This window comes from Molothrus aeneus, chromosome 6 (genome assembly GCF_037042795.1).
Source record: "Molothrus aeneus isolate 106 chromosome 6, BPBGC_Maene_1.0, whole genome shotgun sequence".
NCBI classification, from domain to species: Eukaryota; Metazoa; Chordata; class Aves; order Passeriformes; family Icteridae; genus Molothrus; species Molothrus aeneus.
Genome location: NC_089651.1, coordinates 13,828,551 through 13,899,810, shown reverse-complemented (window position 1 = coordinate 13,899,810; position 71,260 = coordinate 13,828,551). Strand labels below are relative to the sequence as shown.

Here is a 71,260-nt window from a genome sequence, read left to right as displayed (position 1 = left end):
ATAGACATGCCTGAATTTATTCATTGCCTTGGGTGGAAGCTTTGCAGATTTGGCTCTATCAAGTTCCCTAAATGATGAAGATATTTTGCCTTTCATACTTATAACACAAGAAGAATGAGTTATTAATGTTAGATCTTATTAATTCAGGATAACTTTCCAAGTTAAGATTCCAGAAGGGCTGGGATTGACAACCTGAAATGAATGTTAGATATTTAATTTATGTCCTTTGGTTTTATACAGAGGAAGAAAATCAATCACTTACAGCTGCCTGCTGTGAGATTCCCACTACTGTTTTTCACTGAGTTTTATCACAAGTATCAATTTTGTTGTATTAATTCTCTGGTTAAAAACACATGAGCTGTGCCTTTTTCAGGAAACAACTATTGAGGAAAACCCTGTTTTGGAAAGAACAAACCTCCGGAGGACGATGTATTCCCGGGAAGCATTGCTGAAAGATGATGAAGAGGATGAAGGTAAAGGGCACCCTTTGAGCCCACTGCCAGTACATGACTGTTTCACTGTTAAATGATATTAGAATGAATTAACACCATTCAAACTGGCAGGAGATCAAAACATTTTTCATGTGAGTTGTGATTTATAGGAGTGCTTGTTTCCATTGCTTTGTCCTCTGGACCAGAGTGATTGCAAGCATTCACAAGTCATCTCTTCCTCCAGACTTTTGAGGCAAATATGATTTAATAATGAATGGAGAATAATATTAAACAATATGCTGAGTGAACTTCACTTGTCAATAGCTAAACATATTTGCTTAAGGTTTTACAAAGGAAAAAGATTGCAATTGATTTTTATCCAGCCAGTGCTTTCACAATGCAAAAATGTCGTTGAAGAAATTGATCACCAAGCGCTGAGGGTTTTTGCATCTTTCTAGTATGCATTGCTATTTAGTTTAGCAGGTTAATACATGCAGTTCTGAGCAGGTGCTTTGACCTTAAAGCCACCCTTTATCTTGGATGGGAAGACCTGGTTTGTAGCTACCACTTGCCAGTCCCTTGGAGATGTATGTCAGCTTGGCTGTCCTTTTTTCTTGCACCTTGCAGAAGAAGTAACAGAGAGTGATGACGAAGACAACCTGTCTTCAGTGCTGCATCAGAGAGCCAAGATGCCCTGGAGAGCCTGTGGCAAGTACCTGAGTGCAGCAGGGATCCTCCTGCTGCCCCTGCTGCTCCTGTCCCAGCTGCTGAAGCACACGGTCATGGTGGCCATTGATTACTGCCTGGCGCTCTGGACCGAGCATGCCATTTCTATCAAGATAGAGCCCGAGACAAAAAACTGCTCCCAGTGCATGGTAGGCATCGCCTTCTTCACCTTCCTCTTATGATTTTCTCCTGCTGTCAACCTCTGCTCCAAGATCTGTATGCAATGTACTATTTTTCTATAAAAGAACCATTCCAGGGTATTTTGAAGCTCAGTACATTTTTGCACAGACGGTGCAGTAAAATGAAGTTAAGTTTGGTGTGTTCTCCTTTTGCTAGATTTATTGTATATTGATATATAGTGTATTGACATATTGTATTTTTAAAGCTGGGTTTCTAAAGTAATTTTGATATCAGGGTTCTTTTTTGTTTTCCCTGCACTCTTGCATTCTCCCAGCAACCTGGGCTTTTTATGGTGTTCCTTGAATTTAAACTTCTGATTTATCACTTATTTCCATGCAATCATTTCCCTCTCCAAAGGATAATAAATTATGCTTTAAGATGAGTGAAAATCATGGACAGTTTATTTTAGGGAGCAAAAAGGTTATACTCTCACATTTTTTCACTTTTGTGCTTCTGTGTTTACAATAATATTTTAAATGTAATTTAAAGTGAATATTTGTGTTGCTCTTTGTTTCTTAGGAATTTGACCATTCTCAATATTCAAAAGTTTTCAGCATCCTTTGCTGCCTTGGCATCGTATTATGTCTTGTCACATCAATAGCAGTGGAGTGGACTGGCTTGAAAGTCACCAAAAAGCTACACTCTTCTTTACTAAATAAAATTATTTTGGCTCCAATGAGGTATTTCTTTGATTGTAATAGAAGTTTTATTATAGTAATTTTGTCTTCTTTACTTCAAGACAGTCTCCTAAGTGCAATTTTTACTAAGAAATGATTGTCATCGCAATTTTTTTTAGATATCAGTGAAAAATGACCAGGTGTCAAGTTTCTGAGTAGTTTTTGAAAATGGTACCCAGGCTTCTTGAGTTCCTAGACACAAGTCAAATGCCTCTCCTGTCTGACTGTGACTTCAGAGATTTACTTCCTTGCATGTTTAATTTCTCTTGGCAGTTTTTAATTAGGGAGAAAATACAATTATTGATCAATACGTGGTACAGATAATTCATAGTATGCTTCCTCATCTTAATCACTGGAAATATTTACTGTCAGGCAGTGATTGTGCAAGTCTAGGAAAGGTAATGAGCTTAGACAAGTGTCATTAGAGGCATCATTAGAGTATACTGGGATGTACTTTGTTCCAGCAGAAGCCTTAGTTGTCCTGCGTAAGTTTTTTTTCCTGTGCATGAAAGGAAAGATGAAGCTTGATTCAAACCTGCAGCTCTAGGAAAAAAACTTCTTATTTTTAAGCTAACTATATTTGACCCAAAGAACATGGAAAAATCACTTACATGAAAAACCTCAGACTTATTTTTAGATTTTTTTTTCCAGGATAGACTTCAGGTTCCACATGAGTTATGGTACAGCTAATAGTTGCAGAACAATAATATAGTGCATTTTCCATATCCAAATGTCTTTTAATATATTATTCCAACAGTAGTTGTTTTTGTTACAATTTTCTGTTCCCAGAAAGATACAAGGCTTTTCAATTTAACTTCTTTTGAATTTTTCCTGAATTGAAGTGGCTTCAAATTAAAGTCTGAAAGGATTTTTTTCAAGTGTAATCATGTGATGTCCATGGCTTAGGCAGTAGAGGGAGCTGAGGACATGCTTGCAGTCATAGGGTTCCAGGTGGTTGTAGGTTCATGCTTGTGGTTGTAAATTCAAGACATTTCCATTTAATTGGAAAGCCATAGGTTCTGAGCAAAATGAGAAATTTTACTACACCTGTCAATTTATTTGCTTGTTTCTGTGATATAGTTACTAACTTAGATAAGACAAAATAACATTAATCAGTTCTAATATCAGTATTGTAAACTTTGCCATTCCTTGCACCATTTTAGGTTTTTTGAAACAACTCCTCTGGGAAGTATATTGAACAGATTCTCAGCTGATTGCAATACCATTGACCAGGTACTGCTTAAATATTTTCGAGCTCTCAAGTTGAAAAAGTGGGGTTTCATTTTTTACTGACTTATCCAGGTGAAGCTCATGGATGAGCTATAATTTTGACTGTATCAGTTTGCATCATGATTTTCTCAGTTCTGAATGAGTCCCTCATCTTACATGCACATTGAAAAAAGATTTATTTTGCTAAGATGTCCTGTATAGAAAAGGGAAGCAAAATAAGATCAATAGTGATATCCCTAAATTAAAGAGTATCTACTTTTTTTCTAAGTGAGTAAACACATTCATTTGTGGAAATTAAATGAGAAAAAAGCAAATGCTATTGCCCAGAATAGAAATGACTGAAATTCAAATTACTATTACTTACCCCAGACTGCACTGCCAGGATTTATGCAGTTGCTAAAATCATCTACTGCATCCCATCTGTAATCCTCTGACATGAGGATTGTGCTCCACAATGCAGATGTGAAGCAGCCTCACAGAAATCCTTTCAGATACCTCCAAAACCCATTGGTAAATTCAAGAGCAGGCCTGTATGCTTAAAATACACAGGGAACAAAACTTTTGAGGAAGCAAGAGAAAGGAAAAGGAAGTAGTGTTTTAAGCTTGGCATGTTCTGGAATGCTTTTTTCTTCTCTGCACAGCACATCCCAGCTACCCTGGAGTGCTTGAGCCGCTCCACCTTGCTGTGTGTGTCTGCCCTTGCAGTGATCTCCTACGTCACACCCATGTTCCTCATCGCCCTGGTGCCCCTGGCCATCATGTGCTACTTCATCCAGAAGTATTTCCGAGTCGCCTCCCGGTAAGGGCGCCACCCGCTCCATCCTGGCACTGGGGACAGTTCCTGCAGTGCAGGGGAGCTTCACGCTCACATTTGGTCCTGTCAAGGCCGTGGCACTGGCTGCAAGTGGGACAAAGCCAGTGCAATGGCAATGTGTCATCTTACAAGTGCCTTTGTCGGCAGCTCTTCGAGCAGAACTTGTGTGATGAAGCAGACTCTGCATGATCAAAGGTTTTTGGAGTTCACAGGACACAAAAAAACCCCAACTGGATTCTGTCCTCCCCCAAGGGCTAATGTGGACAGGGAAACTGAAATCTGCCTGTGCAGGTGAAAGTGGAGATATGCAGCCTTTCCTTGACTTAACAGAATGCAGCATCACCATGGTGGTACTGCTAGCCATTAAGGATCCAGTGTGCATGAGCCTCCTCTCCTGTTCTGGGTGCCTTCTTGTTTTTAAAAATATGAAAATTTTAATTGTATCTGAGACCTTACTCCTCCTAAGATGATAGTTTCCCTCTTGTGAAATATTTGCAGCAGTGCAAAAATATGCATATCCCCTCATATATGCACAGATTGAGAGGGAGTCTGCAAGCAATTTACTTCCTGCTGGAAGAAACTGAGACTAAACAGATTTCACTTACACGTGCTTTTACTGATATGAGGACTAAATATGACATTGAGAAATGCAACTTAATAATGAGTACAGACTCCCATTTACTGAGTTTATGAGATAGTGTTGGCTCAGTAGTTGTGCTGTTATCTGGGGGTGCACTTTGTCTTCTGCTTAACTTGAGCTCCTATTTGCAGCATTCCATTAAATTGATGTTCAGTACAGAGACAGAATGGTGTTTAAATAAATAAAAAATTTACTACAAGAAAAAGGAATGTAGGAGAAAGGAGGGAAGGCAGTGAAGGGAAAAGACCCATTCAGAACTCCAGCTATTTAAATGTTAAAAGAAAAATCCTGCTGGGGAATTCATTCCCCTCTAGCACTGCTTTGCAATCTGTCTGAACCTTATGTGTGTGACTATTGCAATGCTATTCCTTTTCACTCCCTGGGCCTGAGTCAAGAGAGTAACTGCACAACAGACCTGGTTTTTTACTAAATTATTTTCCTAACCATCTCCAGGGACCTGCAGCAGCTGGATGACAGCACTCAGCTACCATTACTCTCCCATTTTTCAGAGACTGTTGAAGGTCTTACAACCATCCGAGCCTTCAGGTACATTTTTTTTTTTTTTAAGAAAAATAGATATTCAAAAGTGAGGTAATGTTATGTCTTACACTGTTCTGCCTGGAAGATCTAGAGTCCTCACAATATGGGTGGGGAGGATGTCAACCACTGAAGAATTTTAAGCTTTTTTTATGTAGAGGAGTCGGTGTAAAAAGAACAAGCACATGTGGGTCATCTGCCCTGTGGTTGCTGTCCAGACACTTGCATGCAGCTTGAAAAAAAGAACTTGAGGGCAAATGTGATTTAGGAAGCTAAATTAGCCTGCAATTACCACAGCCTGTAGTGTGGCAGATGATGGGCTTGGACAGTTTCCATGGCAGAACTAATGTGCACCAACTTGGTACAGACTTATCTGTGTCCATGTCCTGGGCAGTTGAGCTGTGCATGCTGCTGACTTCAGAGGCTACAGTAGCACCCTGCATTGTTTTTCAGGTTACTAGCTGAAAATGTGGGTGTTAACACTGATTTTGGAAATACACAAGCTGGAGACAAAGTATTTCCTTGCCTGTTTTGGTTTGTTTTTCCATGCACATAAGCTCCCAGGAGGGCAGCCCAGGAATACCTGATAACGTGCCTGGGTTCTGTATGTGTGTTAGAAAACTGGCAGTCATGCTGATACCTCAGAGGTACCAATAAAAAAGCACTGCTGAGCTTACCAGCTGCTTTCCCTGAACTAGGGCTATTCTTGTCTTTTCCCAGTTGACTCAAACAAGGTCAACTTTTCCACTAGATTCTCTTCTAGATGATGTCTACATACTTTGTCAGTTAATTATTACTGCTACCTTTCTATCCTTGAAATAGTAGAGTTTATTTATTCTTCCTAACCTATAATTGTCATTTTGTAATAGAAGTAATGCACAAAGGTAACTTAAACTATTTTCAATAGGTTATAAATAGATCAAAGAAAGAATAACCAATTTAAGAGTTTGTTTCTTTTGGACTGAAGGTAGCTTACCCAAGAATGGTGGAGCAACTTAACGTTTTCCATTAATTACTGTTATTGAATATTTAATTCATCAAGTGCCAGCAATGTTCTATGGTTTGTAGTTATATCCATGTTCAATTTGCAGGAAAATTGAATTTTTCATTTAATGTCTGCTTTTCTCATTCCTATATCCTTTTACTTGATCAAGAGTATCTTGAAGCATTATGGCTGTATATTTTCTGGTGTTGATACAGAAAGCAATATTCAATGCCATCTAGCTAATATTTTCAGTCTGTCAGAGCATTCCCTCTTGATTCTTCTTGTCACTTTGGAATTAATTCCTCTGTCAAAGAATTGTGTTTGGTGCCTCCTTTTTCTTAAATCCTGCAGTAAGTGATGTGTCTCTGACCCAGCCAGCCATGTGTGTTCAGTGAGTTCTGTGTTCCATCTGTCTACCAGCCTCCTGCCTCAGCTGCTAACCCAGTTATTTTTAGGGCTGTGTAGCTTTTCAGCTGCCTAACATATTAGCAGGAGTGGAGTTTAGACTTGCTAGCGTGAGCATCCCTAAAAATAACACTAACTCAGGAATTCATTCTGTTAGGAGGTGCCAGTTGTTCCTGAAGTGTCCTTACCCTTGGTGAGGATTTATTCAGGATGCATATGGAAAGAAGTTTACAAAAAAATCCAGGGGAGTTCAGAAAGACAGCGATTGCTGTGCCTACAAAAACACCTTCAGCAGATGCCCTGGCCTGATTTATAGTTTATTTTGATACTTCAGATAGCATTTGTGTTAAACAATCAACAAAATGTATATGTGAATGATTCTGCAAAGACTTGTCTGTATTCCTAAAACCCTGGTAATCTGGAGGCACTTTCTAAAGAGAAATGCTGATATTTTTGCATCGATCCAGCAACTGTGGTAACTTTGCATCCCTGTTCCACGTGCATGTGCATGACTGACTCATGATGCATACCACACATTCTCTGAGGCTATCTGCCTCACATTCTCTATCTGCCTCACACAATTCCTCATGGTATGAGATAGGGGAGTTAAATGTGGCTGAATTGGTTGCAGCAGCAGCATGGCCATGTCTGTGCAATGAGGGCTGGGGGCAGTGAGCCCTGAGGAGAGGAAGGGCTCCCTAGCCCTGCCATGGTGACACTAATGCCTGATTTAGAAACAGCCATTCTGCTCTGCAAGCACACCAACGTGCTCACAGCCAGCCTGGGTCCTGGGCTGCATCCAGAGCCCCGTGGGCAGCAGGGCAGGGAGGGGATCCTGCCCCTCTGCTCTGCTCAGACCCCACCTGCAGCTGCATCAGCTCTGGGTCCCAGCACAGGAAGGACAGGGACCTGCTGGGGTGAGCCCAGAGGAGGCCACCAAGTTGATTAGAGATGAAGCACCTCTCCTTTGAGCAAAGGCTGAAAGCTGGGTTTGTCCAGCCTGGAAAAGAAAAGCCTTTGGAGTGACCTAATTGTGGCCTTCCAGTACCTGAAGAGAACCTGTGAGAAAGATGAGAGACTATTTACAAGGGCATGTAGTGATAGGACAAGGGGAATGGCTTCAGACTGAAACAGAGTAGATTTAGATTAGATGTTGGGAAAAAATCCTTTGTTGTAAGGATGGCAAGGCAGTGACACAAGTTGCCCAGAGAAGTTGTGGATGCCCCATCCCTGAAAGTGTGCTAGGCCAGGTTGGATGGGGCCCTGAGCAAGCTGGGCTGGTGACAGATGTCCCTGCCCATGGCAGAGGGTTGGAATGAGATGATCTGTAAGGTCCCTTCCAATCCAAGCCATTCCATTATTCCCCACTGCACACAGCAGACATGTATCTTATGTCTTAGCACATGGCTAAGTTGTGGGCAGCTGAATTATTTCTTTTCCTCAAAATCATAAACTTTTTATGTCAAGTCATTCCTGTGCTCAGAAGAAGGATTAAGGTACTCTGCAGTGAATGAGTTTGAAAGCTTCTATAAGCCATGTACTTCATACATAGGCATTCTTCTATATCAGTGTTAGGAGAGCTGAGTTTATAAATAATCAGTGCTTGTCACAGCCATAATAGCTAAAGGATAAGGTAAAGTTTCAGAGGGGGAGATCAAGTGTATTAAACTTTATCATTTAATAAAAGGGGGAAAAAGGCAAGATTTGGGTGCTTAAATTAAATCTTCAGGCCTTTGAGCTTTATATCACTACCCTGGAAAAGACTTTTGTGCCAGGCTTGTGCATTATTAGCTGTAATTGTTGATACACTTGATTATTGGCCTCACTTTAATTTACAGCTATGCAATTAAATATGCCCAGCTAAAAGGGGTGACTGGCTGACTTGAGCACTTGCCAAGAGCCCAGCAGGGAATCACCTCCCATACCTTCTAAATTCATGGCAGATTTCATTGGCACAACTATTCAGATGAGTGGGTGCAAATTCACTATAACAAACTACAAACAGGCTTATTTGTGATTAATAATCCTGTTTTGTGTACTGTGTCCTAATTCCTTGAGGGAAGGGAAACAGCTCTTTCCAAGCTAATACTTTTTGTTGTGCCACGTTCTTGGACTTCCATTTTGACAAGTGCCCCATTTGATTAATGATAAAGACAAATGCATTTGTTTAATATGGGTGCTACTATAATGGGAAGTTCTTTGAGTTTATACTTTTTAAACTGTTACTATTTCTAGGCACTATGGTAATATAAATTTTAAAACTTGAGCTTATATGATTGATAAAAACTGAATTTTGCAGCATTAATGCTTCTTTTCACAAGTACAAGCATGCATTATTTTTCTCATTCATATTTTAAATATTTTAGTTTTAGATTTATCTCTCTCTCTCTCAATTATCATGTCATAAAATACATCTATAAAATGCCCAGTGGGACCTGGAAGTCCTAGAGAATTTCAATACAATAATGCAATCAATGCAATAACAAATTACTTCTCAAGACACTGCACAAATACACTTTGTCTAATACAAAACTACCAATGATGTCACTCTGAGCTATTGATAGGCTGATTAATACCCTGTGCCAAGCTGTCCATAAGCACATACCTCAGAAATTAAATTTTACTTTCTATTTTTCTGATACCCCAAGGACTGACTCCTTTTTTCCTCTCTTCCTCTTGCTTTCCTGCTTTCTTCCCTTTTTTTTTTTTTTTTGTTTCTTTTTTTTAGGTATGAAGCCAAATTCCGACAAAAACTTCTTGAATACACAGATTCCAACAACATTGCCTCCCTTTTCCTCACAGCAGCCAATCGCTGGCTGGAAGTTCGCATGGCAAGTACAACATTATTATTATTATCATTATCATTATTATCATTATTATTATTATTGTTACACAAGGAATTTTGACTTTGTTCCAAGTAATCTGATGAGGCATCCAACATTTTCTATACCTTTGCCCTCTATGTCTCTCTGGCTGTAATGAGCATATGCCCAACCCATCCTGGACACTGAATGGGGTATGAATTTTCCCCATAGCCTGCAGCTGTTTTTCCAAGACTGGAATAGTTTTCAGGGGTCACATTGGCTCCTCTGTGTGTGAAGAGTGATCAGAGCTAGTTGAGCTGTGCCACCAGCCAGCATGTCACTGTCGAGCCGTGTCAGTCAGTGTCAGCAGCCTCTGCCTTGTGGCTTCCTAGGAACATTTCAATATCTTGGAAGCTCTTCTAATGAGCAGAAAGATGTAGATAGGTTTGAGTCTGTTTTGGAGTCATCTGAAGAACACCAAAGATATTCAGTGGCCTTTTTTCTGCTCAGTGAAGTGGCCTGGCATGAGAAATCGTCTATTAAAAATAATTCTCTAAGAAGCAAGTCAAGGAATTTTATGTTGTGGAAGATTATATCACAATTTTAAATGCACGTCAGGTGTACTAATGCTGTTCTGGTAACATGGGCTTCTTTTAGATGTGCTAAATGTATTTTAATTCACTTTTCATGTCACACTCTATGGCTTCATTTCAGACTCCTCCTTAACCTTTTGCTAATTTAGTTCAGGTATTGGGTATGACTTGAATACAATATTATTACCTTATTATATATTCAGGGCTAGACCAGCTAATTCCCTAATTCTGATCAATGCCTATATCACTAAACAATTCTAACCAGTCCCTAATTCTGATCAATGCCTATATCACTAAACAATTCAAACACAGACAAATGATAGTTATCCTCCCACAGAGTTTGTTTTCTAGTCTGCTACACAATTTTACTCAAAGAATTGTCTGTGGGAAGTCAAATCACCAATGGTTTAAATTAAAGCAGAAAAAGGCCCTTAAGGTAATAGGTGTGTGCTGTGCAAGAGAGGCTTGTTTGAACAGTTATGGATGGTAGGAACTCAGCAGCAACAGCAGAGCCTCCCAGCAGTTCATCATCAGCCACAGAGATGGGATGCATGAACCTCCTATCCCAGGTAACTTCAGCTGCATGATTTCAGCCACCTCCATTACATGCTTAAAGCATCTGTGTTGACTTCCCCAGCACAGCCCTGCTGATTGCAGTAACAATGGGTTCCTGGTAGAGTCTGGATGGAGTTCCATGGGGTTTTCTGCCTGTGTTTGGAAACTGTGCAATGGCTTTGTTATTTGTGTGCAAAGTTTTGAGAACGTTTTAATCCTTTGTAGACTTATAATGATGGAGCTTATTCATATTCCTTCAGGAGTACATTGGAGCATGTGTGGTGCTCATAGCAGCTGTCACTTCTATTACCAGTTGCCTGTATAATAAAATCACTTCAGGACTTGTAGGCTTGGGACTAACCTATGCTCTTATGGTAAGAATCTCAGGATCCTTTCTGTCTCTCCCAAACATTTTTTTGTAATTCCTCAGGGCACAAAGATGAACAGGAAGATTGAAGGTGTCTGTACATCTATAGTGGGTACTGTAACATCATGGAAACCATGTGTTTACTTCAGTTCACATGTGATGGTTGACATATTTGAGTGTATGCTTTCTTCAGCTTTGAGATCAAATCTCATCAAGGTGTTAGTTCAAATATGTCAATGAAACATAGACAAGTTGCATCATAATTTTTTATATCGTCTTGCATTATGAAGAATACATTTTCAGTGCATCAGTTGTAATTATGCCCTGATATGTCATTCTAGATTGTCCAAACTTGAGTTACCAAAATTATGTCTTTTCACCTGTCTTTATTGTTCTCCCACCCTCTTTTCTGTTGGTGGTGTAGATCAGACCTCCACAGTACCAAAGTATCTGTGCACTGCAGTTAGGAAATGTAACCTTTAGTCATTGTTGCCTCCCTGTTGGTGTTGTACCATCCAGTGCATTCACAACTTCCACTTACTGAGGCATTCTTGTGTAGGAATATAAACTGCATGCTGGTCAAATGGTGCAAACTACTAAAAATCTGGGATTCAGTTGTGTATTTGCTTTACATCAGGTGTCAAACTATCTGAATTGGATGGTTCGTAACCTGGCTGACATGGAGATCCAGCTGGGGGCAGTGAAAAGGATCAATGGCCTTCTCAAAACAGAAGCTGAAAATTACGAAGGGCTCCTTTGTAAGTGCAGCTTTGTGCAGCATGCAGAAAGAGCTTGCTGAAATTTTAATGACTTTGCAGTGTATCGCCATGAAAAATGTGGTAAATTACCTAATGAACCAAGTAATTTATTATAAGAGGGTTGATGTTGGGTTTTTCCCTGCTCGGTGCCTGTGGTACAGCTTCATCACAGATTCCCCAGAACTGGCCAGACAGAGGGGAGATCCAGATCCAGAACCTCAGTGTCAGATATGACAGCAACCTGAAGCCAGTGCTGAAACATGTCAATGCCCACATCTCACCAGGACAAAAGGTAAAGAGCTGCAGTGGTTCTCAGAAACTCTTTAGACTATCACATCACACAAATCAGAGTTAAAACATACCACAGAATGTTTTGGTGACCGAATTACAGATGATTTTTTTCTCTCAAAGAATGTAGTGCATTGTTACGGAGTCTGGGGGATTCTTAGCTTGGTGTATTGAGGCAAACACCCTCCCTCTCAGTATCCCAGTGCCCTCCTGTCGGCACACAGTGCCAAATGAAGTGACAGTGAGCCCTTACAGTGCTAGACCTACTTTTTTCATCCTTCTCACATGACTCTCTTGTCTTTATTACCATCATTGCCATTCTCCTATTGTACCTGTTATAGGACTGGCCTTGATTTATCCTTAAATGCTCAGACCCCTAAAAGACAAAAAGTGAATACAGCAATTCTGTAATAGCTGGTTGTTTGACTGATCTGTCAGGAGGAGAAGAGGATCATGTGAACAGCTCCTCCACCCTCTCATCTGCAGTGTCAAGTACAGATGTTATCCATTTCCTGTACTTTCATTGCCTGATGTTCATCTGCTTTCTGTGTCACAGATTGGGATCTGCGGCCGAACAGGCAGTGGAAAATCCTCCTTCTCTCTTGCATTTTTCAGAATGGTTGACACCTTTGAGGGTAAGATAACACTTTTGTGTGTCACTCAAGCTTAGCACCTGAAGGTTCTTTGGTAGTCTTTTCCTTAACAGCAGCAAGTCTGAAGTGTGATTTTCAAATCTGCAGGACACACTCTTTGGCCCTATTTAAAGCTGATCTCATCTGTCACCTAACAGCTGTGCCATTTGTAAGCCAGATCAATAAAAATTCTGCTTGATAGAAGCAAAAGTCCAAGAGTGACAGATGACAGCCTTTTGTGCAGTTAAATCACAACAGTAGGAGCAAAGCATAAAAGGGCAAGGTGTTCAAGTGTAATCTGTACTCAAGGCACAGATGGGATCCACTAGGCCCAAAAAACTCTGCACTTGGGGGTTTCAGCTTGGCCTGCTTCCCTGGAATTTCCTGCCATATTTCCTGCTCTGTGTGCCTCACAGAGTACATCTCAAAAAGATGTCAGCCTGTTTCCCAGCCACATCACCCACAGACCCCCTATGCAAATACAGACAGTTGTACTCAGAGATAAGATTTCATAGTGCTCAACAGTAATTTGGCTTTCTGAAAGGCTTGTTGCCCCTGGTAATTAATCCCTGATTGAAGTAATGTCTGACCCTGTTGTTTGATAGCTGTATACTGATCAAGCAGTTAAGCAGTGTATCTAATTATTCAGAAGGTACTTCAGGTCCCCTCTGTGTGCTTTCCAGCTGAGCTTATTCTCAAGAAAGCTGTGCTGCTCTTTTAGTCAAAGCATATTTCTTTGGTGAAGAAGGGGCTATGTGATACAAGGCCTGTTCCTGCTGTACTGCCTTTCAGCCTGGAAGTGAGCCATGTCTTTGCCAGCAGCTGTGTGGCACAATAAACACACTGTCTCCCCTTTCTTTTGAATAGGGAGGATTATCATTGATGGTATAGATATTGCCAAGCTGCCCTTACAGACACTGAGATCCAGGCTGTCAATCATCCTCCAAGATCCTATTTTATTCAGTGGAACAATCCGGTGAGTACCAGCAATAAATAAAAAACATGTAATTGCTCCTGTGTCATACAATATGAATTATATGTTATAATTGTACTATATATAATGACTTTTATACCAAGCTGCTCAATTCCAGGCTCCTCAGCTGGAATAGGGAGGATCACTGCTTTCTGTCTGTGCTTTTAATTCACCCCTGCCAGACTAACCTCTCCTCATGCCTGAGCCTGGACAGGACACTGTTGGCAGAAGACATCCCATGCCTGGGAAGCAGGGAAAGCCAATATTTATTCCTCCAGGATCCAGTAATCTGTTTAGCTCACTGATCAAATGCCCATAACCACCCAGCATTTCTTGAAACCTTCTTTCTCCTACATCTGTTTTCATCTGTCTGCCTTAAAATATGAGATGTAAAAAATGCAGACTAAAAAATTGCTGTAGACAGAGAGAAAGCAAAAGAAGAACATGAGAATTACTGGGAGCCTGGCCTGGTTTATCCTGGAGATTTTTAATTTTTTTTTTCATTCTCCTCCTACTTCTCGAAGATGATGTAGTAGAAACAATGGCCAAAAGTTGCAGTTTCCAACAAATGCCCTTCCCTGTGTCTGTGCCATTTACCTTAGGAAGAAACAGTACAATCCTCAGTGCACTGTTAGATCCCCTGCACTTTTAGTTTCTACATAAGTGATTGGAGTTCACTAAAAAGGATACAGGGTTCAGGACATGCCTGAATAGACCATGATTCATTCACATCAGAAGATGATGTGATTGTATTCCTTTGTTTTATTATTAAAAAATGTATTTAGGCCACCATCGATCCTTCACAACTCATACAGCAGGAGTAAAATGTAAAAATAGTGTCATGCACCATTGAATCTTTTATTGTCATTCTCCATGCTAATGTAATGTGATGTGAGATTCACATTTGTTGCTGTCACTTCTGGGCCACAGCAAGCTAAAATAATGTTCATCTGTTCATAAATCCAAGATTTTTTGAATTGCAGTGAAGACTTCAATCTCATAATGCAGTATGAAGCTTGATTATTCTGTTAACATTTCTACAGCAGTGAAGAACAAAGAGACATTGTATTTAAAAGGAGGGAGGGTAAAATCTTGGCCTTTGTTAAAATTAAATGTTAATTTAGACTGAGTATAGTCACAGTTTTTCTAGTAAAACATGTTTTATTTCATTTATACAGAACAAAATAAATTCCAAAACCATAAAGATAGCCACATAATAGCAAACTTTTCCCTTTCTGCTTAACTGACAGTCAAATTTTCACCTTAATCACATTGGTATAAACATTGATTAAGTCTGGGAAATTCGGTGGATTTATACCAGTGATAGATCAAAATCAGGCCCAGACCTTCAGTGCATGATTCTAATTATCTGCATTTTTGTTCCTAAGCACAGTAAAAGAAGAAATCCATTGCAGCAGTTTCTGTTGACTGATAATCTTGAGTTGCCCCTGCTGCAGGTTTAACTTGGACCCTGAGAAGAAGTGCACTGACAGCATGCTCTGGGAAGCACTGGAAATAGCACAGCTCAAGCATGTGGTGAAGGCACTCCCTGGGGGCCTAGGTAATGAGACTTCTGTTTGAGAATATTGTTTCCAGCATCCACAATGTTCCTGTTTCACACTTCTTTACTTATTTAGAAGGGCAGGTGATGAAGAAAGAGCTTTTAAAGTTTGTGGAAAGTGACAAAAAGTGCCTGCAGGCACTTTTCCTATATCTGTATAATTCCTTTACCAACTGTACCTGGGGGGCAGAATCCTCTTTTTTTCAAATGAATGGTTAAATTATTTTATATCAGTATGTCTTTGTTTTGAAGCACTGAGGTTTATGGGTCTTATGAATTCAAATAAGCTGTCAACAAGCCAGGTGTAACTTAGAATATTTTGTATTTTCCAATAGTCACGTCCAAGGATGAAGATTCCTAAAGCTTCAAGGTGTGAATCATTTGGCCATGCAGAAAAAAAAACACATCAAAAAACCCCCACCAAACACCTAACAAAAAACCAAAAAATAACCGATAAACTCCCTTAAAATGGGAAGTTATACAGCCCTAGGGTAAAGAAATTAGGGATGCTGGTTTGACTGGGGGTGCAGTGTCCTAGACTGTACATGTTTCAGAGAAACTTGCTCTTGAGCATCCTCAGCTGCTTTGATGATTAACAGATACAGAGAATACAGGGAGACAAAAGTACTGGTTGTGTTGAACACTGGGAATAAGCAGGCAAAAATGTGTCACCAGCAGCTGTAAGCCTAGGAAATATTGCTTTACACTGAAAGTGAGACTCTGTTTTCCAAGCATATGCTCTATTCTCATCTTACCTTAGTGATATTCTGTATCACTTCCAGATGCAATAGTCACAGAAGGGGGTGAAAACTTCAGCCAGGGCCAAAGGCAGCTCTTCTGCCTGGCAAGGGCTTTTGTGAGGAAGACAAGCATCTTTATCATGGATGAAGCCACAGCATCTATTGACATGGCAACAGTGAGTTTGAAGTGCTTCTGATTTCTTTTACTTGATATGTGAAGTAAAAGGTGGAAAGCAATTCTGTCAATTCTGTAATATGCTTACACCATATTTAGTTGCAGACATATTTACAAGCCCAGGTAGTTGTGAGTTACTGCTAACAAATCTAAAGAGCTTTCAAACCATTTTACTAGGGATTGAATAGTTATGCCAGGACTGATTGGATTAGGAAAATGAAGCATGTTATTTTAATTGGCAGTGGGGTTTCTGAAGTAAACAAAGCTAGGGAAGGTCAGCTGGGATGGTCAGTGAAGGGTGAATTGGCAAGTGAAAAGTTTTCCCAGCATGGTTGGCAGGAAGTTAGAAGGTTTGAAAGTAGAGGCAAGGAAATAAACACAGACACAGAAAAGACATAGTGGATTATTGCATTAATTGCCTGGAACTTCTAGGCAGATGCTTAAGCACTCAGTAATAGTGCAGTGACTGGGTTTCAGCCAAATAGAATAGTACATTTTTTCATCAGTTATGTTGTTATAGGAAATATTTCAATTTTCTTTCCGCTGTAAGTAAAGAACATAATTGGAGAGGTTTGTACAATTTTTAGTTCAGTAAAATGTTAGTGTTTGAGCTTCAGCAAGGGAACCATAGTGCAGTTAAAACACATTTTGAATTTTGATGCATTGAGCATAGAGTTCCTCCTTTGCAATACCTCTCTGAAGAGCAGCTAATAACAAATGGAGGTATCTGTGCTCGTGACTCTTCCAGGCAGTTTGGAATGCAACAACAGTCTCCTAAATAGCAAAGGATGAGTACTTGTTGAGTGAGAGCTATGTATGTTAAGGCCATCTTAAATATCATCTCCACTGTTAAATATGCCAGGTACAGCACAATCCCTTGCCTGTCCCTGCCACCCCTTGGTGTTAGATGTCCCCATTGTGCTGGGACATTCCTGGGCTTGCACTGGGGTGAAGGACATGCCACAGAGGCGCCAGCATGGGCAGCCTGGCAGCGCCCAAAATTCACCTTGGATCCTCCTGAGTGTCACACTGAGGCCAGGACAGCAGGAGTTTGGGGCCAGGGCACAGCTCTGGTGTCTGCTGAACCCCAGAGGCAATGGCAGGAGAGACCAGGCTCTGGCTTAGTTTGGACACGTAGCTCATTTTTCACTTCTGCAATGGATGATAAATAACAGCATGGAATAGTCAGTGGTTACTTACTGGAGCCTTCTTATTCTTCATCTTCTCTGTGTCTGTCATGCAACTTCTGTTGTTTGAAAAGCACCAAATGTTCTTCCTTCCCTAGGAGAACATTCTCCAGAAGGTGGTCATGACTGCGTTTGCTGACCGCACTGTGGTTACAATAGCAGTAAGTACAGTCCCTGCTGCCATCCTAATGCTAACAAGGATCTGAAATGCCCCATTAGTCACTTCTTGTCAGTGTTAATAAATATGGTAATTAAGCCAGTCATCTTTTTCTTTTTTTAAGTGGTGTTTAAATGTAAGCTTTCTTTTCATTTTTTAAAATTTCTTACTTAAATTTATAAGAGTGGCTTCTTAAGTGTCTTGCATGATGCCAAGTCAAATCACCTGTAAAGGTACATAATCTAAATATGCTCTCTATCTTCTGTTTCCCATTTTAAGCTAAATTAAAATGCCATATACTTTGCTGCAAAATATGAATTTCACCAAGCTAAAATAATCATTTAACTAAGGACAAGTAAATACACATTTCAGGGAGGTGAAATGAAGTCAGTATGCTTCTTAACATTTAAAAATTCAACATAAGAAATCTGTGCTCAGGAATCTCTGAGCATCATTTATTTTTACCTAGGAAATGAGTAATAGAAGACCTGATTTATCTTATGGTATCCGTCCAGTGTGTCATTATAAAAAAGTAAAGGAATCATAACCATGACATTTCCTGATTTCTCTGCATGAAAATTCAGATTTGCACTGCATTCTGCATTTATGTATCTTTTTCAGTTTGTTTGGGGACAGGCTGAAAAAGCTTTATTATTCTTTGGCACTCTTAGTGAGTTTTAAACTGCACAGTTCAAACAACATCTTGGAATAAACTTACTTTGAATATTTTTGCTTACTTCCAATTGTAAATGAGGTTTACAGCAGGTGGGTTTGTATTCAAAACATTCTATAGTAGAAACACAACACAGGGGGTTTGTGGCATGGGTAGTGGTTATGGGGGTGTGGGGTTTTTTTGGTTTGGTTTTTTGTTTGTTCGGTTGTGTTGTTGATTTTCAGGTGTGGCTTTGTTTTGTCTTGGTTTTGGTGGGGTTTTTTTTCCCCAGAAAAAGCCATATATTCCTAATTTCTGTTTGGGAAGAATAGGAATAGCAAGAGTTATAGTACTGGCTCTCTGTTATCTTCTATGTTACTCACAATTGCCAGGGTGGCAGCACTGATTGTGTTACACTGAAAGAGATCAGACAAGGGCAGCAAATTCAACTGGAATGTGATATTTCAGTCCCCTGCCCCTGCCTGTAGAGTGGAGAAATGTCATAGAAACTGAGGAAGATATGAGATTTGTAGATGCCATCAGTGATTATTGTATGGAAAATCTGGTTAGGAAAGCCAGAGAAGGAAATACAAGAGTTGTTTTGATACTGAGGATGCTCCAGACTTGATTAGGAACCTTATGGGTGAAGAGCAGCTGTGTAACAGCAACCATAATATTCTGAGACTAAATATCCCTGAGGGAGTGATGCAGATCCAAAAAAATCCCATGCAGTTACAGTTAACATGAAAAAGTGGAATTCTGTCAATATGAAGAGGCTTGCAAAAAACCAAACCCAAAAATAAGTGGTAGGGGAAAAAAAAAGCTAAAAGAAGCAGCAAAGGAGATTGAATCTGACAGGGATTATGGAAATTACCAAAGCATTTTATTTAAAAAGATGGAAACAATGCATGCTATTTATTTAGGTAATGCTTGAGTTAGGATAGAAAAATGTGGTATGGGTAAAGAAATAAAAAAAATATTAGAAACAAGAAGACTGAACTCAAAGTCCATAGTTCCCACATACCTTGAATATTGTGTGTAGTTCCAGTCTCCTTATGCCCAGAATAACACATTACAAGTGAAAAATGCTGAGAAGCAGAGGATGATTTTGGAGGTGTTGGATTTGCTCCTGGAAGGGAGCAGCTGAGCAGGATGGGGCCCTTCTGTGTGGAAGAAGGACAATGTCAGGACATGTGAGAGAGGTCTGCAAAGTCACAGGCAAGGGGTGTCAGGTGAAACTCTGAGCAACACAGCCCAGAGCACACAGAAGAGGGAGTACTTGTTCATACAGTGGGGAGGAAGTATGAAAAAGCCTTTTCCAAAGGATATGGGTGCAAAATGATTGTGAAAGCTCAGGAGAAGATGTGGCCCAAGTCTTCTAAAACTGGATCAGCTTTCTAAATAGATAAACCACACTAAACTCAGGAACCACCCCAGACCCAGATACAATCCAGGAGTCGGAGAATTCCCAACTTCACACAGGCACTTCCACACTCAGTTGCCCAGTTCCTACTCTGCCTGGCTGCCTTCTTTTGGCTGCACTTGGGAGCAGGAAAGCCAGAGAAGGAAATATAAGAGTTGTCTTGTGTTTCCTCTGGGTTGGGGACATTCTAAAGGGAACTCATAGGACTCCTCATACTCAAGTACCTGGGTAGTTTTTAGGTACTTGAGTAGGTACTTGAGTATCCACCTGGCTCTTGGTCTATATATTCATCTGCAGTATTTGCACAGAAATTAGGATGAAAAGTAGGCTAAGTAGCCTTAATCAAACTTGAACTTGATAGGAAAATGAATTTGTGGAAGTCTGTCTTATCCTGGAATATATTGAATAGAGAGATACACTGACCTGGCATTTTGTTTATTTGTTTTCCAGCACCGTGTGCACACAATCCTCAATTCAGATTTGGTTATTGTAATGAAGAGAGGGGTTATTTTGGAATATGACAAGCCTGAGGTTCTGCTAGAACAAGAAGATAGTGTCTTTGCTTCTTTTGTACAAGCAGATAAGTAATAAAAATAAATAAAGCATTTTAGAATACAATTTTATTATTTTCTAAAAAAATGTAATATACCTGTAAATAAATATTATTTCATAATAAATTGAGCTATTCCTTTTTTAATAAAATGAGCCATTTTTGCCATCCAAAGCATTAATGAATTATCTGTGTACTTTAACTTTTGGTATACTACTACTTTTCTTTTTATTTGCTGCCAAAGAATCATGAAACATAGTTAAAAAAAACTACATGGGTGACTACAACAGGATCCACATCAAACAAACATAACCAGCATGGAGTTTTTATGTAACTCTCAACCCCCCCATGATTTATTAACATGTTATTTTTTATGTGTCATAGCCTTACTGTAGATAATGTTCATGACTGACTAAATGCAGAAGGAAAAATGCTATACCAAAGGTATCTCTCAAAAGCTTGTATCTCTTTCAATGAAATGACTCTGTAAAGCTTTAATATCTAAATACAAAATCTATAAAACAGTTTTTATATTGTGGTTTATTGATAGTGCCTGAGTTGTGCCTTAGACTCTCCTTTAATACTGTCTAGAAATGAATCACAATCTGATTCCATCTTTCTGCCCACTGAATACTATTACAGATTCCAAAGCAGGATGGAGGCAGACTCCCTCCCAAACTGTGAAGAAGCTGAGGGGAGGCAGGCTGTGATAAAGTATCAGTGCTTAATGTACACTGTTTCCAGACCAGTGCAGATGTACCAATTCATCTGGAAATTATCCCTCCAAGTCTGGTAAATAAACAGCATTAAACCTTTCAGTGCAGCTCAGGGCCATGAGAGCTTGACTCATCATCTCCTAGTTTCACATATTTCACCCACTGTCATGCTGTCTCTAGATTTACTGTGACCCTTACCAATAAATTCTGTACACTCAAAAGAACTTTTAGCCACTAAAATTCTCCTAATTCAGCTAGACAGCTACTTATCCCTGTCCTGTGACAGTCATTCCAGGACTTTTTCATTAATGGAGGGTTAGAATGTCAATAATGGAAGGCTACAATGAGTTTTGCACTGGATTTTTTTTACAGCAAGTTTATCTACATCCATTTTTTTGTTTTGTTACTTCCCCTATTTGAAGGACTTCTAATGCTTAAAAGAGCTCTTTATCTTTTAGGGGTTTTGGGTTTTTTTCACTCTTTAGCCTGCTCAATTAGTTTGGAACCTCTTTTTAAAAGTTTTCTTTTCTAGAAAAAGACACCTCAGTGTTCTCATGGGCTATGTGATATTTTTAAGGCATTACTTCTAGCACTGCAGCAGAGAGCCAGGGAAAATGAAGAACTGTTGTTGCTGTTTGTGTTACCAGTTCCAGAGCAGAGGATTTGCAGCACATCCCTGCTGTTACTTGGGCAATCATGAAGGGCAGGTAAGTGGCACCAGAGGAGAGTGCAGAATGAACCGTGGTAAATGAACAGGATATGGCTATGCAGATGACAGGCATCAGCTCTGTCATTGCCCACTACTCTTCAAGAGAGGCAAAAAGGCCAGTTGGGAGCTTTCTCCTCCTCCAGGGAATTGTTTGCTGGGCACTGTCCAGGAAAGAATGGCTGCAGAACTGTTGCAGGGTGTGTTTTCACCCTGGAATGCCAGGCTTCCATAAGGGCTGAGAGAGGAGTAGTGGGAGCAGAAGGGCACAGAGCAGGTTTCTGCCACAGCTCCTGGGCATGCTGGCTCCTGGCTTCCCATTACTGCTCTAAGGCAGGATCTCATCCTGTAAAGGCCTAGGAAAGCACCACTCTGCAGGACTCCTCCAACTCACACTGCAGGGGCTCTGCAGCCCTCTGTGGAAGCTCTTAGAGATTCTAATGGCAAGGGGAGAGATGCAGAGAAGTGAGGTTTTGTGGGCTTTTAATGAAGTGTCTGGGATTTGACACTGCAATTTGGGCTTGCTCCTATTCCACAAGCTTCTCCCAGCCTAACCCAGAAGGGAGTGCAGGGAGGAAAGGACAGGAGGCTGGACTTTATCCTGCAGCATTGAGAAATTAAAACTCAAAAGTGTGAGTGTCACATTTCCATTTTAAATGGGGCTCATAATTCCCAAAGTAGCATTGCAGGAGAGTAGGGTGAGTTCATTTATATCCAACAATTAGCAATTTTTAATGGTACCTCACTTCTGAATCAATATCTGTGACCAGGGAGGCTCTTGGCTGCCACTGGGACAGGGCATTTCCTCAGCACATTTCAGCTGGTCTTGTTTATGTGGGGCCAGGGAGTTCCTACCCCTAACTCCAAAGGATTAAGGGTCTCACCAGTGACCAGGAGCAGTTCCCAAGAACATTTTTCTGTGGTGTGAGGCTCACTAACATTACCCAAGTCAGCAGACCTCGTTGCCATGAGATGGACAGCCCAGGAGTCTCTGTAACCAGGCTCACAAATGTGTTTGTATGGCAGTGAGGCATCACTAAGCAAAGGGCTGTACTGCAGTGGCTGCCAGACAGTGCAAGCCAAGCCAGGCTTTCAGTTTTCCTGAGGGCTAGGACTTGTCCCAGTCCCAAAGGTGTTAGGGGATAGGCTGTCCATGGAGCTGCAATCAGAGGTTCTCTTGTTGCTTTGTACAAATGCTTCCACCATACAGAAAACTTATAGGGTTTATTCCCTTGTTTTAGTGTGGCCAGGAAACACAGCATGGCTGCTTCATCAGTCCTCTTCCCAGCTCTGCTCCTGCTTCCCCTTGCGGCTTTGCAGAACCAACTCTGATCTCTTTTCTTCTGCCTACCTACTCATACTGCAAGGTGATTCATGAGGCTTAATTTCAGACTAACAGTCTGTAGCCTCTGAAGCTTTACTCAGGTTCTAAAGGCAGAGTAAAAACATGGCAACAACTAAACTTTAATTTGACAGTTATCATAAGATCTTGTTTGATAGCCATTAAAATTAGAATAAATGGAGGGGGGGAGTTTTGAAGTGTAAAACCTATTTTGTGGGTGGAAGAACTTACCCCTCATGATTCAATACTACAGAGTGGGATTGTTCATTCCTGTGAGCCCAATTGTTTTCAGCAGCTCTTAACACAAATATGTTGGCTCACTCAGAAGATCTGTCACTTGATCCATAAAGATAGCTCTAGAAATTCTTCAGCAGAAGCCACTGGCTTTGCTATCCCATCTCAGCCCCTAAGTGCTCAGAGATGAAGAAGTGGTAAATGACAGTCCCATTGCAGAAGTGGAAGCAATGAAGCACTGCTCTAGAGAGTTCAGGATTCCTGAAAGCAGCGTGGTGAGTGTGCTCATAAATCACCCCTCCCTGGGTCCTTCCTAGCACCAGGCCATGCAGCAATTCACTCTTCCTCCAAAACCCTCTCCCCCGACACAGGTTTTTATCCATCCCACGTTTATGGAGGTACCGCCCTCTGGAGGAAAAGGCACAGAATAAAGACTACGCTTAGAAAAGAGTCAGGAAAAACGGCACAAAATTCAGGACTGCCTCTGGAATCCCTATGTCCGTGTCTGCAAGGGTGTAAAACGCTGCCCATGAGTTGCCTGGTGTTCTACAGCCTGTTTATGCCCACTGCAAAATTCTGGAAGTAGGACCTGCTGCCATCAGCTGCAGAACTACATATCTGACAAGTAAAACTCCAACTTACTTCATCCTTTTGGGTGATGAGTTTTCTTTTCTTTCTCATATTGAGGGAAAAAAAAAGGTTAAAAAAAACCCAGGCTTTTTTAGAAATTACATTGTCATATAAATCATGTAGTTAACAAACTATAAGTGTAGGTGCAGGTGACATGCACACCAAGGACACAAAAAGAGTCCAGGAGATGACTAGATGAAGGGATGTAAAAGAGAAAGGGCTAGAGAAAAGGCTTAGCCACCTTTGGCTAACTTAGTGGCCTGGCAGGGCTCGTTGTTGCTATTCTAGATTTATTTATCAAAGCAGCAAGAAAGATGAACCAGATTGGGAAACTGACCCCTCCAAAAGGAATCAATGTGTGCAAGGACGTGCCACCATTCCTACACAGAAAGTACAAATGGTCCAAAGTAATAGTAAACAATTAATTACAAGACCTATAACTGCTCAGAGAGCTCAGGGTGATTACTTCAAACTTCTATTCCAAAATCCCTAGGTGGGCTGCTTTAAGCAGCTGTAGGTGGTGGAAGTTACTTTCAACCCCAACTGGCTGATTCCCAGACATCAAGTGGACAATTGCCTTGCCCAGGGAATCAGTGCCAAGAGCTGTTTACAGTGTGCACCAAAGCACTCAGAGCCAAAACTAAAGGGAAAGTCCATGGACACATGTCGTGCAACTAGAAAATAAATAATCACAAATCCATTGGTACTAAAGAAATAACTGTTATCCAGAATGTGCTGGGATGCTGTAAAAACTCCACAATGTTGATGTCTAAACTGAAATAGAAACAAAATATTGAAACCAGAGGAAATAAACACATCAATGAGAATATTGCTGTTTATACAGCAGCAAAGCCACATCAGAATGTTTTTACATAATGCATCTTGTCAGGAGGACACATCCTCATAGGCATGCCCATGTATGTATTTATACCCACAGAGACATCCCAGTGTCCCAAACAGGTTCTAGCTTCCTGCCTCCCTTTGTTGCCTCTTCCAAGGATTTTGGTGCCTGTCTGGAAGTTCATGTCACTGGGGGTTAACCCTTTCCAGCCAGACTTTTTTTTTTTTTTGCAACTATTGCTGCTGTTCGGACTGTGGACATTTTCCTGAGAAGCCATAGCTCACACCATTTCACTGTCTCCTCGCTGCATTAAAAAAAAAAAAAATCCTTGGTTATTCTAAATAACTCTGGCAAAATTTTAAGTGGGATTGAGCCCCTTTAGTTTCAGGTCTCTTTTTAGCCATTGCCTCCTTGGATTCAGCTCATTCAAGCAAATCTCCTATCACTGCCTTCGATTTATCAGATGAATGCTTTCCTCCTACATACCAAAAGACATGCAGGTGAATTTCAGTATATAATAATAATAATAATAATAATAATAATAATAATAATAATAATAATAATAATAATAATAATAATAATAATGTTGCAATGCAATGACAGTAGTTTATAATAATAATATATTATATAAATAATAATAATAATGTTGCAATACAATGACAGTAGTTTATTATCATTATATATTATATATTATATATTATATATTATATATTATATATTATAATAATAATGTTGCAGTACAATGATATTTTTTTTTTTTTTTTTTTTTTTTTTTTTTTTTTTTTTTTTTTACAAATTCCGTCTGTAAAATTGGCCCGTACCTTGTTTTCCCCCCGCCCCCATCTCACGGAATAATCACCCGACATGAAGCCACGGCATCCGACAGAGGAGCCCCTGCTAATGGAAGGCAGCAAACCCGTCCTGTATCAAATGTTTACATACAAACCGCGGCCCGAAACCCTTCCCCCGGAGGGAAATTAAAAAAAAAAAAAAGGAAAAAAAGGAAAGGAGGGTGAAAAGGTAAAGAAACGCCCCCAGCTCCGGCGGGGAGCGCTCCCGGGCCGGCTGCGGCGGCGGGGGCTGCGGTGGCGGCGGCGCTCCCCGCTCGGCGCCGGGCGCGGCCGCGCCCCCGAGCCCGCGGCGCTCCCTCGGCCGCGGGCGCGCAGAGCCGGCGGCAGCGCGCAGGGGCGCGCAGAGCGCGCAGGGGCGCGCAGAGCCCGCACGGCCCCTCCGCCCCCCGGCTGGCGGGGCGGTGCGCGGCGGCGGCGGCGGAGCCATGCTCTCGAGGAAGGGGATCATCCCCGAGGAGTACGTGCTGACCCGGCTGGCCGAGGATGTGCCCGATCACGCTCGGTACCGCGCTCGGGAGAGGCGGGCGCGCTTCGTGGGCAAGAACGGCGCCTGCAATGTGGCCCACAAGAACATCCGCGAGCAGGGGCGCTTCCTGCAGGACGTCTTCACCACCCTGGTGGACCTCAAGTGGCCGCACACGCTGCTCATCTTCACCATGTCCTTCCTGTGCAGCTGGCTGCTCTTCGGCATGGTCTGGTGGCTCATCGCCTTCGCGCACGGGGACCTGGACCACAGCACCCGGCTGCAGCGGGACCCCGCCGAGGGGACGGCCGGGCCCGCGGCCGCCTTCGTGCCCTGCGTGACCAGCATCCACTCCTTCACCTCCGCCTTCCTCTTCTCCATCGAGGTGCAGGTGACCATCGGCTTCGGGGGGCGCATGGTGACGGAGGAGTGCCCGGCCGCCATCCTGGTGCTGATCGTGCAGAACATCGTGGGGCTGGTGATCAACGCCATCATGCTGGGCTGCATCTTCATGAAGACGTCGCAGGCCCACCGGCGGGCCGAGACCCTCATCTTCAGCAAGCACGCGGTGATCGCCCTGCGGGAGGGCCGGCTCTGCTTCATGCTGCGGGTGGGCGACCTCCGCAAGAGCATGATCATCAGTGCCACCATCCGCATGCAGGTGGTGAAGAAGACGGCCAGCCTGGAGGGCGAGGTGGTGCCCCTCAACCAGATCGACATCCAGATGGAGAACCCCGTGGGGGGCAACAGCATCTTCCTGGTCTCCCCGCTCATCATCTACCACGTGATAGACAAGAACAGCCCCCTCTACGACATCTCCCCCATGAACCTGCACCACCACGAGGACCTGGAGATCATCGTCATCTTGGAAGGGGTGGTGGAGACCACCGGCATCACCACCCAGGCCAGAACCTCCTACCTGGCGGACGAAATCCTCTGGGGCCAAAGGTTTGTGCCCATCGTGGCAGAGGAAGACGGGCGATACTCGGTGGACTACTCTAAATTCGGCAACACGGTGAAAGTGCCCACGCCCTCGTGCACTGCCCGGCAGCTGGAGGAGGACAAGAGCATCATGGACACCATGCCACTGTCCCCGAAAGGCACAATTAGGAAAAGGTCTGTCAAGCTAAAGCCCAAGTTTACCATAAGCGAAGAGCCTTCCTGATGCCTTCTGACTGGGAAACTCTGTTAGGGCTTTGTGTCTGAAAGATCTCATGAACTCAAAACACTGAGGTGGCCTCTTACTTTTTTTTAAAATTCAGGTTGGTAGCACAAGGTATGTTCTGGTGTTATTTATTGTGGGGAAATCTAAAGCTAATTATATTTTTTTAAAGGTGTGAGAGATTTTAAGCAGAACTGGGAGTAGGGAAAATCATGGTCTGCAGCTTTAAATTTCAATTCAGACTATTTAATCACACGATCATTCTGCCTTGATTCAACTGCAGGTAATGACGCATTTTCTCAAAAAATAAATGTATATTTATCCTCAGAGATTGCAGGGTTTTTAGGGTCTTGCAGTGTTTGCAAGTCAGTAGTTTTTAACTGGTGTTTTTTTTCCTAACTTGAACAATCGATATAGCAAAATAAAATATTAATAATTAATAAAGTAGGCTGGATTTAAATGATAAAAAAAGGGTCAGGCAATGACACAAGACCAGATCTGGAAGTGTCTCTATATTATACTGTATGTCTCAAAGAAATTAACTGCTGGATTTGCATCATCCATATTGTGTTGTATGGAGCCACTCCTACCACATGCAGTATGAAATGTATTTGAATATTTACTTTTGTTTATTTTAAAAGCCTTTACACTTCCAAAATAAAACATTCAGGAATACCTTTTTGTACTGTACATTTCTGAGAGTAAGCAATACTTTGCCTTTAAAAGGAATAGCAGATAATATACAGTTGAAATCAATTATAAATAGGAGAATTCTGAATTTTAATTTCAAAACGAAGAGAAGCAACATTCCCTCTCTCCAAGCCACATGGCAATAGGATATTCAGTACAAGAATTAACCTCTCCCTTGGGTCACGGTAAATTCTGCTAGATAATCAGGGAATAAAAATAGAATTACATATTTTGAATGAAAGGACAGTGCTGAATGCTGAAAATATATCTGCATGCAGTAGGGAAAACCTTTTACTCCTTTCCCTCTAGTAAAAGAAACAAAGGCTTTTTTGTGCTTAGGGGAAGGAAGGGTGCATAAGACAGCATGTTCACTTCTGGGATGCTGTGTCAAAAACATTGCTGCTGCTGAGGAAGCAATTCCCGTTCCAGTCTCATCCTGAGCTCCCTGTGCAGCTGGTGCCTGCCTTGGTTTTTAGCTGGCTCCAAGATCTGTCATTTGCCAGCAAACATGAAGGAGCCATGTTCACTCTCTCTGTCCCACAGTGACAACAGGAGCAATTCCCCTTCACCCACTCCTGCAAATCCACTCTGGAGCTCCTGGTAACAGCAGCAAGTTTATTTCTACACAGGGTTATTGGGACATGGCACCAGCATTAGCTACAGGGCAAACTGCCACCCAGGTAAAAAAACATACAATGTCCAAATAAAACCTATAGAAGCATCACAGAACTGTTCCCACACCTGGTTTTACAGGCTGTGCAGAGAGAACCAAGTTACTTTAAACATCATTATTCAAGGAGGATCTAGTATTAAGACTTGTGTGTTCTGTAGTTCACAACAGACCCCAAAATCGTTTGTGTTGGCAATAATATGGCAAATTTCTGATGGCTTGGCAGTGTAACTGTATGACAAACTCATTCAAAAGGGTAAGAAAACATCTACAGTGATTATGGAATATTTTCAGGCATCTATAATAGAGCAATCATCGTTTGGGTGAAATCAAGTATTGGGTTAAAATGAAAAAACATTTGTTATGTTTTTGGTGTTTATGTATTTTGGCTTTAGGAAGCATTACCACACTGCCAGTTACAGGAATAAATGCCTGCTCAGTTTCCAAATCCCCAATACACCTATATTATTCTGTGAACAGCTGCAAAAATGTGAAATGAATTTCACAACAAAATGACAGTAAAATTAGCATTAGCAAGTAGTCAGCAAAGAGAATTTGGAAGGGCACATTTTATATTATAATCATACCCCTCCCCCCGTTTTTTTTAAAATAGGGCATGATTAAATGCCTTACATGATTAAATTTCTTCTCTAAGCCTGAGTTGATTTGTCACGTTATTTTCTGGCTTTCCCTTTTTTACTGCCCCTGTCTCCCAATGCCTTTCAGAGGGCACTTACAGTAGAGCTCCCTGCATTTCCCAGGCACCTTTGTTCCTTTGAAAGTTCACTGTTCTTTATCACTTGCCACAAAATCACTGCTCTGCTCTCACAAGAGAGCATACACAAAATATTAGTTGGCTTTCCAGTGACTTGAAGTCCTTGGCCTGTCCCTAAGTCTCCTTAGTGCCTTATTTCACTGTGTAAGATGCACCTCAAGGTTCTCTCCTAAAACCACTTCAGCTCTGGCTGCAGATCTTCTCAAGATTTGACCTAAATGTGAAGCAGTTTCAGCAGCAATACCATGCAACTATTTCAGGAACTGATGCAAGCTTCTTTTTGCCCTGGGGAAGTCTGTGAAGCTGAGAGGTGGAAAATTCTCTTTGTTCCCTGTGAGATGGGAGGGGAAGGATGGGAAGAAACAGCTTCTGTTCACTGGGCTGCTGTCAGGAGCATCTTTTATGTCATTTCTTTTTCAAAAATCTGCCTAATTTTTCTGAAGTCTTGCAAACCAAAAAGGATCATAATATTATGAGGAAGGGAGGATTTGTGCTGTTAAAATCACCATAGTGAATTATTTGAATCAAAGAGCTGGTGATTTTGAATCTCAGGATTGTTGTGATATAAAATCCTTCTGTTCTTTCACCATTTCAAATATTCAGAAGCATTTTGGGGGCAGAGCAAGGAAGGACGAGCGTATTTATTTTGCACTAAGGATATTACTTCTTTTTGGGGATCCTTTCAATTTGTCCTTCATGAGGTATTTGGGAGCACAGGTATCTGAAATTGTGCTTAGAGTTCTCCTTCTGCTGCCCACCCCCATTCTCCGTGGGAAGGCTCTGAAGAAGGCAGCAGTGCCATCATTTCTGCACAGCAAAGTCCTCGTTCCCAGCAGTGAGCAAGCACTGTGTTTCCCATGGTTCAACTCAGAAGTGAGTGGGCTTCTGAACTTTCTTTCCCAGCCCACGTCTCTTTTGGGAGGTGGTGTCACAGTTTGGATCCCGCAGAGCAGCCAGGAGAGCTGTGGCCCCCACGTGTGCTGGGCACAGAGGGGGCTGTGGGGGCAGCTGGAGGCTGCATCCCCTGCTCAGGGCTTGCCCTGGCTGAGCTGTGCACATGGATACAGGCAGGAAGCCCAGGGATGGGGTTTGGCTGTGGCAGAACCATGGAGCTGCCTGTTGTGTGCTTCAGGAGACCATTGTCAGTTTGTGCTCACAGGGTCACGCTGTTCATTCGCTGCTTTTGAATTTGTGGGGCTGCTTGGATGGGGAGAAGGATCACAGAGCTGCCTAATCAGAAAGGGAGACTGCAGAACACTTGGGTGTCACAGCTTTAAAATACTTGTAGTGACTGCTGGTGAGCCACTGGGCATCTCAGTTCATGTTGCATTTCCCAATGAAATCCAAACATATGTAAACAAAATTAGGTTATAACAGGGTCAGAATTTCTCTCTTTGTCCCTCAAGGCACGTGGTAAGTGCAGTGTTACAGCAGTGTACTTTGGTGGGACATGGCCCTGTGAAATAGATACAAGCCAGAAGTGAACTGAAGAGATGGCATTATAAGGGAAAAGAGAGTCAGGGATAGAAAATAAATACATTTAAAATCCAGAAGTTACACAGTGTGGAGACAATGGCAAGCAGTAATAAACAATTTTGTTTTGAAGCACCAGCAAAGGTGTGACGATGCTGGGATGAGAGATCAAAGCCCTAAAAAGCAGATGTGGGAGGCTGGAATGAGAGTCTTTAACAAGGCCAAGGTCTGCATGCTAGCACAGATTAGCAACAGGGTCAGTGTCAAAATTCAGGCTGCCCTGAAAAGTGAGACTGGGCTGGGCATGGCCAGCATTGCTCAACCCAGTGGGTAAATATTGCTGCTTGTTGAGCAAGGCAGGAGCCACAGCAGAGCCCTGCTGGAGCAGTGCTAGGAGCACTTGTGGGGGTCTGACCCTTGTGGTCAGTTATGTGTTAATAGTAAATATCAAACTAATGAGTAATTAACAGCTCTTAAAAGAACTGAATTTGTTTTCCTTCCTTTTCCACTCTTTGTACCTCAGTCACCCCTGAAGGTGGTACAATTGTTTGCTAGCACAGATTGTTTTGATTTGGGACAAAGCACAAGGATCTTTTGGGGAGTAAAATACAAACTTAAAATAGACAGTAAAAAACCAAAAACTTCAGTGAAACTGCCCAGCTTGCAACTTTCACAGTGATTACTTGTACAAAGCATGGAAATATCTATTCTTAGGATATTGATGAACCACCATGGGTTTATGCTCCCTGTTGTTCATTTTGCAGGTGTGAGTGGAAGTGTTTTGGCTCTTCAGAATAGGGTTAAGGAGAAGAGATTTAAGGTTCAAAATCACTGCATTTAAGGCTCCCTGGCTACACCTTTTCCCTCTCCTTGTGCTCAATGTCATCCTGGCATTCCCACTAAAAATTGGCAGGCTAAGTGCTCTTTGCAGGGCATGTTCCATGTGGAACTCCATCCATCCAGGGCCAGCTGCCCCATCCCAAGGTGGACATCTCCAACCCAACAGCCCTGATCCAAGCATCCTGGAAGGCAGCAGAAAACTTCCCACCCATTTCAGTGTATTTTTGGATCCACACACATCATCTGCCAAGCTGCTGGGAGCACGTGCTGAGGCAGAGAGAGGATTTTCTCCTCCCTGCAGCCCTCCCTGGAGCAGGAGTGCTGCTGGAGGTGAGGAGGAGGCCTGGGGGAGCTGGGGACACGTGCTCAGCGTGGCCAGCACTGCCTGTAACCAGTGACTCAGGGCACTATTTTTGATTCAGCAAGGGGAGAAAGATACGTGATCCAAACCTCCCCACCCCACTAAGGAGAACTATTAAAAGAGCAGAAGACATTCCTGAGAGGCTGCAGATGCTGCTCTGTCCTGCTCTGAGCACTGCAAGGTGCCTGCAGAACATGCTGCATGTTCTTCTGGCTTGTGCTCCTGTTTTAATTCATAGTGTGACTTTAATGAGTTATCACAGGGCAATGGCTCTGTGAAACTCTGTTCTGTTTGAACAGAATTTTCAAAAATCAGAGCCTGCAGCCCCTCTCTGCCACTCGCCCCTGCTGACATTTGTGCCTGCCTTACTCAGGAGTTGAAAGGCAGATGACACCACCCCATGAGGTTTCCTAACCAGCCCCCTCCCTGCAGGGCTGAGCAGCATTAAATGGCAATCCCATCACAGCTGGGGGGGGCTAGGGGCACCTTGTGGCAGTGGCCCCACACAGAACCTTGTCCCCTCTTCCCTCCCCTCACTGGGAGTGGGGCTGCCACCCTTTTCCTACTCTAGCTGTTCTTTCAGGTGGCCAATACTTGCTTAGGAGTTTTGCCTTTGCTCTCTGCCCAAGAGAGGGGAGGCACAGGATGTAAACACCATTATTGCTGTTGTTATATTCACCATAATGTTATTCCTGAGTGGAGTTGAAGCACTGAAAGTGACAGCATCAGTGCCAGGAACAGGAACCCTTAACTTCAATGAACTTCAGCTTCCATTTTAAAGCCTGGGCCTTCAAATCCAAGAAGGATTGCCAGGGAGTTCATTAGCACCAGGATTTCCCTCTTAGGGCTGGGCACTATTAGGTTAATTGGGTGGGCAGCTGACTCAAATAGCCTCTGATGGGGCCTTTGCTGTAGCAGTGATGTTTCTCAGCTTCAGCAGCTCCTGGGAACTTGTTCTTCTGCCTTGTGAGTAAAAATCTTGCTTTATTTCCTTTTCTCAAGCTTGACAGAATATGGCCCTTGTGCATATTTCATAACCTTTTTGCTAAGGCATTTGACTTTGTTGGATGTTTATGTCATGGTCTTGCCATGTGCATGCAATGTTGTTGTAGTGAGGTGAGTGTTGGTCTTTTCCCAAGTGGTAAGGGACAGGACAAGAGCAAATGGGCTCTTGTGGGTGGTTTAGGTTGGATATTAGGGAGAGTTTCTTCCCTGGAAGGGCTCTCAGGTATTTGACCAGGCTGCCCAGGGCAGTGTTTAAGAGCTCTGTGGATGTGTTGCTGACTGACCTGGTTTAGTGTTGGACTTGCCAGTGCTGGGCTAACAGCTGGACTTGCTGATCCTGAGGGTCTTTTCCAATCTAAACTCTGCTTTGATCATAAGTTCTCACTGTCTCTTGGGGAGTGTGTGCTTATAGTAATGGCTCAATAAAGTTGTTAGTTCCAATTTGGCTTTATAACCTGAGGAATAAAAATTAGCAAGGTGATGTTTCTTTCCTGGGATAGGTGGAGAAATGAAACAGTGAGATGAGCAGGAAGATCAGAGTGATGCTCTTACAAGGTGTATGGATTTTGGTGGGGCAGAGTGCACAGAGAGCAGCTTCTTTGTGGAAAATGATGGCAAATTCCTCTCTAAATAATAAGCAGTAAACAAATATTTTTCCCAAGTCAGCATCTGTCTTTAGAAGTGAATTTGTAGGAAGTAGCTGTTACTTTCTCACAGATTTTTTTCTATCAAGTGTTGCCTGGATATTCTACATTTAGAAGCCACCTGCTTTACTAAATGTATGCTTTTGACAGTGATATTTGATTATTTGGTTTGAAAGGTTGTTCTTTCATGTTTCCTTTTTTTAAATTACACTGAAGTTGTTATTAATTTGACTCTTTTTCCTGCTTCCTTTGCTCGTTATTGTATGTGGCCTGAAAAGCATGTCACTTCTGTTGTGCTCTTGTTTAAGGAGAAAAAGAGAATTAAAAGTTCCCCAGCATGCCATAGCCCTGTGACACATGGTCAGAACTCTCGAATTACAATACTACCACTCAAGGTATTTCAATGGTATCACAAGTGTTTCTCCTCTGTGGAGCTCTGTGTTTGCTGAAGCATCTGTTTTCTCTTCTAAGTGGAGCTAAGTTCAATTCTAAAATTTGTATTTCCTCAAAAGTCTCATCTTCAGTAGAAACTCACATCTGAACCTACATTCTTCACTTGATTTTCTTTTTGCAAGTTATGGAGGAGATTAAACCAGACCTATCCCTATCCAGTCCTTGTTTTCTACCTTTGTTCTCATATGGGAACAGTCCCTTAAACCAGATATTTAAACTCACCCATTTTCTCTTCCTTCCACACACCAGAAGTGAAGTGTTTGTCACAGTAGCCTTTGGATTTGCAGCAGAGCCCTTTTATCTCCAAAGTGGGAATGCTTCTTGGCTGGATGGACCAGGACTGTTTATTTTCTTTTTTCAGAGGGAAGTGAATAAATGTTTTGGCAGCAAAGCCACCCCATAAATGTGTCACATTATGGCTGAGTGGTTTGTGTTTTACTATTAAAACTGTAATTTCTACATTTCACTGGTGTGCTGTAATGTTAAATAGTTACTTGAAGAGACAAATCTAAATATAAGACTGTCAGCTACCTTGTTCCCATTGTTTGGACTTGGCCTTGAGCTGGCCAGGTGTGAAACTTTTGTGCTCAAACCCCTTCTCTTTATCTCTGCACCTCTCTGGACTGCCAGAGATCCCTTACCTTCAGCTGACTTTCATCTGGAAAAAAACCCAGCTTGGTTTAAAAACTATTAATATTAACCTGGAGACAGCTTGTGGTGGTGATGGATAATACAGATTCTGCCTCTTTCTTCCCATTCCACATGCATGCTGCTGGCCCCAAACCTGGAGCTCTGTAGCTAATAGAGGGCCAAGCAGCTGCTGACTCCTCTCACTTACCAGATGTTCCAGATGTTTGCCTGCTGAGGTGAGGATCGTGTTCAGGGTGATAGTATCAGAATGGCCTTTGCAGTTTTGTTCTGTTCTAAAACTATAAAGACTTTGTGTTTATAAAATTTGCTGTTCAGTAGGTGCAGTTCATTAGCAGCCCTGTTGGCTTCTTCTACAAAGCAGGCAGGAATTAAGTTTATTGCAACAGCAATGTTCTTGTACTGACCTGTTGTAAAGGGAGTGAGTATATCCACAGAGAAATCCACAATCTCTCATTTTAAAGTAATTCCCAATTTACACCAGTCCACAAACGTTTTTAGTAATTTTGCTCTCATTACTCAGTATCCAGTGCTCACTGCTTTTCACAGGGAAGCTGCTCCCAAGTGTGCTAAATTCAACAGATGTCATCTCACTGGCTCAAAACAGTCTGGGTGTGGGTCAGAGAGTGCCTGGCTAAAATGGTGTGCTGGTGCTCACATTTCCTTCATTTTCCTGAAACACTTTAAATAAATGAAAAAATACCGAGCAGCAGTTGTTGGGAGGTTTCTCTGGATCCTTAGTGGGTTAGAGGTGCCAAGTTTTGTTAGTTTGTTTTTGGAATTTACTTTGTAGCTACAGCTCATTTGTTGCTGCAGGGGGGTGGAATATTTCGAAAATTTCCACAATTTTCTGGCATACAGAAATATTTTTTTAAAGACATGATGTCCTTTAGGTAACACTCCAATACCTTTAATAACTTTGTGGGGTCTCTTGTTCCTTTATCCAGCCACAGTAAAAGAAGCTTGAGCGTTTGCAAGACTAGTACCCAAATTTAAACTAACATCTAAGAAGTAACAAATAATTATAAAATAATACAGTTTGCCTGCAAGAGTGAGTTGATAGGCTTGTCCTTGTCTTAAGAGGGTGTTTGTCAAGTTTTTTTCCTGCAGGAGTAAGACCCAAGTATGACTCCTATCAGCATAATAACAATTAAGCACCAGACTCAAGCAGGCTGTTTTCAGCCCAATCACCATCATCCACCAATGAGAACTTTCTGTTACTTTCCTCCTTTAAGTCAAAAAGGACAAGAGTTATACTTTGAGGACCAACTAGTTAAGAAGTGAAGTTTGTTTTTTGGTTAAAAAACCCAAGCAAAGGTTTGATGCTAACGGTGCTCAAATGTGAAATGCAAAAGCTATACTGCTTTTTAGCCTCTAGGATTTTGCAGCAGGGTAAATATGAATTTATGTCTTGTGGTTGAGAGGGGAGAAGGGAAGAGAAATTGTTCCTGTCAGATGTGATCTCATGGAAAGCAAATTGGTGGTGGAATGGCTGGATTAAAGATAACAGAACCTCAGTTTGTGGCTTTTATTCCCCAACCACTTTCAGCATTTCATAGTGGGGAATACACCATTCTTCAGCCACTTGAAATGAAGCAATTCAAGCAAAGCAAAAACCCAAGGAAAATTCAGCCTTTGTTTATAGCAGTTTGTTGGAGATTTTGTTGAGACTCTCAATAGCAAAAATAGCATGCCAAGTGAGCACATCTTGTGGAGCACTGCATGGAATAATTTGATATAGAGCTGCAGCCAGGGTGGGCTGAACTGTGCTTGCAGTGACTCTGAGTTACCTTTCTGGTCCAAATGACTCTGTACAACGGAAACAAAATTACTGTCCCTTACAAATTGCATCAAGCAGTGCTCTGTGCTGCCCTTCCAGTGAGAGAACAACACTGATTTATTTTATGTGCCTGACAACCTTAGAAATGTCTTTTCTTTTTGCTTTTTAATAGGTTTCTCCAGACTTTGTATATTACTTTGAAAATAACTTTTATTTTTTGACAAATATGAAAACTGTAGTGTCATCTGAAGCACAGGATAAAGGTAGAAGCAGTTGCCTGAGTGGCCCAGCAGCTGTTGTCTGGCATTGATTGTATCCTCCTCCAATAACCACTGAATTTTAATCTCTTTAGGTCAGAAACCACTTATTCTCTGCCCACAGAGAGATTATAGAGTATTTCCTACTAGATAAGCAAATAAAGATGTGAAAAGGAGATCAAAGAAACTTGATTATTTATCTCTTGGTATTTGTATATTTGGTTATTTATAAGGGAAGCAAGAGGAATTCCATTTCAGGTAGAAATATGAAAAATAATAGGTATTAGACAACCTATTAAAGTATAAATAAACACAACCTATTAAAGTATAAATAAATACAACTGGACTTCAGTCATCTGGCTATGAAAATAATTTATTTATATTAATTTAGTACTCATCCAGCTACAAGGCTTCTATAACAAATGTACCACATAATTACCTATTTTATTTTCCCCAGCTTATGAAGTTCCCAGCTTCTCCTTGCCAGTCCTTCTCCTGTCCCTGAAACAGCTTTGCCAGCACCATTTAAAAACTTAGGAATTACAAAGTACAAGTGGCTTCCCTGCTGCAGGAGGAATAATTTATTTTCTCTAAGAGAAAATAAAGGGTCAGTGTCATCCTATTAAAATATGCTTCCTCAGGAAAACCCCAAACTCCAAGAGATATTTCTTGAAACCTTCCAAGATAGGTAGACCATTGCTCAGTGGATGAAGCTCTCTGATTTTCAGTAGGGTAGACAGGAATGCAGATGCCATGGACACTTTGAAATTCTCAGGCTAGCTCTGTTTTTTAAGCTTAATCTAATCTTCAGGTTAAATTTAGATCTATATCTACATTTTTCTTCTCTTTTTTATGCACTGGTTTGCAAGTGCAGTGCTCTGTAGGGTGTCTCACAGTGGGACAATCAGGTGTGTGTGGGATTCTATTTGGTTTTTTCCTAAATACTTTATGAAGATAGTTTGTGACAAATCCCATCCTGTGAGGAGCAGCATCTTATGAGGAGCAGCACTCATGTTGCTCCTTAGGTGCAGCCCTGTCCAAACTCTCTATTTCTGGTGTGTCAGTGCCTGTGAAGGTGCCATGCAGGGCACAGCTGCACTGAGCTCCCCCAGGGCAGTGTTTGACTCATGGCACAGCCAGCACAGCTTCAAAGGCACTCTGTCCTCCCCAGGTGTTTTCAAAGAGAAAAGCACAAACACCCTGCCCAAAGGACACAGGATAAGAGAATCACCTTGCAAACTGAGAGGATTTCCTTGCAGTACCCTTTGAGTGTGCAGCATCAGCAATGAGCTGTCTGTGGGGCTGTGAAAATGGAATTTGGTTGTCTTTGCAATGCAGTTTTGTCCCCAGCAGCAAGTAAAAGATCTTTGTCTTCAGGATCTTCAGAGGATCCTTCTGAGAGCTACTCAAAAAAGATGAACTCTTTAGGCAAAAAGATGATTTTTGCCTCAAGAGTTGAATTCTTTCAGGAAAGGAGGGATGGGCTGTGCAAGTGGAGGAGCCTTCACAGCAGCTGGCCTGTCCACTGAGCATTGCATTGCATCCAGCTCTGGTGCGGCTAAAAAATCCAATCACCAGATTTATAGGAAGTTTTATCAAGAGAAGAGAGCACAGCAAGGTGCTGATTGAGGGTGTCCTGCACTCCCAGCCACTGAGCACACAGCCTGCAGAGGAGCCCATGCTGGAAGCCCAGAGCACAGGCAGAAAGAAGAGGGCTGGGGAAGGATGGGCTTCATGACTGCACCCAGTGCAGATGTTCAATTCCTCTGGAGAAATACCCAAGATGTGTTTGCTTTTTCTGGTTTGGCTGTGACCAGCAGTGCACAAAAGTGTCATTGTCCTCTATGTGTGCCTGAAACTGAAAAAGCTTTCAGGTCTCCCTGGTTCTTTAGCAGAATTGCTTTGTCTTCTCCCACAGCACTGCTTTGCATGTCAGAGGAAAATGTGTACCTGCCTTTTTTGTGGGTACTTCAGATAGAAAGTTGTAGCAGTAATGGTTTGGGATTAAAGCCCACAAGCTCCTGATTCAGAGCAGCTCCTTCCAAATGCTTCTTTTCTGTGCTTCCTTTGAACAATGCTACTTTTTGAGGAGCTGTAAGGAAAAAAGGGGAAAACCCTTGTTTGTGGATGCACACTGATCCCAAGAGTGGGACAGCCTGCTCTGCTTCTGGGAGCCTTGGGGAGCCATGTGGGAAGGGAGCTGCATTTACACAGTGCAAGTGCCTGCCTGAAATAAGCTGGAGTTTGCTTTTTTTCCCCCCCCCCAGCTCATAAATGTGAGTGGGTTCTTCACCTTACAAAGGTTTAGATACTGGACTGTGATGGTGCATTAAGGTATTTTATTGCCTTATTGCTTTAAAACATGCAGTTACAATCTCTTCGTTGAAAAGCTGCAATTATTTAAATAGCCTTTAGTCCACCACGGTTGTGAGATATGTGACTGAGAGTCAGCTACAGGCAGGCAGCCTCCAAAGTTTGTTCTCTGGGAATTTGTTTGGGAAAGGGTTGTTTAGATGCATAAATTTGTCACAGTTTAATAATAAAGAAACCATCTCATCAAGGAGTTGGGAGTTATCACTTTGAAGTTTTGCTGATGACTCCTGTGCATCAGGCATGAGCAGGAGGATGTGCATGTGCTGTTTTTGGGTCAAACTGCATCTATTCAGCCACTCAGTTATGGCAGGGTGTGAATGAACTGCCTCTAGTCCCAGCACAGTTTTTTTCCATGTTTCATAACTGCTATGTTGCAATATGTTTTTTGAGGGGCTTTGTTTTGTTTTTAAATTTTAAAAAACGCTCTGTGCACACTTGGTGCCACCCTGGCTTTGTCCTGAGGTTCTGAAACATTGAGGAGCTGTCTAGACTGAAAGCTGAGCCGTGATGAAACATGCAGGAGCTGCCAGGGCCAGGTCTGCAGTGCCACGTCAGGCACAGATGGTTTAGCAATCTCCAGCCCAACTGCAGCTGCCAGGGGACCAAAGGAAAACTTTCTGCTTTTAAGCAAAAGGGAGCAAAGGCGTGTGAGTGTTGCTTTTGGGAGCTGGGGTGAAATCCCAGTAATGCTAAGGAGCATTCCAGTGCTGGCTGCAGTTGTTCATCCTTCCCATTAGCCTCAGATAAAATCATCTGCAGGAGCAGTTTTCAGTGTAGAAATTGCAATACAGTCAGAATTGAAATTGAGACTCTGGCAGCCTCTGATGTGGTTGGTAGTGCTTGGTGTACAGGAGAGCTCAGCCCAAGGGGAAGACAAGCAGCTGTTAATCCAAACACTGAGCCAAATGAGGTGCAGCTTGGGACCTGTAAATAATTAATAGGTAAATTAATAAAGACTGTTATGGTGATACTGTCATTACCTGTGGATTGAACTAAATAGTCATCAGGATGGATAACTGGCTGGTTATTTCTCTCATCTGAAAACAAAGTACAAAGTTAAAATACAGATAGTTAGACTAAGAAATCGCATCTGCTATTCATAAGTTCCTTCATATTTTATAATGCTCAGTGTTAAAAATTGCCAATCACTTGTTTTTAAAAATTTTTAAAAGTTTAAAAGTAATAAAATGGTTATAAAAATAGTAATACAATTAGAGTAATAATAATTTGGACAATTTGAATTATGACAATATGAGACAATAGAGACAAAGAGTTACGGACCTCCGGGTACCTTTTTCTGGGCAGCACCAGCCCTACGAAAAAGGACCCCCGTTAACAGAGGATTAACCCTTAAAAACAACAGCCTGTTGCATATTCATACACTTCATACATGATGCATAAATTCCATTCAAATACAGGATTCTGTCTGGTCATCATCAACTTCTTCCTCCAAATCCTAACAGCACCTTCGAGGTGGGAAGAAGTTTGTTTCTTCTGATAAGAGGGCAATAAATTCTTCTTCTCTGAAAGATTTAGGTGCCCTGTGGCTGCTACCTCGCTGCGAGTCCTTTCTTTAAAAAAGTATCCTATGTAGCAGAGTTTCTATTTTAACAATTTTTATAACCTAAAACTATATTTAACACAGTACTTAAGAAAATTAATACATCATTACTTTCTAACACAACACATATAATATTCATTTTAATATTTGCAAAAAGCCAATCATAAAATACATGCATTTTTCACACTCAGTGAACACAAATAAATTAATTTCTACAGCACTTAACTTTCCTCTTGTTAGAAAGAAAAATGCATAGAAAGAGGATTTTTAGGCTAAGAATTATAAAGCTATAGTTGAAATTGAGTTGTGGCTTTATATGCAGTGAGCAACATGACACTGAGTATGGAAATTAAACTAGGGGTAAAGGGAAACTGCTCATAAATTTAAGGTGTGCCTGGATGGCAACTCCTTATTCTTTGATCTGAGTTCTCATATTTAACAGGATGATTTTTATGAGTTTTCTTGGCTGTTCATTGGTGATCACACTTCCCTGGGAGCTTCAGAGACCAAGTGAAGCAGCATCCCCAAACTGGCTTCAATATATGCAAACTTCACCTTTAGAACTCCTGAGGGGAAAAATAGCAACTTGCATCTGCCTCCAAAGCAGCTGTTTCTTGAGCAGCCTCTGGAGTGACCATGGTGCCTGTATAATCTTGTTTCCTCCAGAAAAAGTAGAGGTATTGCCTTTTTTGTTTCGCTAACATGTAGGAGCCTTCTCTAGGACTGTTTTCAAGGTGTAAATGTAAACAGTAGCTTTTCATGGTCAGTATCTTGGGGCTCTGAATACCAAGTAATCCTCATGTTGCTCCCCAGCTGTGGCGTATTGCAGTGGGAGATGAAGTGCAGAGGTGTCTATTCAGGAGGAACATCATTAATTAGCTCCGTGCTCATTTGCACTTTCAGGGTCTCTTTCAGAAGGAAACAGCATAATGCAAGAAATGCCTTCCGTCGAAGGAAAAAACAAAAGCCCTTTTGAAGCGTGGCAGCTGCTGCTGTTTGGCTTTTGAGGGATCATTCCCTTCCCAACATCGTGTCTATTTTACTGTGCCACCACTCTGCTCCTTGATCAGCCGCGGAGAGGGCCCAGCAATGCTTGTCTTGAGACTCCCTCTAGTGAGGGAATGGCGTGCGGATTGCTCTGGGAGCTGAGACCTCCTGCAGGGCTTTGTGGCAGATGTTGGGGAACTCAGTTCTGTGCGCTGCTGGCAGCCCTGGCAGGCTCTGCACAGCCTCAGGGCCTGGCCTGGGCTCCGGGGCTCCGCCTTGCTGGGAATGGCAATTCCGTGTGCTGAGGGCCCCGTGGCTGAGCAGCTCATCCTCTCCTCCTCGGTGGGACCTGCATTTGTGGATTGGGACAGCCTGGAATGGACACAGAGGAGCTGGAGGGCTGTGCCTCCATCCCCTCTTCTGCCATGTCCCTGGTGACAGCGGGCACAGGAATGGAATCCTTCGTCTCGGTGCATTATTAACAGCAATGAGATATGGCTTGACACAACTGAGAGAGGGTGTGAAGTGAGATATTGGAGGGGAAGCTGCGCATTGCATGCCCTGGCACCTTCTTCAGCACAGAAATGGCTCTGTGAGCAGTTTCCTAGGAGAGACCAGCTGTGAGCTGCTATGTGTTTAAGGAAATACACGTTTGAGTAAACAGAAATTGTTTGCACGGGGACTGCTGGGCAGTCACTCAGACGAGCAGCTGCTTGAATTGATGGAAAAGGAGCAAAGAATGGAAAGGTCAGTTCTGCTGTGCTGCTCTATCCCTGCCTTTGTCACTGAAAAGTACACCAGGTTTAGAAGCTAAATTATCACTGAAAAATTATTCTCCCTCGCTGATATTGTACCTTACCACACAAGCAAGTAGGTAGGGTGTTATTTAGCAGGTTTTTTTTCATAGTATAATTATAAAAACTGTTATTGCTGAATATAACCTGATTCTGGCAAGTGTAGCTTTTAAGGCATTAGGTAACATTTAAGGCATTAGGTAACTGTAGATGGTTTTGATATTTGCTGTTTGTGGATGCATAAATAATAGGACTCAAACTCACTCCCTCCTTTCTCATTATCTAAAAATAATTCGTTTTTAGAAATGTAACTAAACTACAGTCAGTGTTGCTGTTTTCAGATGGAACTCTCATTTCACAGCCTTGGTACAACTGGGACCAACCTTAGGGACAGCTCTTGGCATCTGCTGTCTACTTTTGCATAAATCACCAAAGGACAAGCCCTAGTTCAAAGCTTCATTTCTTTACAAAACCCTGCTATGCATCATATTTTCCCTAGGCCAGATAAATTCACAAAATGGAAAATTCTACTGTGGCTGGATATGGCACCACATCCTGTGGATGTAAGAGACACCTTGTCCCAGCCATTCTCACATCCTGAAGTGGCCACCACCTGAGTATGAATGCAAAAATCTAGGTGCAGAATGCAACCTATAGAAGAATGTGTTACTAAGCCCATGGGTGCTTCACCTTCTCTGGAATTTCTGTTTGGCATGTGAACAAGTCAGGGAACTGTGGGCTGGTGTTAGGAGTTTGTAATGCTGTGGCACAGTAGGATTTTAATTAGTTTGGTTTGTGTTTTTATGAATACAGAAAATTGAGCATTCAAGTACCTAATTAGTGAATAGCTCCTGCAGTGAGGCAGCTGGTGCCAGGGAAGAACACAACATCTCTTACATCATATTTTAAATTCACATCATTCTAGAAGCGCAGGGCAAACAGGAAGGACTCCTAAGGAGGCCTAAGGGTGACCCAATTGTGGCCTTTCACTGCCTGAAGGGAGCCTGTGGGAAAGATGGAGAGAGACTTTTACAAGGATGTGTAGTGACAGGAAAAGGGAGAAATGGCTTCAAACTAAAGAGGGCAGGATTAGATCAGATATTAGGTTAGGTATTAGGAAGAAGTTATTTACTGTGAGGGTGCTGAGGCACTGGCACAGGTTGCCCAGAGAAGCTGTGGATGCCCCATCCCTGGCAGTGTCCAAGACCAGGCTGGGTGGGCTCTGAGCAACCTGGGATCATGAGAGGAGTCCCTGCCCATGGCAGGGGCTTGGAATGAGATGATCTTTGAGGTCCCTTCCAACCCAGGCCACTCTGATTCTATGAATACAAACCCAGGTCTTGCCCACCCACTAAAAATAAAACACTAAATCTCTGTCACTGTGCTGAGTTTCAGTTTAATCCAGTTAAAAACTAATCTATACAAAGTACAGAGTGGGGCTTTTTTTTTTTTTTTACATATATTGCACCAGAGATATGAATTCGTACAACATTAACCAAATTTTACCCCTTCATCCTCCTACCAAAACCCCAGCCAAGTACAAAACTGAATCTCTGCATCTTTGTGGTGGAACTGGTGTCTGTATAAAGTTAGATACAGTTTTGTTGTAATCACCTCCTAAATGAAAAGTAGAATACAGGCATAGGCACTTGTGCCCATGATATTCCAGTCCCTTATTTCTCTGTGGTTATAACTATCCACTTCCCAAGTTACAACAATTCTTTACAAAGCTCTGGATGTTTCCAAGTAAATGGGATAAGGGGGACAATTGCCAACAGCAGAGTCAGGACCTTACAATCAAATGTAAGAGGCTGCACTGAAACTGAAGCTTGAGCATTACATTACAAAGCTTTGTGACATTTAATGGCATCTTAGGAGGCAGAAGTAGCCTGAAGGAATGATTTGTATGGTAGAAATGCTTTCACACCAAAGGTTTCAGTCCTAAATCTCTACAAACATCTGTGGCTGTATCACTTGTCCTCTGTAAACTCTCATGTGAGATGGGGAAAACGCAGTAAGATTTCCCCTTGCCTTCACCATGACATCTGAATAATTCCCTTTGTTTCCCTCCTCACCCTGTTACCCATGATCAGGCTGCAACCCCAAAGCCAGGCCTGTGCCCAGAGCAAAGTTCATGGAGCTCTAACTATGCTCTCTGCAGACAGATGAGGCTGTTGAAAGATATTTCAGTCTCCAGACAAAGACAAAATCAAACTGTTTTAGAATTGCATGGAAATGACAAACAGTGGAGATACCAGTTTTGCAAACTAAAAATGTCATCTACTTGCATAAGGAACAAAAAGAAAAGGTGAAATAAGTCAAATTGGGTGGTATAAATGAAGGAAATGCAACATGACAACAGGATAAAATAGCTAAGGAAACCTAATCTGTTCTGGCACTGAGTTCTGCTGCATTGTGTGAAGAACATGGATATGCCCAGGTCTGATGAAAGAAGCCTTGAGCATGGAAGGAATATGCCTGGCTTCCATCAACCAAAGTTCTTCAGAGAGAAATTTCCCAAATGTCAATACAAAATGTTAGCAATTGCCCTCTGGTTTTTTGAGTTTGCCTAAAATATTCAAGTCTTATTCTGAAAGGAACATCTTTCTCCAACAGAGATGTGCTTCTGTTTCTTTGCTCAAGCCCCAAAATATCTCTTTTAATGCCATTGTCAGCAGTTAGCCACAGAACAGGAAGGAAATGTAAAGGATGCAGGCAGAGGGGTGTGTGTATCTGCTCAAAGCCAGCATCATACAATCAGAACAATCTGTGTTTAAAAAACAAAACAAACAAAAAAACAACCACAAAAAGCCAAGCAAACAAGGAAATCCACACAGGGTTTACACTATAGGATAGTTTCGTTTGAAATGAATGAGAAGCAGGGACACTGGCACCACTTTTCAGCATTATAATAAAACTGACATGAAAATCAACTTACTCTTGTAAAAATCTTGGCTTGCAATACTAGGGACCTATCCTGGCTCAATACCAAAATAATGCAATCAAGCAGCACCCCTGGCTTAGGACACTTCTTAACCTTAGACCAACTGTTGAAAGACTCATAAGAGTCACCAGTGATACCCTTAACAAATCCCAGATTCATGTCTGGGAAGAGCTCTCTGAAGGACATGGGTACACTTTGAAAAATCTGGTTTTATTGTAGGAGGTAGGACAATTGCACAGAAAAAGACAGTGAGTCTTGTTCTGTTTTGCACAATATTTCCATCAACATAAAAAGCTTACTTAATAACATGCAAAATTTTGAGATCAGCTGGCATCTGATGAAAAAAATGGGGACAAAAGTGCTGTCCCAAGGGCCAGTTGAGCTTTCAACTGCACAGAATTCATCTCAACAAGGAGGACGGTTCAGATCAGTACACAAGCACAGTATTCCTTTTGAAGGCTTTCAGTGAAATTCTTAGGTTTCTGTAAACATGAAAAATATTCACTGTTCCACATAATTCTTTGCTGTGTTTAAATTTTACAAAGTGCAAGTTTTCTGTGATTAAGAAATTTCATTTTTATTTGGTCTCAAAGAAGAAAGAGTTTGGTAGTGCTGGAAATAGGCCTTTATCTATGGTCTTTGTTTCCCCATCTTTTGCTTTTCAGCATTTCTGGAAAGAGTTTCTACATCAAACTAGACCTAACTTAGCATCCAGGCCTGTTCCCTGTTTCCTCTCTGAGAAGATCCTGATTCATGCCTCAACACAGAATGGCAGACATCTCCCCCTTCTTTGTGAGAGGAGAGTTCAACAGCTCAGTCCCCTGGCCATAAAAACCTTTAGTATTAATGGTTTCATTATTTTCCTTCTCTGTTATAGCCTCTACGTGATCCCCTTGTGTTTCTTACCAATGCATTTGAGAGAAAATTAATTTAACTTAAAAATCAAATCTGACTGATACTTCATCTCTAACATTCCAGATGATTTTACAGTCTGAGGGAGAAAGTTCATGTTTCACTCTGATTTCCTGTCCCCCCCCGCCCCACCCCTCCCTCCCCAAATAATAAAGATGCTATAAAGTTGAGGCACAAGTGGTTAAGGGTGAACTGGATCAGTTCTGACAGCTGGTTCTGGGACGTGTCCTGGTGGTAAAGGCTGATCTCCTCCTGCTGGGTGCTGTGCTGCATCTCCAGCTTTGTGTTCAGCAGCTGCAAAACAAGAAGAGAACCCTCTGTAACATCTCAGTAAACTGGCCCCAAATGTGAAAATTCTCTAAATGGAAGTTTCTAGCATAGGGACACTCAAACAAAACCTTCTATTTTCTGGTTGATAAGTGGAATCAAGAGTTTTTGGGATTGAGACCCAACAGACTGCACTATTAGTCAGTGTTACCTCTTAGATTACAAATTGTTTCTGCTTTCTGTGAAATATTCTCACATAACACATTGTTCTTTCAGAAATAAATCATGTTTTTATGAGACCTTCAATTCCAATATGGGAAGCTTGAAAAAGAAATAATTAACAACTTGCTCCTGTATGTTACTCCTCACTGCATCAGTACTTACAATGTTCTCTCTTTGCCTACATTTGAGTAATACTAATTTTCATCATTTGATGAAGATTTCAGAACATGCAGCTTTATTTCTGGATTTTTTTTTCCCTAAAACTACTCTTAGTAGCTCCAGTGGCCTGGAGATTTAAAGTAGTGTCTACTTGGACATTCTTGATTCAGTGAGTGAATGAGTAGTGACCAGTTCTGGCTAATATAATGAATTCTCATGACACCTAATTAAATGCCTTTACAGAATGATTTTACATAAAAGAATACATGTGTTAAGAACAGTATTGAAAGATGTATCATCTGCAATTACACAATGGTTTTACTGAAGGTGAGGGGAACTGAGGCTCTTGGAATGAAGGATCATAAAATGAAGTTACCTCTAGGCAGTTTCAAAGCAAATAAAAGGCAGAATTAAATAGGTTCTGAAATCTCATCACTTTCCTTCACAGAACTGAGTGGGCAGAATTTCAGGGTGGCCAACAAGGTAAGCTGTAATCACTGAACACAGCTCCTGAGGTTTGAAATCCCACTGCTGGCCCTGCAGGAGCAGTTAAGAGCTCCCAGTACTCAACAGGCTGCCTAGATAGACCTGAAGTTTATATTTGAGATCAATGTCACAAGTTTTTGAGCTTCACTGATCATGTCAGCACATGAACATGGAAGCCAATAAAGGCAGCATAGTTTCAGCCTTTCTAGAGACAAGAAAAGGCAAATTTAGGATGCATGGGGCAGCAGAGCCCAAAGGAAAAAAAAAGCACAAAGGAAACCTGGGCAGTGTACTATGGATAAGAATTGCTAATATATACCTGACTTTTGCTGCCACCAGTGATGAAATGCAGTGATTTTTTTATGCCACTGCCTTCTCCTGAGGATTTTGAAGCAATTGGTCATTCACACTGCCCAAGGCTAACTTCTTGTGTCATGCCATATCCAGCTGCTGCCAAATTGGCCACTGAGGATTTTAAATGCTTTGATTTGTTCTGCAGCCTCAGACTGCAATGCAGTCATAGATAATGGGACCTTGTCTTTTGTATGTCCCTGTTCTTCCCTGGATGCTCTAATCTCAGTATTTCAGACTAATACAACACAATCCTCCTTCTCTGCCCATTGGATGCCTTGTGCTAGGACTCTGGTTTCTTACCATGGACTTAAAAGGAGTGAGATTTCAGGAGTACTTAGTACTTACTCCCCTCTGAAAAACAGGTTAGTGAACCTCTCTCCAGAGGTCATTAAAGCTGCATTAAGTTAATAATTTTCACAGAAAATATGAAGGTAATGACTTTTACATTGTAAATCTCATTTTCAAGTTTGTGGATCTACACAGAAAGTGACATACGGGGTTGGATTTTCAGTTCTCCACCTGGTCCTGCAGGAGGACTTCCTTGCTGTAGTTTCTTTTGTTCCATCTGTTTTACAACCTGGTAAAAAAGAAAATACAGCAGTTGAAAAATTTGAATTTGCCAGCTTTCTCTGATGTGACATAAATGAACACACCTAAACCAAATGTTGCAGTTATGTAAGGTCCTTCTTAGTGGGTGCAGTGCTGAGTTGCTTTAATTTGGAACACCAGGCTGTGTTTTGCTGTGGTATCATTGGTTTAGAATTCAGCTGGGACTCAGATGAGAAAGCAAGGTAAATTTCCAGAGCTGGGAATTGTGGAGAGCCATTACACACACAAGGACAGAGAAAAGAGGAAAACAGATATATGCTGTCCTCACACATGTACCTGCTGAAGCTCTTGTTTCTGAGCCTGAAGCTGATCGTGCTGTCTCTGTAGCTCTTCTTTCTGTTTCTGAAGTTCTTCTGCCTTCTTTCTGAGTTCATCTTCCTGCTGGGAAATGTGATTTTCGAATTCCTTCAGCTCGTCCTCGGTGAAGAGCTGCTGTTGATCTAGTGTCTGCAAGAGAATACATACAAGCATGAATACTTAGCCAGGAAAGCATGGGGCTATTTTTTATTATTTTCTTACTGAAATTCTTGCACTGCTCACTAAAAAACCCTCAGAACAAAATAGTGAGCCGTGACACTGTGTACACTCAATGAAAACAGCAAAACAGCCATTTCTCAGCTATTTTCTCAACAAAGCTCTACTAGGGATTTAGATGTAGGAGAAAAATATCCTCTTTCTTCCAGCCGAGCTCTAATCTTCCCTTTGAAGTGATTCATAAACAAAATGTGCATTTCCATTTGAAAAGCACGTGTGAAAAGCTCTTCCCGAATCCCCGGGGTGGCGCCAGACCTTTTCCTTTGGTGGAATTCACATCTGCATTACATTTGGGCAGCTGAATGCTACCTTCAGCTGAGGGGCTTAACGACACACATACCAGAGCAGAGCTGCAAAAACCAAAGGTCACAGACATGCCGCTTGCTTTCCTGCTCCAAGTGCTGGTAATGGTGCTGCATGTTGTACTTGGAACACATTTTCATTACCTCCCAGCTATCTGGCTCCAGAAATTCCTTTTTCTCTGTAGCTCGCAGGAACTCTTCCAAAGTCACTAGCCGGTCCTTGTTGATGTCAACCTATTCGAAGCAAAAAATTAAGCTCAAGCTAAAGGAAAGGTTTTGGAGAAGCTAATGTTTATATTTCATCAATCAAATATAACCATTTTTAATTTTTTATATGTCCCATTTTCGAGGGAGTGCCCATAACATTTTCTGAAAACTCCTCCCACAAGCTCATGTATCTTAACAAAAATAGAACTACAAAGTAAATCCTGACATTTTACTTCAAAATTCACTGGCTTTATTGGAAACACTTGTGCTCACAGTCCAAACACTAATAGTGGAATGCATTATTTTTTTTTGAGAAAGATGTTTTGTAGCTTTCTGGTAACTACTCTGACTCACAGTTACAAAATTATCTGCACCGTTGGAGTGGGAGGTTTTGAAAAACAAAAATCCCACCCATCTGAATTGTGCTGGAATCCTTTAAGGGGAAGGGAGGAAATGCTTCCCTTTATGACTAATAGATGACCAGGCTTGCTCTGTTCCTCAAGTTTAAGGAATACAGTTGAATACAGAAATATTATGGGTGGAAAACACAGTGGTTCAAAACACCCCCTTTCCATTCCTGTGTCTCCTGAGCTGAAAACCCACCAGACCCAGTGAAGGTTTTCTCTGTCACAGGTGATGGCTTGAGCTCTGTGCCCCCTTTTAAAGGGACAAAGCTGAGCTGTATGAAAGAAGATAATGCTCTACTCTCTCTTCTCTCACCTCAGTCTGACCCATCTGCCAAGTGCCAAAGCACACTTAGAGTCTTCCTTGTTTGACACACAACTCACAAGGAATTTCTGTTGAATCTCAGTATCTGCAAACGGCCAAGGCTATAGAACAATTCCTTCTCTGGAACTCCTTAAATAAAAACTAGCCAGCAGGCATTACATCAGAGCACAGGGACAGGGTTTGAGAACTGTAACTTGGCATAATCCCAGCACAAGCAGCTCTCAGTGTGACAGGCCATCCCTTTCTGCTGCACTTGGACAACACTTCATGTCAGGAGAACTGTGTTTTTTGAGCACAGAAGGGAATCAGCCCCCACCTCATTCATTACATGTTCTCTCATTCTCAGCCTTTCTTCTTCCATTTCAACCATGTCATCCTCTTCATTCTTGGGATCATAAACTTTTTCTAACTGAAATTTAAAATTAGTACATGTTAGTTTGAAGAAAAGGCTGCTCATTCAAATGGCAGAGCATATCTGGAAAAGTGGTGTGAGATATTCTCTGTGTGTGCAGTTTTCCTCTTTCAGCACAGTATTTAAGCAACAAGTGAGCCTTTCTTTCCTAAGAATGAAGTTTTCAGTTAATTCATGTGGTCTGTTACAATTCAGTGCTGTGGATGTCACAGTCAAGTTGACCTCAGTGTGCAAAGTCTGATCCTACATTTGATTCAAAGCAGGCAGAGGTTCCATGTGGTTTCTGGAATGGGAGAGAGTGGCTTTTTCACCAGGCCATGCAGCTGACCCCATAAGCATTCAGAGTATCACAAGACAAATTCAGTGCCAAATTTAATGGTTCACTTCTCTTCTTGCACAATGTCTTTCTGGAGAGTTCATGCTTATGTGGTTGTACTTGGCTTTCTCAGGCACTGAGCTTCACTTGCCCAGCCACAGGTAATTTCAAGGCCCCAGACTTAGATTTTGCACTACCAAACTATAAAACAGTGAGACACCTGTCAAAAAGGACTGCACTGTATCTTCATTGTACTGAAGGGGATTATGGCAAATTATTGTACCTGAGTTAAATGTTCAGACAACAAACCAAGGCTTAAAGAAACTAAGAGCCTGTCTACTTTATCAGATGTACATGTGCTTCAAACTAGCTAGACATAAAATATATTAAATTTCTGTAGCCATTTCTACAGTGCTGTCCCTGAGCCAAGGCACACAAGTGTGACCCTTTTTCTCATCAGACTTGTTGATGAACACTGATTGAGCACAGGTGCCCAGCTTCAGAACTTTTATCAGGTGCATCTAGGGAGAGCAGCCTTCTACATTGCAATTTACACAGGTAATACCCATCCTGCAGATTAGTTACAGAATCTCCAACAAGCCTGATGCAGAAAAATACATGTGCACTAGATTTCTGACCTCTGACTCCTATTCTTCAACTACTTTATTTTGCCTGCTTTTTACACTTTTGTAGAAATATTAAGGATGTATGAAACTTGGTATGAATACTCTATTTTGTAGTCCAAAGCCCCCAAATATACTTGGGAAAACCAGACATCCCTGTAACCCTTTACTGATAGAAGATAATTTTTTTACCTCTTTAGTAAATAGGGCTTCTAATTCCTGCTCATCCAGGAAACCATCATTATTGACATCTACAAAAAGAAGTTTTAAAAATACAAGTCAAGTACATATAGAAAGTCATACACGTAATAGATGTCCAAGAGTTAAGTAAGGATCAGTGTGCACACTTAACAAGAAGCTGGTGACAGAGGTTGTTTCTAATGTTGAGGTTTTTAGCAGGCATTGGGCTGGAGTGTCAGTTTTGGTTGGTTGGACAAGTCTGCAGCAATCTCTCCACTTCTTAGATTAGCAAACTGAAATAGGTCACCACAGGATTGCGCAGACTGCAACTGCCAAAAAATATTGCTGAGAACAAGTTGTCCCCATTTAACCACTAAGTTTGTAATTAGACTCAGGAGCAAGCAACAAGATTCTGCAGAAAAACTTTAACTGACAATATGACTCCTTAAAAACTTAAAGAATTACATCAAAATCTATATAAACATGCAGCACTTGAGATATGTGTAAGATGAATTTTCATGACAAATGCAGAGAGGAGAATACTTGATAATTAATGATCCATCTTTTAGCCTACATTGTGCTCTGGATACTGTTACACTACCTCTGAAACTGAAAGAAAATATCCACTTCAAATTATTACCCAGTATTTTTGTGCAATTGCTTCAAAGTTTTCTATATACTAAGCTCTAAGGCAACAGGTGATTTCTGCTACTTCTATTTTGGTAGGTTTTGCACAAACAAGCTACCAAAAAATTTCAGAAAGCTATCTTTCAAAATCTCTTTTTAGAAAGATGAGATAATATTTAATAACTATAGCTAGATGATCATTAAGGACCCAAACCATTCTATGATTCTGTAATAGTACATGCTTATTATAAGTTATAAACTGAGATAAAAGTTTAGGCTCAAACTAGAACACTTTTCTTTATCTGAATCATCATCTTTGAGATTAGTCAGATTCTGTGTATTGTTAAACCCTTTGCAGCCTAGTGCCAGGCAGGATCTACATAGGGGCACTTTATGATGAAGCATTTAACAATATCAGAACAAAGTTGTAAAGTAAGGTGTTCATTGAGATGCATCCTTCTCTCTGCTACTGCTTGTTGTTTCTAGCTGTCCATTCCTCAGAAATCTAGGGGCAGGATTAGAGGGTTTTTGTTTTATCAAGGGAATATTGCAATTTCTGAAGAGCCTTGGCCCTTCTATGACCACTCCAAAGATTAGGTGCATCTGGTACTTATGTGCAGAGATGATGAGAAAGCAGGTTTTGCCCCTACACAAATCTCTGAGGATTTATTCCCAGTACCTACTGTGCAAGCAAAGTTATAGATATGGACAGCCCTCTAAGTATCCATACTTCCCTAAGGAATTCCTACTGGGTTTTGCATGTATGATTTTAGGAGCAGTTCAACAAAACTCTGAATGTTTTTAAAATTTAAACTGCATTTAAAACATTGCATGAAATTTACAAACAGTAACAAATATTTTCTCCTCTGTACTATTCAGATTCACCCAAGTTGCTTGAGGTGTAAGACTTCATCCTAACATATGGCAAACTTGTCCTCAGCAGAATGTAACAAAGTCACTTCACTTGTTCAGGAAATTAAAACTAAACCTCTTACCGTGCAATTTGAAAAATGTTTTGGGGTCAAATTCATTAGGATCTAGTCCATCTGCTTCTTCCCACACCTCTTTCAGTTGATCTTTGCTTCCCTATAGATTGGTTACAAAGAAAAACTATTCAAAAGACAATTTAGTGTAATTTCCCTGCATTACATTATGGTTTCTCTGAAAGGCTTGCTTTATTTGCTGATTAGTCATGTGGCAAATGGAATCAGTGGCATTTTCTTTCCTTCCCTTTTGGTCAAGTTTAATACTTCCATTAGACAGAAAGGCCCAGGGAAAGAGGGAGTGTAAAGGAAATGCATATTTTGTGGAAAGGAGCACCTGTAATAATCAGTCATGGCCACACAGCCTCATCCAGAAACAACAGCTGGAGGGAGCTGAATTATTTTGCCTTTCCTAGAGCAAATGGTACTGTGATGCAGTTTCTTGCAGGCCAGGCATACCATGCAGGCATCCCCACAGTTTTGAATATTGCTCTGGCTTCTTCCTTATGAATTTCAATGTCTTTGTAAGAATTCTGGCAGCAAATCACACATCTGTACAGAAAGAATGGGGGTTTATACAGTGGGGTTTGTCATGCTCTCAGCAGTGTGTCCATGTCAGTAAGAGGAGGCAAATGATGAGAACAAACAAACTACACCCCTCTGTGTATTAGCTTTTGCTCTCTGGAAAGGAAAGCTCACACTCAGTCAAGTAAGAACAGGCCTTACAGGATGGTGAACTTTAGGGTGATCTCCATGTTTTTTCTTCATCTCCTCAAATTTGGATTCTTCTTTCTTCCTCTTTTCTTCGTCCAGAGTTTTTAAATACTCTCTCCTCTCGTGTTCTTTCATCATCTCGTATTTCTTAAACTCCTCATGGCGAGTCTTATCATAGTTTTCCAGGTCACTTGTAGCCTAAAAATAGGGATATATGCAGACAGATGATTATGTAACATAATCTGACATTAAAACCACTGTATTGTTCAGATCTGTGGGCAAGGCTGGCCATGCTGCCATTCAGGGCAGTCTGGCTGAGGCTTCCTTCACATGACAGTGATGCAGAAACATCACTCCTCCCTTGGTCATTTTCACAGAAGTTAATTTCTAAGGGTTCATCTGTTGGACAGTTTTTGCAATTACATGGTGCTGTAAGAAGGCTTCAAGGTGTCCTTTCTCATCAGTGAGTAATAAATGAACTCAAGTTAATCAAGTCCTACACTAACAGTACCATTAACTCCTTGATCATTTCAGAATAATAACATTTGTAGCTTATCCTTCAGTTTAATGACAAATTGGACTTAGTTTGCAGCAGCTTAATACAGACTAAATTAAAGAGCCCCAAACAATTAAATGGAGAAAAGGGGTATGAGAGGAGAATTTCTGACAAGTTCTTGTACAGAGTTTAAAGTTGTGTCATTTTCATACAGGCCAAAGTATTAAAGGATGTTTTGGTTGTGCTTTTCCAAGTAACATGTTTACACCTGATATTGTCTCTCCATTATTTACATTTTTATTTCAGATTCACTGTATGTTTTAAAAAACAATTCCAAAGTTAAGATCCCCTTAAGTACCCATTACACCCTGTCAGTATCTTGGTTGGGAAATGAGAAGACAAAACAATAAAATATGTCATAAAAAATAACTGTCCTGTTAAGGATATGCTTCTCCAAGCCAACCAGAATTTTCCCAGAAGCGATGTTCAGAAATGTTTAGAAAAATTATAATATCTCTATAAAAATAATTCTACAAAAAATTGAAATAATTTCTGTGTAATTTTTTTACCCTTGGAAGATTTATCTTTCAATTTGTTTTGAAAGTATAAAAAACTATTCCAATTCTCATGTCAGACATGCAGTGCTCTCTAAAGTATATCTGAGACATTTTTCCCCCTGGGAAGTCTATTTTTCTCTAGCAGTTGAAAAAAGCCATGTCCTGCTTAGCTTAATTGCATCCCCTGAATAAGCCCCACACATCCATGTCTGATAACTGAATCTGCTGAACAGACACTGAATGCCATGCCCAGTATAAGCAACTTCTGATATTGCTCTCTCAAATACTCTCAATTCTACTCTGCTGTGGTTTTGCAGCTTGATGTATATACAGGAGATCCCAAAATTCATATGGCTGGACTAGGGATGATTATTTTAGATCATTCTGTGAGAGTCCTATATCATTTAGAAATAGAAATCAGAAAAACAACATTTGGGGAAAATGCACCCCTATCTCACCTGTATTTAATTTAAAGGTTCTCAGAAAGGTGTGTTTTATTCCCAAAGTTGCTTGTACTGGCATATGAATGTTAAGTCCTGTTAAGGTGACATCCCAAAATTTATGGATTTTTTTGCATCATGCACACTGGCACCAGTTTTCAAGTGTGCATGGAGCCAAGTGACTTTTCTCTGAAAATGAAAACTGCATGTCATTTATAAAGTGTGGTGTATAGGAAAGGACTTCCCTTCACCAGAGGTAAAAAGCATAATAATTAAACCCCCAACCCCCACAGCAGTTCATATCTGGCACTCACTGCTTTGATCAGCATATCCAAGTCTTTAGGTTCAAAGGTGTCAGGATTCTGATGGTTCAGGTGCTCAAACTGCTTAAGGAGAGCCTGATGGTCTATACCAGTGTCTGGAAGAACAAGGTATACATGTAAAACATTAAAATAAATTTGAAATCCAGAAAAATCAAGAAGTCTTTCATATGGGAGCTTATGCCTTGTAATACCTGAGGTTCCCTGAGGACTGAATAATTTTTTCATTGTTGGAGGAAACTACAGTAATATTTTTAAAGTTGCTTTTCCTGGAGCAGGTTGATCAACTTTATGGCAATTTGCACTACATTCCTTCTGCTGGATCAGTGCTGCATTGCACCCAATCATTTTACATGCACAAATTACAGCTTCTGCTTCAGCAAGAGAAAGTATGATCAATTTGAGCTTTACAAACTAAAAAAAAAAAATTTATTTTCTTTTATATAAATGAGATAGTTCACATAGTGCTCTACCTAAGCTAACAACCTGCATATTTTTCCTGCATGGGGAATGCCCTGGACATTTTGCAAATGACACATTTATGTACAATATGGTGTAAAGTTTTATCAAATCAAATAAGCAGTTAGTTAAACTTCATTTGTAGAAAAAAGAGAAGTGCAAGACAGTGGAGAGTCAGGTCTTGTGTCTAAAAGGTGGAAACAACTTCTCTTCCTTGTGACAGGAGTGATACCCACCAATATCAACACACAATGCACTACACACATTTCTACCACAGCTTCTCTGTTACCATGGTCTCTGAACACTAAAGCTACTCTCTTATGCTCTCATATGTTAAGTACAACAGTTGTGACAAGCTGTTACTAGATGGCTCAGCAAAGAATATTTTGTTTAAAAACAAATTGGAAAACACATTTTTGAATATAGTGTTTTTTCACAAACTATCTGCTTTACAATCGATGCTGTGTTTGTATTAACACAAAACAGCAAACACTGGCCAGGGCAGATTTCAGCCATCATTCCTCCCTGGTGAGATCATAATTTCTGTTTAAATATATGTGCATTTGTCTGTGTTTGAAACATTTTCAGAAGTGTAGTAATAGACTCAAAAAAACCCAACAAACGCTAAAAAACACCAGCCCCCAAACCCATTTTTCTCCATTTTTTACATTTAGGGGAGAAGATTAATTCTATTTGACACTATTTACTTGCCACATTACTGTATGATCTGAGACTCAACTCCTAACACTCTTCTGGCCTGTACTGATCAGTCAAGGACCTTGGTGAAAATGTTTAAAAGCACATCTGGATGAGGACTGAATTTATGCTGAATATAATCAGATCTAGTTGTCTGGAGGTTTTTAAACCTGATCTAGCTGAGAGGAAAGAAAAGATGAGGGGTTTGTGTGCCTTTTTTTTTTTAATTTTTTTTAGATCAGACAGAAGACTAAGATACTAAATGGTGTTATAGGGAAAAGATTACAAGAGCAAATAAAAGGAAATCAAAGCACTCTGCCTGTTGCTATTTAATGCTCTTTTAATGCCTATTCCAAGATGTTGTCTAGCTGTGCAGATGCAGCTGTATTTTATAGTTAATCTGGCCATACTTGTGTATGATGTGAAGCACTCATGGGCAAAGCTGACTATAGACTTTGCAAAGTGTTTTTACATCTTAGTACTCATCTGAATATTCTGAACTGCAATAATCTGGTCCCAAATGTAAGATCTCACATTTACATGGTAAGGTTTGAGGTGCTGGGGGCAATTCTTTTTCTAAAGTACACTCTGTTAGTTACTATTGATTTATGAAGGCAGAGGGGGTAGAAGTAATCAGTCCATTAAACTTGACAATACCTAAAACAACTATGTACACACCCAGGTATCATTAGCTGCTGTCACCTAGCTGTGAATGTCACCATGATGTCACTGGACTGCCTGTCTGCAATAGGAACAACATCCCCAGAAACATTTTTTGCCACATCTAAATTAGCTTAACTTGCAAGACATCCTAATTCTAGGAGTATTTTATTTGATGCATTATGTATTCAATTCCTTGGGGTTCCCCTTGAAAACTTGCAAACATCTTTACAACAATAAAATACTGACCAAAAAATTCATTTTCTACCCCCTAAGGATATGAAATACTGTGTCATGGCTTTTCTCTTAAACACAGTCCTGCTATGTTACTGGTTCTCTGTGAGTAATCTATGGACTGATGCATTACAAAAATAAGAGGTTAAAAACAAGAGGTAGAAGTATTTGAAAAGTCCACTGACAAACAAGTTCAGTTATTTATAAAACAGAGATGGTTTTCTCTTCTCCCCAATTTCCTATGAAGACAGGTCTGTAATGGCTCCAGGCCTGCTCAGAAAGGACACTCACTCCCAGTTTAGTCATTACTGGTGACAACAAACAATGCACAACTGCTGGACTTTGACATTTCTCTAACACAATTCCATCTGTTAACTCACCTAAATAAATTCTGTACTCTTACCTTGAACAGAATCCATTTTAGCTTTAATTAACATTCTTAATCTTGCTACCTCTTGTCTCTTGAGTTCATCCAGCCGTGTTCTCACGTGGTGGCTGACTAAATCAAGCTCTCTGCTTAGCTTTCCACTCTGTCAAAAACCAAAAGAAGTTATGCATAAACACTGGAAGAAAGAAGCCTTTAGGATTCCCATTAGACATGAACTGCAAGCCAGCAGACTAATGGCAGTCTCTGGCAATACTGTAGCCCACACTTTAAGAATCTCAACATTTTTCAAAGAGCAGATTGAAAATTTTTATGCCTATGGTTATGGAAACAGAGAGGAATCCTTAAAAGCTTTCAGAAAAGAGAATTTCTAAGTATCTTGCTCCTCCAAAGAGCCAGACCATAACCTTAAGGGAGCAATGCCTAAGAACATCTGTGGCAAATTTCTTGATCAAATATTCTCAAATGAGCTCAAAAGAACTGTGAGAAGCCCACAGAGTGCCTCATCCTCTCAAGGAGGGCTGTTAGGCTTGAGAGAAGGTACAAGGCAGCAGCAGCCACTGATATGTATTGCAAGAACCTGGAAATGGAGAGGAATCTCCAAGGCTGACCCTAGATACAGCACAGAAGGAAAAGCTCCCACAAGCTGCCAATAGCAATAAGAGGGATTAAAGGAAACACAAAAGGCAGGATCTCCTCCTTGAGTCTGTCACTTTAGACTGTTTCCTACTTGTCCCTTCCTGAATTTCCAGCTCCTGAAGGGGCAATGCACAACAGCCACAGGAAGAAAGAATACAACATACATGATTATGGATTTAATTAACCTCAATTTAACTCTCTTTTTTCGAACCTACCTTTATTTCTTCTATGTCAGCAGTCTGGAGTTTCTCCCTGAAATGCTTATCAGTTTCCAAGACATCTATTACTTGCCTGAGATATTCATCATAATAAAGTCCTGTATCCTTCAAAAGAAAAAAAAATGGGAATTCAGGAAAGACCATACTGACAAACAATTAGTTAATTAATTTTGTTTAAATACAGTTAATAAACTGACACTCCAATCTTAGCAACACAGACACCATGCTGTCTTACATATCTTTGTATTTTCAGATATGCATCATTGCCCTATAGCAATTTATGATCAATTTGTTTCAGCAAATGACAAGGAAGAGGAGAAAAGTGATTAGGAATCCTTGTAATACAGAAGCATCTGTCATGTTAATGTAGTGTGTAGCTTTTTTTAAAACAGTGGAATTAATTTGTTACTTTTCTATTTGAAACACTGAGCTGGGATCAGTGAGTGGAATTTCCTAAGGCACCCAATCCCTTGAAGTAAGTCTCTGTGGAACAGTTATGTGCTTCCTGTTGTAAGCTGGGAATTCCTTCCGTGTGCCAGCTCACCTTTAGCAGATCATTGAAAAAAAATAAAGAGCAAATTTAAACAGAACATCCCCATAGTAGATGGCACACACACTGACAATACTATTGGGGAATATTAGTTTCCTTCTAAAGGAGTTGGCTATAACAATTAGGATAAACACTTAATGTCAGATCAGTTTCTTTATACTTACTGGATTTTCTACCTTCTCTCCTTCTACATGGCCTTCTGCTTTGACTTTTGTCTTATCTATGTCTATAGGTACAGCTTCCAAGGCCATTAGGAGACATGTCAGCAGCAGCAGACACTGCTGGGGCAGGGCAGATAATCTCTTCATCTGAAATGAGACCAGGTCACAAAAATTAACATACATCATGTTAACCTGCTGTACTGAGGAAAATGTTTTTACATTCCCACAGATACCTGTAATAACCCACTTCTTTCACAATGTCCTGCTCTCAAGGAACACAAAAACTTAAAGAAGTAATACAGCCTTAATTTCTGAAGGCCATTCTTAGGCAGACAGATTTCCTGAGATTGGCTTCCACTTGTGTGCAAACCTAAGCTGTAAATGGTGAGGGGTTTGTAACCTGCTGAGGTATTATCAATAACAGATGGCAACACCTATTTAGGATGTTCAAGTCCCACATAACTAATACTGACATTCCTACTTGGACCATGCATTTGTTGAATTTATTGGCAAACTCCTAAAGATCATTTAGGGACATTGAATCAGATCTTAGTGTAGTAATGCCAGTGGATCTTATGTTTCAACACTGCAATACTTTGCCTAATTTGGAGTCAAGATCCCTTCCAAAATTTATTTGCAGGAAGAATATTTTACAATACATGTTATATCCATATTTCAGGTGGGTAGAGATTCCTGAAAAGTGGTATTCACAAGACCTGAAATTGTTGCTGAGGCCAGAGCTTTATTAAGATGGTTTTCCCCACCCCTTCTTTAGTGTCTTAGGTGGAGCTAACTCACACATTATTTGATGAGCATTGAGCATTTTGAGTTCTTGACCTTTGTCTTCTTCCCCTCTAGCAAACCTGGTTGAAAATAATTCATTCAGAAGCTGGTAAGATGGAATAATTAGATAGTGAGTGCAGGGAATCCAGCTAAAAAAAGTAAGGATGGTAATCCAGCATCTGACAGCAAAGTCAGGCTCTTGAGACAATCTGGCCAGTTCAGACTGTGACACTCCACTATCTATGGATATTCTATTGGAAGTTTGAGCAAACTCCAGTGTTACATTGGTAATATAAATCACCTCCTAGGAGGTGAAAGTTGCCAGTCAAAGTCTGTCTAAAATTAGCTTAGATATGCCAAAGAAAAAGACATAATATTGAAGAAACATGCAGTCAAATAAATCAAAAGTACACCTGCTACAAGAGGAATTTCTGTACAAGTGCTTTAGCAAGTCATGCAAGGAATTCTGTCAGAAGTATTTATGTCCACCACCACCAAATCTCTTTTTATGGGGAGGGGAGAGAGGGACAAACTAATTATGGTGTCAGTGCCAGTTTTCCTGGCTGCATGATCTGGCACTTGACAGAGATGCATTGCTTTTGCTTGGGTTAAGCTGCCCTTTACTATGGCAAGAAATGTAGATAGTGGTACACACTTAATATTAAGCATTGTTGACACTCTTTATTCCCCCTTATTCAACTGCTAGGAAAATAAAAGCACTCATATAGGAAAAAAAAAGCATTCAAGATGTGTAGAGATATTATTTCTTTTGTTGGGGATGAGGAAGTAGCTGGAGATAAGAGTATATCCACCTATCCATCTATTGTTTTATATGTCAAAGGCTCAAGAATTACAAAAAAATCTGTACATTCTTTAAAACTGTTTTTTCTTAATCACATCTTCAGCAAAAGGAGCCTAAATGGATTATGCTCTGCAAATACCTGTTACTTGCATTTTAAAAAATAAGTAATATCTGATCCTTAGCAGATGGGATAGCAGGAGCTATTTTTGCTGCCACATTGAGCATTTGAAATTGGATGTCAGCATTACTGTCAGATTCACAAATCTGACTAGCCTTGCCTAGGTTATAGCCTTAAAACAAGCAAACAAACACACAAAGAAACCAGACCCAGAGTGATTGGCTGGAACTGGTAAGTTAATTTCTATACCTCTGCACAAACTGTTGTCTTGCAGGGACTTACAAAGCTGATAAGTGAATGGGTTGGTTATTCACCACTGCTTTTAAAAATGCCAAAGTTCCAGTATGTTGGGTGTTTTTAATTACAGAATACTATTGTATAAATGCTGTGCCTACCTTTGTAATTTCAACAGGATTTAATCACAGGAGATGATGATAATAACTAACAAATACTAGGTCTTCAAGTCTCCTAATCTTGATGTAGATGTCAAGACTGAGAGTAGCTCTTGGTACTACAGGTAAAACAAAAACCCACCTTGTTGAAGTTCTTGCAGAGTATGAATGGGGCTGTCTAGTAATTTCTAAGTGAAAGGATGTAAGCATACTTCAAGTCTAGGAAATGCATGTGAAACAAAACTAATAAACCCCAAAATACTTATCAAGTATATAATAATTATATATTTATATATATATATTTATATATATATATACACACACACTCCCAGCATTTTGCAAAACATCTTTTGCAAGGTTATGGATGTTGAAGTATTCACTTTAAAAGTGTAGCCTTCTGATAATACTAAAAATCTGGACCCTGATAGATGGGTATTTTTCCCAAACAAAATATTTTCATATATACAAGATCATAGTAATAAAAATAATTTAGTATTATTATACACTGCTCTAGTTATGTGTGTAAACAGTGTTTTAGAAAATCATTAAGAGGCTAGGAAATGAGCATGCTGAAGCCCATCAGGTGATGGCAGGGAAGCAGAGAAAGCCAGAAGCTCAGGTGCTTCCCACAGGTCTGGCATCGACTCCTTCTTTGCCTATGGCAAGTGCTAAAGCCAACACTTTCAACAATGACACCTGGTCTTTGATCCTTTTTAAAGACATCTCTTAAAGCTCCTGACCTACAACTATTGACATGAACCACTGTGGAGACAAGGATTGCCAGTTTAGGTTGAAGAGGGGCACATTTGAATTTTTCAGACTTTTTCCTTGCTCCTGAGGAGCACTGCTAGATAAAATGTCCCTGCTGAGCTGAACCAACAGAGATATCAGTAACCATGCTGGTCTGCCAAACCCCATGTGAGGGAGCACTAATCACCTCCAGATTTGGGATGGGGAACTGGAGCTGTGCCACCCTGAAGTACCTCTGCAGTATCAGCAGAGTTCATCTATAAAAATGCCAAATCAAACCAAGTCCCACTGGCTCTGCTGACATTCTGTGGAATTTGTGCTCATGGGCAATGGGGTTTTTTAAGCTTTGTAATTACATGCCCTCATACATAATGAGAAAAACTGGATGATATCACAGTATGTTCTTCATAGCTATTTGATGTAATAGGCTGCTCAGAAGACTTCATCAGGCAGTTTTGCTTCAGGTTGTGCAGTGGATGTTTTTATTGTAGCTTTTTTGATAAAACAAGCAAAAAGATTTCACACATACTGGGAAGAATTAAAAGGAGAGGAGTCTCCAAAATGGCTAAGTAAACATTATCTCCATCATCACAGCTGACTTTGAAGACAACTCTGCCTAACACAGCATTCCCCACAGTATTTTGAGGAACCCAACTGTGATGTAGCAAGTAAATTGGAAATTAATTTATTAGAATAAAAAACAATTACCTAGTGAAGACAGTTACTGTATTTAGGTATCTACTAGTCCAAGACTATACTCACCAAAATTTCCTTAAGAAAAGCAGGTGACTAAGACATGAGTCAGCCTTTAGAGTGTGCCAGTGTCACCTGAGTCACTGGCAACCTTTTACTCTGACGTGTACTAAAAGAGAGAAACCAGGCCCATTGCAAAATCTAACATTAATCACCTGCCAGAAACAGCACAATTCTCAAATTCAGCAACTGTAGGGATGAGTGAGAAAAGGCTGGATGAGAAGAAAAGTGGGGGTTCCCCTTTCTGTTCCTCCAAGTGAGTTCATTCCACTCTCAGCCTGCTACCAGCTGCTTTTAAGAGTTCTGGATTTTTGAAAAACCATTCCTGGATGCCCATCCCTTCCCAGGCATTTAGAGTGCATCCATGTCAGGAATGTGGTTTTCTTCTGTACCAGAGCCACCAAGTGAGCAATCCAGAGGGTGCTGCAGAAGAGCAGCAGTGTCACTTTGCTCACTGCCATCAGCAATACCTAATGCAAAGCATACACCCCCCTGCCCTGCCATGTGGATGATGATGATGATGATTATTATTATTGTTATTCCTACTTCTATAAGCTTTAATAGAAATATAAACTGTTCTGGATCTGCCCACTGACTACTTTCTCAAAGACAGATGGAGAGAACTAATGTTACAATTACCATCTGGAAATTAAGAGATTTTAGTCAAAGACAGGTAGCTCACCTAGATGTAAAGGTAGCACAACTGTTATCTGCTGGTATGAGAAATCAATCTTATCTTTACAAGAGGTATAAACAAACATTCCCACTTGTAGTACATAAAGAGAAGTAATCATAAAAATAGTGCTCTAGAACTGGTAAATATTGTAGTTTATAAGCACAGCCAGTATCCTAAGCTTTCAGGGAAAAGGAAAAATAACTTCTCTAAGTATTTCAAAACAGAGTGAGAGCTAAAAGAATGAGACAGTCAGCAGAAAACAGAGCCACCAATGTATTTGCATGAACAGAAAAACACAACTGGAAAGGAAAAGTTGCAGGCCGCCTGTCAGCAATCTTGATTATTTGTTAATCACCAATTCCTATCAACATCAATGAAACAGGGTTGAACATTTGAATTATAAAGAGCTACAGGCTTTGAGAGGTAATGCTTGAAAATGCTACTTTTAAAGTTTGTTCTAGCAACAGTAACACAAGCTGCTAAACACCTATGTTATACAGCTGCCAGGTGTTACAATACAAACCCAGAAATTACTTTTCATTAATGTAGAACCCATTGCCCAGCAAACAGCATCATGCAGGTACTGGTATCTCCATCACCTTCCCAGCAAAGCATGAGTATTTTTAAAGAAGTAATGCCCAATGTCAAAGTTTCTAAAACTGAGACAGGCCAAAGGATATAGTAAAATCAGGAAGCAGTGTCTGCACATGTAGAAGCTCAGTGGATGGTTATGATGCAAGACAGCAGAACACTGTAAATGTCACATCACACATTTGCACTTGCCAAGCCCATGTGTACAATGATGGGCAATGAAAACATAAATCTGGACTCACCTAATACACAATAAACCTACCCATTCACAGATTTCACATATGCCTGCTCTATCTGATATGGAAGTAATTAAACCTGTGTGAGACACAGTGCAGATGTGCAGGATAACAGCAATGATCTCTACAGTCATGACCATAATGTGACTTTCTATTTTTATGCTGTACACCGGAGAAGTGAACAATCTTCATAGGCAGTGTTGAATTAAAAACAAACAAAAGAATTTAAAAAAAAAGCCAGGAAATAGATAAAATATATCTACTGATTTTTATTTTTCTAAGAATATTCCATCCACCTAGCATCTTCAATCTGTTTTCACCTCTCTGAAACAGCAATACACCTGTCCATGTATCACAGTTTAAATAGGAAATGTTTAATTCCATCTTTTTCCATTTCTTTAAAATTTACTTGCAAATCTATTAATTGATCCACTTAGAGAACCCTAAAAAAACTACATTACATGTTTGAAATTAGGCAGAAACACATTATTCTTCTGCCATATTGTTTGGAAACACGAGTGTTAGTTCCTCCCAGTCTTTTTCAGGAGCACTTGCTGCACAGACACCCTAAGCAATCATGCCTTAAGCAGGGTATGAAAGTCCATGAACCAAGAGTTAATGCATCTCCTTCACACTGTTAGTCCAATGAGTTAATCTGGCAGAAGCACAGCTGCCATGTGGCAGCAATTTTGAGAAGCAAGTGGAAAAACCTGTTTGCACTCACTCTGTTAAGCTAGAAACCTCTGGGGGGGGTGAGGGTTGGTCTCCCCACTTGGCCACCAGTCCCCCACGCTGGGTTTGCCCCTTGAAGACACGAGCAGGAAATGACACGCCAAGGGAAATGGCTACAAGCTGCAATAGCTTTCCCCGTACAAGTGAATGTTCCAAACACAAAAACACCTGCACCCCTCCCTTCCCAAAGGAAAACTGATCCTTTCAGAAGTTAATGTGCAAGCTATCAACTATTATAAGCCAGCTATTATTGCTATATAATTATATATATATAAAGTTTCATTATCCTTCAAGTATTTTTTTCTCTTCTGTCAATGCTGTTCACTAACTGTATGATTCAGATGTTGCTTTTTTCCCTGGCCAATATCCAACAGGTTTCACACTGGCCATGCTGTCCTAATCTTTTGTTAGACACATCCCACTCAGCTCTCTGCACCAGGAGACCTTCCTTATTCTTTCAAGAACCATTTTAATCCTGCATGGAAATAGCTCTTTATTAAACAGTATTTACTAAAGTACATAAAGGAAGCAGAATCTTTTCTTCCCATCCTGTTTACTTGACTTAAATTCTTTGGAGTTTTATTTGTTACCTTTTCACTGCACTGGAGCTGCTTAATTCTCTTTACAACTAAAAGCTGCCTGATGAAACAGCTGCTTTTTTCAGCTTCCCAGAAAACACAGCATGCCTCGACTGTGCCTAGTACAACATTTGCTGAAAGAACCTCCTTTTAAAAATGCACTTCAGCTGTTTTATTAAATGAGTCATCCAATGTAACACAAACTATCAATGCTCGAGTGGGAAAGAGCAATTTTATGTTCAAACCACACACAGTATAGGATAATATCATGAAACAACACAACTATGTCCAGAAAGAAAGATGGCATAGAAGCAAATTGTATGGCTGAAGGTACACACGTGCTTAGCTCTGTCCTAAGTGAAGTCTGAAGACTTTCTTCTTGTTGCAATGCTAATGGTTCATAATTTAAAAACCTGAGTGCACAGACAAATACATATGCATATTTATAATATTACCTGCCTCCAAGGAATTTCCCTGTCCTTGCTTCAAAAAAGTAAATATCTCTGTCTACAAAGCTACCTTACTAACTGAAGAATGTTGAAATACTAGCCTTGTTTTTCAAAGCAACTTGCTTGGTTTTATTAATTCTTTCCAACAAGGTTGCCTCAGAAAAAGATTTATTATCCAATAGTCAAGCAAAAACTTGTACTGAATTCAATGTATACTTTATAAAAATCTTATCAGCTTCAAAACGAAATTTTAAAAAAATTACTACTACAACAATAGCTTCCTGCACTCTAATTTAAGTTCCCACACAGAACATAACACAACAGTACACTTGGAGTCTCATGAATTCATTTTTCATAAATGCAAATGGCAATATTGTCAGTGCTGACGTAAAAAGCAACCTCACATGTGCTACTACACGCAAACAATGAATTAGCTTTAACTCTAACTCAAATCAAAAAGTATTTCAATTATTCCAACAATATGCATTTTGCTCTAGTCAACCACAAGTGATGAGGCTAAAGTAAGCCTTGAATGCCCCAGGAGTCCAAGGTATCTTTTCCCCCCTTTGAAAAAAAATACAAAATAGTTATCCAGAATAAATCTAGATCTAATGATGTGAAGCCAGATTTAAAAATATTTAGGCACTTAAAGACAGCTGCCTAAGGAGATTTATGTTTACAATTTGCTAATTCCCATTGATTTCTACTTGCTTGGAAACAAAAACAGACATCAACATCCCATTCTACTTTTATAAAGACTAGCAGGAGAAATGCAGTCATGAAAAGGGTCTACACTTCTCTCAAATTACCTATGATGAAGAATAATATTTACAACTGAATATGATCAAAATGGTTCTAATGAAATGCAGTTTCTTTTGCTCTTCCAACTGTCAAATCACACACATATGGAAGAACAAAAACTATTGAGAGGAACATGACTTTTGACTGAATTCATTTGGTTTGGCATTAGCACCTGGTCATGCCTTTATCTACATAAAAGCACACCCTTGTGCAAAAGGCTCGTGTCTGGTGTCTGCTACATATTGTCAGCAACTTCAGAGGGATCTTTTCTGCTTACTGAGCAATCAGTACCGGCAGCACAAAGCCTCACTAGAACAAATACCTCCACACAGGAGTTCAAGTCATAGGAAGCCCTGATAGTGGCTTCAAACTCACCAGCAAATGATTTTATCTTTCTTAGGTCAAGCGCAATTGTTTAGTCAGCACAGCTCTGAAACTCCTGTGTCAATATTTCCACACCTCTGACAGTTAAGTCAATATATTCTACATTTTTATTACCTGAGAGGACTACTGCTCTCCACTTTCATGGCTGCAATTTCAGTTAGGTATGTATAACGCGGGGGACGACAGTTTTTGACAGAAAGTCTTCAATTTGGCTTATATGAATAGAAAGTTTATGTGAGCAGCACTACTGCAGAGTACAGCAGTACTGCAGAGCCAAGGTATGAAAAGTTTGCCTTAGTATTATTAAAAAATAATTATTGCTGTTGTTGTTGGTTGGTTTTATTTGCCCAGTGGGGTTTTCTGAATACAATTTCAGACACCAAATAATGGGATCTCAGGCAGTGTGATAACAAACATAATATCAGATGCCTTTGCAACCAATTGTTAATGTAAGCTTCAAGCAGACCCAAGAGGCAATATGAATTTATAATTTTATTTCCCCCTTTTCTTTGTTTGTCTTGGCTAGAAGTGAATGACATCAACATTGTTCTACATCAACAAAATTTGTTTAAACCTATGTTGTGTTTTTAATAGAATTATCTTTCTTATTCTGAAACAAAATACTGCTACCATCCTGGAGATTACAGAAGGAAGTAAAAGGGAAAATAGAAGATGACAGTTAGGAGGCAATGTGTGTAACCAGGTTAGTAATCTGCAGCCCATGGTGGATGTAGCACTGTGACTGTGCAAGATCACTGTGTAGTAAATGACAGTGAGAAACATAACAGGATCTTAAGTGCTCACAGAAACGTGGGCTTCTCCCATAAACTTTCTGTGAGTTTTAAGCAGAGGTCCATAAAGATTACAACAAAACCTGGTTTCAGTCTTTGAGTGGCTCCTATCCAGTCTCTATAGTAGGAATCTTCCCTGTGCTGCTTTGTTTGGTCGACAGGGACAGTCACTTCAGAATTCAGGGTAGAGGTGCGCCAATATTGAGTCAGCTACAGGACTTTTCTTGACACTGAGAGGAAACAAAGTGACAAAAACCCACAAACCTCCACACTGAACCTGATAACATGAGCCTACAGGCATTTCACTGTTGATACTGTGACGGTTTCATGTTGAAACTATTGGATGTTATCTTTCCATAGCAAATACTTTTAAGTCAAACAAGGAAGGCTTTTTTCTCCTACGGGATTACTAAATAATGTTGCCAAATGCAATCTCTTTTGAAAGCCTGTTCATTTCAGCAAAAAAACATTACCTCTCTACAGCCATATCTACTTTTGGAATTATATCTGAGTGCAGCAGCCAGCCTGGTTCTGGAGTACCTTCCAGAGCTCCTCCAGGGGTACCAGAGTAACAGGACAGTAAGATGTGGTCAGGTCTGGGACCCCGGCACAGGAAGGACAGGGATCTGCTGGAGTCAGTCCAGAGGAGGCCACCAAGCTGGTCAGAGGATGGAGCACCTCTCCTCCAAGGAAAGGCTGAGAGAGTGGGGATTGCTCAGCTTGGAAAAGAGAAGGCTTCAGGGTGACCTAATGGCAGCTTTTCACTACCTAAAAGCAGCCTTCAGGAAAGATGAAGAGCGACTATTTAAAAGAGCATGTAGTAACAGCACAGGGGCAAATAGCTTCAAACTGAAAGAGAGTAGGTTTAGTTTAGATACTAGGAAAAACTTCTTTCCTGGGAGGGTGGTGAGGCACTGGCACAGGGTCCCCAGAGAAGCTGTGCATGCCCCATCCCTGGCAGTGTTCAAGGCCAGGTTGGATGGGGCTCTGATCATCCTGGGATAGTGGAAGATGTCCCTGCTCATGGCACGAAATGATCTTCAAGGCCCTTCCAGCCCAAACCGTTCTTCGACTCTAGACAGCAATGCTCGAGAGCTGTGCCCTTTCTAGTGAAACCCGTAGAGTCTCCTGCCCAAGTTTTCTCTGCGGTTGTGCAATTACGAGCCACTCCACATTTCTGCCGCTGCTGCAGCTGCCGCCGCTGCCAGCTCCGCTTTCATTCGTGCCGGCGCCCTACAGCTCGCCGCCGCCTCCCGCCCTACAGCGGCGGGCCGGACGGGGGGACACGGGCACACACACCCCGCACCTGGAGCCGCCTTCCCGGCGGGAAAACTTCAGCTGCGCCCCGCTCCCGCCCGGCAGCCCCGAGCCCCGCGATCCCCCCGCCACCCCCCGCGCACCGGCCTGGCCGGCGGGAGCGCGCCGCGACCCCCGCGTCCCGCCGCGACCCTGACAGCGGCCGCCCCGCCGCCAGGCCTCCGTCCGCGCCGCCGCCGGGGGCACAGGGACGGGCGGCGCTACCTTCGGGTCCCGCGGCGGCAGGAGAGGAGCCGCGGCTTCTCGAGGGCGAGGTGCGCGCCGATGGCGGGTGCGAGGCGGGCGCTCCGGCGGGCGCGCTGCGGCTGCGGCTGCGGCTCCGGCTCCGAACGGACTCGGCGCGGCTCGGTGCGACAGCCCCGCGGCGGCCCCGCGCCCGTTGCCATGGGCACAGTGCCCGCCCCCCACAGCGCGCCCATTGGCCGGCGCCGAGCCGCGGCGGCCGTCGCGGAGCGCCCCGATTGGGCGGTACGGGCCCCGCCCCCGCCGTGACGCGCGCGCCGCGGAGCGGGGAACGTGGCGGCCCCGAGGGGCGGGGCCCGCGCGCGCGGCTGGCGTCACCGGCGGTGCGGGGGGCGGGACACAGCGTGAGGGCGGCACCCGGCGGGAGGGCGGCACCCGGCGTGAGGGCGGCACCCGGCGTGAGGGCGGCACCCGGCGTGAGGGCGGCACCCGGCGGGAGGGCGGCACCCGGCGGGAGGGCGGCACCCGGCGGGAGGGCGGCACCCGGGGCTGCTCCGCGCTCCTCCGGGCTCCTCCGGGCTCCTGTGCCCCGATGGCAGCTCGCTCCCTGTCCCCAGCAGCGTCCTCTGCCAAGCTCTTCCTGCGCCGGGCACTGTCCCCTGTCCGGTCGTGAGCTGCCGTGTGGGAATTTGAAAATGAGTTCCCAGGCGTACTTACCCGGGACTGCTCCTTCTTGTTCCTAATTCTCTTCGCTCGTTTGAGCTTTAGCTGTGTTCAGACCTGGTTTTATCTTCCCCTCGGAGGACAAAAGTCTTGGTCCCCGTGCAGGTTTAACAGTTGAGGAAATTATATTCAACCTTCGTATTTGTTAATGCTTGATGTAAGCTTGGGGTTTGATTTGAGGAGTTCCATTCCCAGCTGGTTTCAGGTGTGGTACCTGGCGGGTTTTTGGTTATTATTTTCTGTGTGCTTCAAGCATTTATTCAGCACTAAAAGGGCTCAGAAAATACTCACAATTTATTTTTATTGGATAGGTAAGTACCAGCTGTTACAGCAAATGCACTGCACTTCCTATAAAATAGTGATTTCTGGAATAAGCATAAATTCTACTTGTAACCTCTTCTGCTATCTCAAGACTGTAAGCCTGTACTCCTATTAAAAGAGATGTACTAACATGTACAAATCATTGAAAAACTTTTGTCACTGTGCATTTTATTTCTGTTATTCTGATTT

General features: G+C 41.4%; 3 protein-coding genes across 5 annotated transcripts in view; 2 read left to right on the top strand and 1 right to left on the bottom strand.

Moving 5' to 3' along the window:
* The window catches only part of ABCC8 (ATP binding cassette subfamily C member 8), a 73,170-nt gene extending 52,606 nt beyond the window's left edge, over positions 1–20,564 (top strand). Inside the window, exons 24-39 of one of the 2 annotated variants that reach the window (XM_066551757.1) lie at positions 374–473; positions 1,059–1,306; positions 1,857–2,017; positions 3,178–3,247; positions 3,886–4,043; positions 5,152–5,244; positions 9,354–9,456; positions 10,838–10,951; positions 11,582–11,702; positions 11,864–11,994; positions 12,547–12,625; positions 13,490–13,598; positions 15,053–15,156; positions 15,939–16,072; positions 17,357–17,419; positions 19,941–20,564. In XM_066551757.1, coding sequence (XP_066407854.1) covers positions 374–473; positions 1,059–1,306; positions 1,857–2,017; positions 3,178–3,247; positions 3,886–4,043; positions 5,152–5,244; positions 9,354–9,456; positions 10,838–10,951; positions 11,582–11,702; positions 11,864–11,994; positions 12,547–12,625; positions 13,490–13,598; positions 15,053–15,156; positions 15,939–16,072; positions 17,357–17,419; positions 19,941–20,078 — 1,926 coding nt within the window. In that variant the 3' untranslated portion in view covers positions 20,079–20,564. The remainder of the gene's footprint in view (positions 1–373; positions 474–1,058; positions 1,307–1,856; positions 2,018–3,177; positions 3,248–3,885; positions 4,044–5,151; positions 5,245–9,353; positions 9,457–10,837; positions 10,952–11,581; positions 11,703–11,863; positions 11,995–12,546; positions 12,626–13,489; positions 13,599–15,052; positions 15,157–15,938; positions 16,073–17,356; positions 17,420–19,940) is intronic. The other variant, XM_066551758.1, reaches the window with a different exon arrangement.
* A 5,173-nt stretch (positions 20,565–25,737) lies between these two features.
* Positions 25,738–27,660, top strand: KCNJ11 (potassium inwardly rectifying channel subfamily J member 11). The gene has a single exon (XM_066551756.1). It carries the CDS (start codon positions 25,786–25,788, stop codon positions 26,986–26,988), a length of 1,203 nt encoding a protein of 400 aa, XP_066407853.1. The 5' UTR covers positions 25,738–25,785; the 3' UTR covers positions 26,989–27,660.
* A 16,012-nt stretch (positions 27,661–43,672) lies between these two features.
* On the bottom strand, positions 43,673–70,202 carry NUCB2 (nucleobindin 2). 2 transcript variants are annotated; one of them, XM_066552136.1, is made up of 13 exons: positions 70,049–70,202; positions 59,695–59,838; positions 58,978–59,085; positions 58,142–58,268; positions 55,684–55,787; positions 53,889–54,074; positions 53,175–53,265; positions 51,565–51,623; positions 50,338–50,430; positions 49,230–49,319; positions 48,526–48,696; positions 48,136–48,217; positions 43,673–46,446 (listed from the first exon to the last, which is right to left on the bottom strand). In XM_066552136.1, exons 2-13 carry the CDS (start codon positions 59,836–59,838, stop codon positions 46,334–46,336), a joined length of 1,368 nt encoding a protein of 455 aa, XP_066408233.1. In that variant the 5' UTR covers positions 70,049–70,202; the 3' UTR covers positions 43,673–46,333. The 2 variants fall into 2 exon arrangements, with proteins under 2 accessions (XP_066408233.1, XP_066408232.1); XM_066552135.1 differs by lacking the exon at positions 70,049–70,202 and having other exon boundaries at positions 59,695–59,877.
* Positions 70,203–71,260: the final 1,058 nt, after the last annotated feature.

Excerpts from the sequence above, each read along its gene's own strand:
- NUCB2 (XM_066552135.1), bottom strand. The coding sequence starts at position 59,877 with ATGATGTATGTTAATTTTTGTGACCTGGTCTCATTTCAGATGAAGAGA. Across the intron at positions 55,788-58,141 it reads TAAAATGGATTCTGTTCAAG|ACACTGGTATAGACCATCAG; the intron begins GTAAGAGTACAG and ends TTGTTCTTCCAG. Across the intron at positions 53,266-53,888 it reads ACCCTAAAGTTCACCATCCT|GGAAGCAAAGATCAACTGAA; the intron begins GTAAGGCCTGTT and ends ACCAATCTATAG.
- KCNJ11 (XM_066551756.1), top strand. The coding sequence starts at position 25,786 with ATGCTCTCGAGGAAGGGGATCATCCCCGAGGAGTACGTGCTGACCCGG.